At 39.0% G+C, this 59,798-nt stretch overlaps 2 protein-coding genes across 3 annotated transcripts in view; one reads left to right on the top strand and one right to left on the bottom strand.

Moving 5' to 3' along the window:
• The window catches only part of LOC5565601 (LIM domain-containing protein jub), an 11,294-nt gene extending 1,606 nt beyond the window's left edge, over positions 1-9,688 (bottom strand). For both annotated transcript variants that reach the window (XM_021838103.1, XM_001649902.2), the window contains exons 1-3: positions 7,689-9,688; positions 7,161-7,626; positions 6,961-7,101 (exon numbers count right to left, since the gene is read on the bottom strand). In XM_021838103.1, coding sequence (XP_021693795.1) covers positions 6,961-7,101; positions 7,161-7,626; positions 7,689-8,720 — 1,639 coding nt within the window. In that variant the 5' untranslated portion in view covers positions 8,721-9,688. The remainder of the gene's footprint in view (positions 1-6,960; positions 7,102-7,160; positions 7,627-7,688) is intronic.
• A 19,387-nt stretch (positions 9,689-29,075) lies between these two features.
• LOC5565600 (major royal jelly protein 1) lies at positions 29,076-59,515 on the top strand. Its single transcript, XM_021838102.1, has 5 exons — positions 29,076-29,249; positions 57,809-58,049; positions 58,113-58,300; positions 58,363-58,530; positions 58,593-59,515. The coding sequence occupies exons 2-5, from the start codon at positions 57,824-57,826 to the stop codon at positions 59,355-59,357; spliced, it is 1,347 nt and encodes a 448-aa protein (XP_021693794.1). The 5' UTR covers positions 29,076-29,249; positions 57,809-57,823; the 3' UTR covers positions 59,358-59,515.
• Positions 59,516-59,798: the final 283 nt, after the last annotated feature.

The raw sequence follows: 59,798 nt of genomic DNA, 5'->3' as shown, positions 1-59,798 counted from the left end.
TTACATCTCAAACTCCGTATCGTAACTAAACTTTGCAGAGATGTATAGCTCGAAAGATTCTGATGAAATGCTTGTCCTAATCCTGTAGAACATTTAGTCGACTCTCTCGGAAAGATATTTGGCAGCTTTCTTGTTTTTATGTTCTTGAAAACTTTTTACGGAGTTCTTTGGAAGATCTAGCTGATTCTTACGAGAACTGAATTTCATTGGGATTTAAGACAGATTTCTAGAGAGATACTTAGTGAATTCCTTGAAAGATTTTTGACAAATTGGTTAGAAAGTTAGTTGTGGACTTCAAATAAGATTTTTGATAGCTTCCTTGGCCAAATCTTATTGGTGTTTTTAGCTGATTTGTAGGGAGATCTTTGGCACATATATTTGTTGTAGTGGCTGACGAGATCTATGGATACATTTATATAAAAATCTAAGATTTTCTTCTTAAGCAGATCTTCTTGAAGGATTTTAAACCCAGATTCTTCTTCTTCTTTCTGGCGTTACGTCCCCACTGGGACAGAGCCTGCTTCTCAGCTTAGTGTTCTTATGAGCACTTCCACAGTTATTCACTGAGAGCTTACTATGCCAATGACCATTTTTGCATGTGTATATCGTGTGGCAGGTACGAAGATACTCTATGCCCTGGGAAGTCGAGAAAATTTCCAACCCGAAAAGATCCTCGACCGGTGGGATTCGAACCCACGACCCTCAGCTTGGTCTTGCTGAATAGCTGCGCGTTTACCGCTACGGCTATCTGGGCCCCAACCCAGATTCTTAGAAAACTCCAATATATCGAGTGCTTTGTACGAATTTAATATAAGCGGATTTCTGATGAGGTCTTATTTGACTTGCCCTTGATCTATGACAAATTCCTTGCGAGATCTCTGATGAAATTTTATGTGGATTGCAAAAAATATTTTCAATACGTCTTTCCCTACACCCTTAACAAATTTCTTGTGATATTCTTAGTAAACACTTAGCTGGGATTTTTGGAGCAAGTTTTGAGAGGTTGTATAAGATTTCTTTCAAACTGTTAGCGGATTTCGCAAGATTTAAATTATATAATTTTTTAATATTTTTTTTTGAAAATAAATGAAGAAAATTTGCTAACATCGTTGGAGGAATAATTTTAAAAGCATACACCAGCGATTTCTCAGAAGTTACTTGAAGGAATTCCTCCAGGAACAAAAACAGGCTGCTCCCAAGATTTCCGAAAGAAATCCTGTAGCACCGATGTCCAAAAATCCTACAGGAATGTATTCTTCCAGAAAGACATATGAAGACTTATTGAAGAAGAACATAATACTGGATGTTCCATGTTATCCTACTACAATTCCTGCACGAGTTAATAAGCCCATTTTTCCAATAATAATTTAAGCCATGTCTACAAATATTCCTTGTATTTTTTTCGCATGGATTCTCCCAGAAGTCGTATCCTAGCTGAAACAGGAAAGTTTCTCAGCAGTAGCAAAGACTGGATAGTTTATCAACAGAATCTTGAAAACAACTACCGAAAAGCTAAACATTACATATATTTTGCAATTGGATTAAATGGACAAATTGATGTGAAGTTTTGCGAAAAAGTTATACGTCTTCTCAGTGAGAATCGAACTCACGACTCCCTGATATCTAGTTAGGGCACGTTACCCCTACGCCATGAGAGGACTCATGGACGCAGAAGTTAACCTGAATTCGATTCCAGCTCAATAATCACGTGGTCCTTTTTGGCAAAGTGCACCTCTTTCGGAAGAATTAGATGCCCATCCAAACACAACGCTTTCTATATATATCCAATGCCTAGCCCGAGAGCGCAATATTTTTTAGGTAGTGAAATGCCACACATCACTCTCCAGCGACGTGGTGGCTGAGATTTCTATTGTGTAGGATCCAAGAGGTGCACTTTGCGAAAAAGGACCACGTGAGCTGAAATCGAATTCAGGTTAACTTCTGCGTCCATGAGTCCTCTCATGGCGTAGGGGTAACGCGCCCTAACTAGAGATCAGGGAGTCGTGAGTTCGATTCTCACTGAGAAGACGTGTAACTTTTTCGCAAAACTTCACATAAATTTGTCCATTTAATCCAATTGCAAAAAATATATGTAATGTTTAGCTTTTAGGTAGTTGTCAAACTTCCACTCGGTTGGTTAGCAGTAAACCACGATTCATAATTAAAAACAAGTAGAATCTTGAAAGCTTCTCGGAAGAAACTAGAAAGTTTCTCAGCACTAGCAAGAAAACTCTTACACAGAAGCTAGAAAGTTTCTAGCATATAAGCTGGAAATCTAGTTACACTGAAGCTTGAAAGCGTCTCAAACTGATGCTGGACGGCTACTCACACATAATCTGGAAAGCTATTCTGCATCAAACAAGTAAGTTTGTCATCTAGAAGCTGGAAAGCTTCTCAGTCAAAAGTTGGATAGCTTCTTAGACAGAAGCTGGAAACAGTGTTTTGCACAAGTTTCATGCAAAGGCTGCTAAATCGGTTGGTTGCGGTCTAAGCAGGAGCTAGAAAACACCTCACTAGAAGCTGAAAAACTTCTATTGTAAAAATGAAAAGCTTCTAAAACAGCTTCTCTTCCAGATGCTGGAAAGTTTCTCTTCTAGTAGCTGGAAAGTTTCTCTTCCAGAAGATGGGAAGCTTCTCTTCCAGAAGCTGGGAAGCTTCTTTTTCAGAATCTGGAAAGCTTCATTTCCAGAAGCTGATGGCTTCTTTTCCGAAAGCTTGGAAGCTTGTCTTGCAGAAGCTGGAAAGCTTCTCTTCCAGAAGCTGGAGAGCTTCTCTTCCAAAGCGGGAAAGCTTCTCCCCCGGAAGCTGGAAAACTTCTCTCCCGGAAGCCGAAAAGCTTCTCTCCCGGAAGCTGGAAAGCTTCTCTTCCGGAAGCTGGAAAGCTTCTCTTTCGAAAGCAGGAAAGCTCCTTTCCCAGAAGCTGGAAAGCTTCTTTTCCAGAAGATGGAAAACTTCTTTTCCAGTAACCTAAGCTATTAAAAGCTGGAAAGCATCTCTTTTAGAAGCTGGAAAGCTTCTCTTCCAGAATTTGGAAAGCTTCTCTTACAGAGGTTGGAAAGTTTTTCTCCTGCAAACTGGAAAGCTTCTCTTCCAAAATATGGAAAGCTTCTCTTCCAGAAGCTGGAAAGCTTTTCTTCCAGAAGCTGGAAAGCTTCTCTTCCAGAAACTGGAAAGTTTCTCTTCCAGAAGCTGGAAAGCTTCTCTTCCAGAAGCTGGAAAGCTTCTCTTCCAGAAGCTGGAAAGCTTCTCTTCCAGAAGCTGGAAAGCTTCTCTTCCAGAAGCTGGAAAGCTTCTCTTCCAGACGCTGGAAAGCTTCTTTTCCAGACGCTGGAAAGCTTCTTTTCCAAAGTTTCTCTTCCAGAAACTGGAAAGCTTCTCTTCCAGAACTTGGAAAGCTTCTCTTCCAGAAACTGGAAAGTTTCTCTTCCAGAAGCTGGAAAGCTTCTCTTCCAGAAGCTGGAAAGCTTATCTTCCAGAAGCTGGAAAGCTTCTCTTCCAGAAGCTGGAAAGCTTGTCTTTCAGAAGATGGAAATCTTTTCTTTCAGAATCTGGAAAGCTTCTCTTCCAGAAGCTGGAAAGCTTCTCTTCCAGAAACTGGAAAGTTTCTCTTCCAGAAGCTGGAAAGCTTCTCTTCCAGAAGCTGGAAAGCTTATCTTCCAGAAGCTGGAAAGCTTCTCTTCCAGAAGATGGAAAGCTTCTCTTCCAGGAGATAGAAAACTTCTTTTCCAGAAGCTGGAAAGTTTCTCTTCCAGAAGCTGGAAAGCTTCTCTTCCAGAAGCTGGAAAACTTCTCTTTCAGAAGATGGAAATCTTTTCTTCCAGAAGCTGGAAAGTTTCTCTTTCAGAAGCTGGAAAGCTTCTCTTCCAGAAGCTGGAAGGTTTCTCTTCCAGACGCTGGAAAGCTTCTATTCCAGAAGCTGGAAAGCTTCTCTTCCAGACGCTGGAAAGCTTCTTTTCCAAACGCTGGGAAGCTTGTCTTCCAGAAGCTGGAAAGCTTGTCTTCCAGAAGCTGGAAAGCTTCTCTTCCAGAAGCTGTTGCTTTTCTAGAAGCTGGAAAGCTTCTCTTCTAGAACCTGGAGAGCTTCTCTTCCAGAAGCTACAAAGTTTTCCTCCAGAAGCTGGAAAGCTTCTAAAACAGCTTCTCTTCCAGATGCTGGAAAGTTTCTCTTTCAGTAGCTGGAAAGTTTCGCTTCCAGAAGATGGGAAGCTTCTCTTCCAGAAGCTGGGAAGCTTCTTTTTCAGAATCTGGAAAGCTTCATTTCCAGAAGCTGGTGGCTTCTTTTCCAAAAGCATGAAAGCTTGTCTTGCAGAAGCTGGAAAGCTTCTCTTCCAGAAGCTGGAGAGCTTCTCTTCCAAAGCGGGAAAGCTTCTCCCCCGGAAGCTGGAAAACTTCTCTCCCGGAAGCCGAAAAGCTTCTCTCCCGGAAGCTGGAAAGCTTCTCTTCCGGAAGCTGGAAAGCTTCTCTTTCGAAAGCAGGAAAGCTCCTTTCCCAGAAGCTGGAAAGCTTCTTTTCCAGTAACCTAAGCTATTAAAAGCTGGAAAGCATCTCTTTTAGAAGCTGGAAAGCTTCTCTTCCAGAATTTGGAAAGCTTCTCTTACAGAAGTTGGAAAGTTTTTCTCCTGCAAGCTGGAAAGCTTCTCTTCCAAAATATGGAAAGCTTCTCTTCCAGAAGCTGGAAAGCTTCTCTTCCAGAAGCTGAAAAGCTTCTCTTCCAGAAACTGGAAAGCTTCTCTTCCAGAAGCTGGAAAGCTTCTCTTTCAGAAGATGGAAATCTTCTCTTCCAGAAGCTGGAAAGCTTCTCTTCCAGACGCTGGAAAGCTTCTTTTCCAGACGCTGGGAAGCTTGACTTCCAGAAGCTGGAAAGCTTCTCTTCCAGAAACTGGAAAGCTTCTCTTTCAGAAGATGGAAATCTTTTCTTCCAGAAGCTGGAAAGCTTCTCTTCCAGAAGCTGGGAAGGTCTTACTCCAGAAGCTGTTGCTTTTCTAGAAGCTGGAAAGCTTCTCTTCTAGATCCTGGAGAGCCTCTCTTTCAGAAGCTGGAAGCTTCCCATCCAGAAGCGGGAAAGCTTCTCTTCAAGAAAATGGAAAGCTTCTCTTCCAGAAGCTGGAAAACTTCTCTTCCAGAAGATAGAAAACTTCTTTTCCAGAAGCTGTAAAGCTTCTCTTCCAGAAGCTGGAAAGCTTCTCTTCCAGAAGATGGAAAGCTTCTCTTCCAGAAGATGGAAAGCTTCTCTTCCAGAAGATAGAAAACTTCTTTTCCAGAAGCTGGAAAGTTTCTTTTCCAGAAGCTGGAAAGCTTCTTTTCCAGAAGCTGGAAAGCTTCTCTTCCAGAAGCTGGAAAGCTTCTCTTTCAGAAGATGGAAATCTTTTCTTCCAGAAGCTGGAAAGCTTCTCTTCCAGAAGCTGGAAAGCTTCTCTTCCAGAAGCTGGAAAGCTTCTCTTCCAGAAGCTGGAAGGCTTCTCTTCCAGACGCTGGAAAGCTTCTCTTCCAGAAGTTGGAAAGCTTCTCTTCCAGACGCTGGAAAGCTTCTTTTCCAGACGCTGGGAAGCTTGTCTTCCAGAAGCTGGAAAGCTTCTCTTCCAGAAACTGGAAAGCTTCTCTTCCAGAAGCTGGTAAGCTTCTCTTCCAGAAGCCGGGAAGGTCTTACTCCAGAAGCTGTTGCTTTTCTAGAAGCTGGAAAGCTTCTCTTCTAGAACTTGGAGAGCTTCTCTTCCAGAAGCTACAAAGTTTTCTTCCAGAAGCTGGAAAGCTTCTCTTCCAGAACTTGGAAAGCTTCTCTCCCAGAAGCTGGAAGCTTCCCTTCCAGAAGCTGGAAAGCTTCTCTTCAAGAAAATGGAAAGTTTCTCTTCCAGAAGCTGGAAAACTTCTCTTCCAGAAGATAGAAAACTTCTTTTCCAGAAGCTGGAAAGCTTCTCTTCCAGAAGCTGGAAAGTTTCTCTTCCAGAAAATGGAAAGCTTCTCTTCCAGCAGCTGGATGCTTCTCTTCCTGAAGCTGCAAAGATTCTCTTCCAGAAGCTGGAAATCTCCTTCTCCTGAAGCTGAAAAGTTTCTCTTACAGAAGCTGAAAAGCTTCTCTTCCAGATGCTGGAAGCTTCTCTTCCTGTAGCTGCAAAGCTTCTTTTTTAGAAGCTGGAAAGGTCCTTCTCCAGAAGCTGAAAAGTTTCTCTTACAGAAGCTGTAAAACTTCTCTTCCAGCAGCTGCAAGCTCCTCTTCCTGAAGCTGCAAAGCTTCTTATCCAGAAGCTGAGAAGGTCTTACTCTAGAAGCTGAAAAATTTCTCTTCCAGAAGCTAAAAAGTTCCTTTTCCAGAAGCTGGAAAGCTTCTCTTCTAGAATCTGGAAAGCTTCTCTTTCAGAAGCTAGAAAGGTTTTCTTCCAGAAGCTGGAAAGCTTCTCTTCCAGAAGCTGGAAAGCTTCTCTTCCAGAAGCTAGAAAGCTTCTTTTCCAGAAGTTAGAAAGCTTCTCTCTCTAAAACTAGAAAGATTCTCTTCCAGCAGCTGGAAAGCTTCTCTTCCAGAAGCTGGAAAGCTTTTCTTCCAGAAACTGGAAAGCTTCTCTTCAAGAAAATGGAAAGCTTCTCTTCCAGAAGCTGGTAAGCTTCTTTTTCCTAAGCTAAAAAACTTTTACAGAAGCTGGAAACTTCTCTTCTGGAAAGCTGCTCTACCAGAAGCTGGAAAGCTTCTGTTCCAGAAGCTAGAAAACTTCTCATCCAGAAGCTGGAAATTTTTCCTTCCAGAAGCTGGAAATGTTAACTTTCAGAAGCTGGAAAGCTTCTCTTCCAGAAGCTGGAAAGCTTCTCTTCCAAAAGCTTCTTTTTCGAAAGCTGTAAAGCTTCTGTTCCAGACGCTGGAAAACTTCTCTTCTGGAAGCTGGTAGGCTTGTCTCGCAGAAACTGGAACACTTGTCTTCCAGAAGCTGGACAAAATTTCTTGCTTATCTCTAACGTCCGCTCAACACTCACCGAAGTACTCTCCCTGCTCTTCGTTCTTCTCCATCTCCTCCTCCAGCTGCCGGGTGAGCTCCTCGATCTTCCGCTCCGCCTCGGTCGGTCCGGTAGGGCGCGGCGGTGTCACGTTGTACGGCAGGAGGTTCTTCGTTAACCCTACAATGACATTCAGGCTCCGTCATAAGTTGTTATCTCCAACGAACTGTTCTACTCACGTTTGCCGGAACCGCTTCCGGTGCTAAGTTGCGATGGCGTTGGCGAAACTGCGGAAGGCGCACGGCTCTGTGGCGCCGGGCCGCCGGAGAAGGAGCTCTGCGCGCTGTTCGGTTTGCTGCCGGGTGGTGGTCCGGCGGAAGGCTGCGATGTCGGGGGAGGATTTGGGGAAGGTCTGCTGGTGACGGGGCCACCTGACGGCGTCGTGGCACTTCCGGCGGATGAGGATGCGATCGTTGTCGGAGGTTTTGCGGTGTATTGGTGGTGTGACGATTGGCTGGATGTGGAGTACTGCTGCTGGTGTTGGTACTTGTTTCCGCCGGTCATGCACACGTAGTCCGACCCGTTGATGTCCTCGATGAAGGACTTGTTCAACGAGCTGGAACCGGATATGGAGCTGCTGCGCGATGGGGAATTAGTTTTCGCACCTTGCTGTTGGTACTTGATGGCGTCGGCTGATTTTGGTGGCTGGGTACGAGAAGGACGATTGGTGGAGTTTGCTTGTGAGAGATTGTACGTGTGGAACTTACCAGTGATGGGGCTGACGTGTGCTTGGGAGACTTTTGGTAGTCATTGGGGATAGCTGCGGAGAGTGGGACTCCGGTGGCTTGGTATTTGACGTTGGGCAAGTGCACGGGCTGTGGTTGCTGGGCGATTTTGAGGGAGACGTTGCTGTTGCTCGGCGAATGATGGTATGGTCCTGGCGGTGGTCCTTGACCTGCGGTGACGTACCTGGAGTTTGCACTGGGGTTGACAACGGTTGTTTCGTATATGGGAAGTTCGGGGAGTTGATAATGTGGATTGTGAGGGACCTGAGGACTACTGGTGTCATTTCGGTGGTAGTAGATTTGCGCGGAAGCCTTGGTAGCTTGAGGTTGAGCCTGCTGTCCGGATGCTGTTTGGAGGTTCTCGTAGATGGGAGGCTGTTCATGAAGTTCTGGTGGCTGAGGAGTGTGAGCGTAGCGACCGGCATTACCGTTAGGTGGTAGATGGGACATTCCTGATCCAACAGGAACTTGAGGCTGAGCTTTGACGTTGTTGGATTCAAATTTTCTTTCGTACATGAGCGCGTCTATCTGTTGAGGTTGAGCAGGAGGATAGTAGTCTATGTTCTCGTAAACGGCTTGATACCGCGGGTCGTAGTATTGCTGAGGATGTTGTAGCTGTCCGCTAGCGCGTGGACTGCCACCGCCCGAGTGATGAGATGAGCCTCCAAGCGAATGGGTGGGGCTGTTGCTAACTCTGTAGTAGCCAACATGCGCAATGTCTCCTGGTTTTCGACCAGCTGTTGAAGCCAGCATCTGACCTTGATACATACGGGGATCGTTCATTAGCACAACATTCCCGGACCCGATGGCCGTCGAAACTGGGACGTAGTGGCTTTCCATCTGCATCTGTGCAAGATGTTGGCTACCCCTGGACATCCCATCCGACATCATCGACTGCTGGGGATGGGCCATTCTGGGTTGTCCTGCACCCGAGCCGTCCCCATCCAGCCTCATCTGATGCATTCTGGCGATCAACGCTGCATCGGTGGACTGTGTGTGGATGTGATTGGACATGATTGCGATTGCGGTGTTGTTTCCTATGAAAATCGATACTAATATAGCCTCTCTCTGTTTGCTTCTTCTCGCTAATGATGTCTTTTGTTGTTCTTTCAGAATACTGATAAATCGGACTATCACAAAGGCCTTCAACTGCAACAGCAGATAGCAGGGCTCACTATCTACCGGGGGCTGATTCAAACTCGTGAATCACTCAGAGCCTCATCGTAAAATTTCGAATATTCTCATAATCTGGTATCGACTTCACGTCAGCCGCTGAAATCTTCAAAATAATTCCTTCGCTTAAAGCTGATGCTTTCACTGTTTTTGCACCAACACACACGCTTCCTACAACCTCCGCGGAGCACCTTTTCAGTGTGTTAATAGGGTGACGGCACCGTTCACAGCGACGAAACACCCATCAATGGGGATCGGACTCAAAGGTGTATTATACGGCACATGAAGCCCCGTACGGAAGAAGAGGGCAATTTTGTTTTCCCTTGACCTCTCTCACTCGTCCGTTTCTTTCCTGCCTGATGGTACCTTTTTTCTGCTGCTAGAAGCATACCATCATACACCATACACGAGCATGTATGCAAGGCGAGCCTACGACTGGCGAAGATGTTACTCAAAGCACCGGAGAAGACACCTCTTTCGAATCTATCGCACCTTGTGCTGCCCTCTCGCTCTCTCACCTGGCCACTGAGTGGCCTCTTCTCCGTAATGATGTGAATGAATCAGTCTTTGTTGAGCTCACTGGCGAGTTTTAAAATGCGTCCACTATCACCTTAATCGAACCTTTTTCCGGATCACCAACTATCGCCCGGTGGACTAACGGCTAACACCAATCCACGGCATCACGTTTCGGTGGAATTTTGTGTGAAAAGTTGACTTATTTTCGCCAAAAGGGTGGAGAACTATCTGCTCCGATGGGAATCCGTTTTCGATTTTCGGATCAACACTACGGGAAGCATACAGAGATGTATCCTTGGTGGTGTGTGGCCAAAAGCACACATACAGGCACACATGGTCAGAGTAAACGAGAAGTGCTGGAAGTGCTTCTGGGATTCGGATTTGACGGGACAAATGTCAGAATTGTGACCCAAAGGGTGGGGTTCTTTGATGATGTGAATGTCTTGGGTTGACTGTTCTGAAGACATTTTTTATGATAACTAATTATAGTGGTAGTCGACTTTATTAACGAACATTTCAAAGACAACTTTCAAATAACTTTATATCGGTCATATAGTACTATCAATTTAGCTACTCTCTTTTTATTTATCAACATTTAACATATACATCACAGTCCTATGAATATGTACTTTTCTAACTTTACAAATACCATATGACATAACTAACTGCCACTAACTGATTCTTACTGCGGTCAGCTACATTTTTAGAATTGAATCTATTTCAATGTTCTTCAAGCTAACAATTTCATTGGGGCCTTTATACAAATTCCCCCAATCTTTTTATAAATTCTATGCGATTATTTCTATAGACATTCTTTCAGTCAATGCTTCAGCATGCTTCCGAATCGTGCTATGGTATGAAAGCATTCCACTACAGATGAAATGTGTTCTACCTCTTGCGGTTTGCAATATGCTTTGTTTCTTCGCTGGGACTGTACTGCATGCTCGAGGTACGATCATTTTTGTACTAAGTTTGCTGAATTTAATTCGATTAATTTTTATAGCTAACGAAATGTTTCAATGTGCATCTAATAAATACTACAGATACCGAAGATTTATTAAAATTTATATTTGCAGGGCATTATCCTATTGAATAAACTGAAGGGGACGGACCTGGTGTAGTGGTTAGAACACTCGCCTCTCACGCCGAGGACCTGGGATCGAATCCCATCCCCGACATAGTCACTTATGAAGGGAAGTAAAGCCGTTGGTCCCGAGATGAACTAGCCCAGGGCTAAAAATCTCGTTAATAAAGTCAAACCAACCAACCTATTGAATAAACTATTAGGAAACACTTGTTTCTCAAAAATTTAAACTGTTGGTATAAGTTACAATTTATTAAGCACCTAATTTAAAAAAAATAAATTTTTGAAGGAATATTTGAAAAAAAAAAAATCAGTTGATATAAAGATAAATGCTTGAAGAAGTAAATGAAAAATCGAATTTTGTACTAGACTCGACATGGGCTTGAAGAAGTACTCGATGGATTCCTGTACATCTTGGGGTGTGAACTGTTACACCGATTCGTTTAACTATTAGTTAAAATTTGACAGCTCGATAGTTATTTCCCCTCCGGTTTAAAATAACCCTGCTTTAGAGCATGGTTAAACTTGACAGTTCGAAAGTTATTTTCTGCTCCCGTGAATTTGAGAATAACTAACCAACTGTCAACTTTGTTCTGAAATAACTACTCGACTGTCAAAACTCAAATGTGTCGACCACGAAGTTCAATTTAACCATTTGATGGGAAAATAACTATCAAAATGTGAAATTTTAACTAATAGTTAAACGATTTGGTGAAACGATTCACAGCCTTGGAAGAAAACCTATTCAAATTCCGAGATGAGCCAGCCTCGGGCTGCATATGTCGTTAATAAAGTTAAGAATAAAAATAACTATTCAAATATCTTGAATGATAATTAATATTTCTTCTTTGGAACTTCAAAGAATTATTTAGCAACCTGAGTTCCCGAGAAAAGTTTGGACAGAATTACTAGAGTATATTTCAATATAACGCATATGTGGGCCAAATATGAGTTTAAAAGCTTCGAAAATCCCCTGACGAATTGAACCAAAAGTGCCAAGAATATGATCCGACTCCCTATGGTTCCATATTTAGGTGGCATTTGTGCGAGGCTAACTGTGACAGAACCTGCTGTTGCTTACTGCTGTATGAATAAATCCACAATTATTAGCTATTAGCATTTGTACCTATACTATGTGGCAAGCGTTTGCATACTCTATACCCTGGTAATTCAAAGAAAATTTCAACTCGAAATTTTCCAAGACCGGCCGGGGTTCGATTGCACCCCCCTCACTATGGACTCACTGAATAAAATTCCTGAAAGTATTTCGGAAACACTTCTAGACTAGATATGAAGCTTATCTCAGTGCAGCTTGGAGTTCCTCTTGCAAAAGCTTTGAAGTTTTTTTCTCAGAAGCTTTGGGGTTTCTCTCATAAAGGAAATAAGGAATCAACGTAGGTGACGAGTTCAGGAATCGAAATCCAAATCGTGGCGATCACTGGTGCAAGTTGTCCAGCATTCACCACCTCAGTTTTCAATATAAAAACAGTTCTTGATCAGATTTTATATTTTTCATGCTGAACTTGGATTGAAAGCTCTGGTTTAACGTACTGACCGTGCTCAGAGGTCTTTTGATTTATTTATACAAAAATGAATGAATGGATGGTTATTCTGGTCCTTTTGGAGCACTGGAATGGCCACCGGGAAACCCGTAATATGGGACCACAAAGTTTTTTTGGTTCTTCTGGCCCATCGAAATAACCAAGGAATGACCACCGGAGATACCCGTATTGTGGGACATTTCTGTTTTTGTACCAAAACTAGGCATACAACGATCCATTCTTCATGGTTTTGAATACCTGTGACTCTTCTAGTTCAATTTTAGATGAATGACCACTCTAGTTCATTTTTACCATGAAACTGGCTCTTCGGGACCACCGAAATAATTCAGGAATGGTCACTGGAGATATCCGTATTGTGAGACATTTCAGTTTTGGTAATAAAACTAGGCATGCGACGGCTCAAACTTCATGATTTTTAATACCTGTGATTTTTCTCGTTCAATTATCGATGAATGACCACTTTGATTCTTCTGGCCCACCGAAATAACGTAGGAATGACCACCGGAGATACCCATATTGTGGGACATTTCAGTTTTTGTACCAAAACTAGGCATGTGACGGCTCAAAGTTCTTGATTTTGAAAACCTGTGACTCTTCTAGTTCAATTATTGATGAATGACCACGTTGGTTCTTCTGGCCCACCGAAATAATCCAGGAATGACCACCGGTCATACCCAGTTTTGGTACAAAACTGAAATGTCCCACAATACGGGTACTTTAATTGTCCTCAAAATTTGAAAATTGATTAGCTCTTACTATTTCAATTTTGCAGGAAATCTGATGGTAATATACCACAGTTTAACAAACAAAATGGGTCGATTTGGCACAGTTGGATTGTAGCAACACTAAATCGTTCGAATTTTTGATTTTTAAGTTTTGATAATATTCCAAAATCTTACCGTTTTTTCCAAATTTCGTTGTATTTAAGTATTACTTATCCAACATTTATACAATTTCATTCGAATAAAATATGATAAATTGAGTTTGAAGAATTTACACCAAAGAGAACGTTGGATTTTGGCACACTTCTCGCATAACTTATAATCGCACCCTCGTAACCAAGTGTGAAGCTTGCCGTTACTGCGCAAACGAATGAATTTACACGTTATTTTACAATGCTGTGATGAAGGGAAGATCATGCTCTGTCTTTCAGTGGTGATAGTTTTTATCTTGGTCTATATGCTGAAAAACAACGAACTACACACTTGGTTACCAATGGCTTCTATGGTGAAATCATAAGTTATGCGAGAGTTTGCGCATGCCAAAATGACGTGTAGCCAACATTAAACAGGCAGTTTACTCATTGGAAATTTTGGAAATTGTGTATGTATTGTATACACAGGGTCGGATTTAAAAATTTAGACAAATCGACCAGAAAAAAAATCCTCATCCCAAAGTAATCTTTAGAAGTGCTCAAGTAGTTCTTTATCCTACTTCATCGATTTCGAATAGTTTCTAAATCTTCAATAAAACATATTATTAGTCGTAATTTGTGGGGGCCCTTAAAATATGGAAGCCCCCCCCCATGAATGCGGCTCTGTGTATACTCTACAAGAATAATCTCGGCTTCGTTTTGTTCTACGGCGCTCGAGCATACAAACTTGTAGCTTACCGTTTTGTCTCAAATTCCGAACATGACTCATATTCAGAACACTCGACTTTCTAAAGCGTTCTGTCAAGAAAAAATTCTAAAATTCACTAAAAATTCTTCGATATATGAGTCATGTTCGAATTTAAGACAAAACGGTACATCTAGGTACCAACCCTGCCGTCAGTTTATAAAATTATTCCATTCAGCAGTGCTTCTTACTTTCACGCATCATAATTTCCGGTTCGTCTAGATCTAGAATCATGAAGTAAGTCAGCGTGGTAATTCCCTACATGTTTTAAACATACCGGTCTGGATACGATCAGTATTAGTCACACGGTGAACATTCGAATCTGAAGTTAATGAGCCATCCGTCTATTCGAAGTTAAAAGTTGTTTGAAATTCAATGATGTCATTGATGCGTTTCACTTGCTCCCCAGTTTAGGCCAAATCCGTCACTTAAATATTCCAGTACCAGAGAGGTGATTGATTTTATATGCACAATATCAGCATTACACATTGCAGCGGTGCTTCCCCATGCGAATGTCTTTTGCGCATTTCCCGTTTCCAGCAAGAGGTGTTGTTCCCGCGCCAATTGCTTATCTATGACGCGCTGCCAGAGCATATATTTAGTTGATGGAAGGCGCACAGTTGCGCGCCTGCATACAATGGTCGGATAAAAGCTTAAATATGTCGTGAATCGATTGAAAGTGGTAATCTATTAACTTTCTATGATACGCGATATCATCCCTTGGAAAATAAACGTCAAATTCTATTTTTCAAATATTTTGCCGGTCATGCAAGAATTTGTACACATCTGAAGGCTATTCTGCTGGTCTGGCTATTCTAAACATAGAAAATGCATTCGACAGTGACAGGAAGAAAACTGTGCAGAGAATTCAACATAAAATTTTGAACATGATTTTGAAGCTTCGCCCCTGATATAGTACTAATGAGTTACATAGAATATCCAATGTTGAAACATTGGAACACATGTCAAATATAATTATTAATAATTTTAGACAAAAAACGAATCTTTTATTGTCTCGATTAAGGCGTTATATTTATATCAAGGTTAAGTTAGGTTAAGTTAATTGGAATATGGCGTTAGGGGCTGTCCATTAATTATGTAAGGGTTTATGGGGGGAGGGGGGTTTGAGATTTCTTACGTGCCATACAATTTATTTTTAATTTTCATACAAAAAATCTTACCATGGGGGGAGGGGGGGTTGAAAAACCCCGAAAATTGTCTTACGTAATTAATGGATCGCCCCTTAACAAAATGTTAATAGAAGCTTAATTTAGTTTTTCCAAATTAGGATAATAGTGTTGCCTAACACAGAACATCTAGACATAAGAAATGACTATAACGTTTGGTGTGGTTTCAATAACATAAGTTTGTGAGGTTATGTCCGGCCATGCACCACTGTGCGGCGACCGGTCAACAACCGAGTGGATTCAGTTCTCGAAGTCATGTCAAGATGACGACACGCCCGGCAAATCAACACAACTTGCGAAACGCAAATAGAACCTGGAGCCATTAATATTCAAGCAGGTGACAAAGTGCTGACAGGTATCTAATGTGTGGTTTGGTTGAACCCCCTCATTCATTAATATTAAGTGATAAATAGAGATGTGTAATGGAGGTCACTTTGCCTGTGAGACTCTTACTCTACAAAGGAATGCACGTTGGATATCAATGAAAGATATAAAAAAGGGCTCGAGTGCGCAATCAAGCCATCTGCGCAAATCAATAAGGAACTGCAACTGAATTTTCATGTACCACTAAAGGGTAACCAACGGACGCAATCATCCAAAGCCAATCGGACGTAACTAAGCGCCGCTTTGGTGAGAGATCCAACTGAACGAGAACGTGAGCGCGAGCACGTGGATAGCTTGCGGCGTCGTTCGACAGGTATAGGCTTTCTGCGGTATACTTTTGTAGTTGCTGGGAGCAATGCCGGTCTACAAGCGCGGTGCCTGATAGGTATAACATGTATTGTTTTTTCTTTCGTCGATTCTCTTTATCAAATAAGCCTTTTTCAAATCTAAGTCCTGGCTTAGTAGACTAGTAGTATTCTTTTCCGGTTTAAATTGAACTTTCGATTGCTATCACGATGACCTTACAAACTAAGACACCATCTGAGTCATACAATGTTCCTATTCGGTTATCCTTTGCATACTCAATAGCCATTTTCATTTACTTTGGCTGATAATTGATAAAAGTATGCAGTCAGAGTCGCTCAAGTGCTTTACCACAACCAGAACAACGAACACGATCACTGAATGGAAGAAACTTCCATCAACAGAAATAGGTAAATTTTACATGATCCGATGCATTTGTTTTTTGATTTTTGGCCATTTATCATATTCGAATAGTTGTTGCAATAATTTCTGTGCGGTCGCGTGGGTAAAAATTTATGGAATTTTGGATAATACTAGTTTAGAGTGTTAAAAATTTTATCGCGATCTGTCAAGTAGTTTTCAAGATGCATTCGAAACAAGAAGCAAATCTTGGGCGCGGTGATCGATAATCTTGGTCAGTCGCACAGATGGATCGGCAAAAGGCTTGGAATCCACCATACCACCGTGTCCCGCGGTGCGAAGATGTTCCAGGAGACGAAGACCATCGAGCGGCGCGCTGAAAGCAGCCGAAAACCGAAAACGGAAGATAAGGCAGTACTTTAACAATAACCCGAACCATTCCACCCGAGACGTAGTCAAAAAGGTCAATTCGTCGAAGTGGTTGGCCATGAAGCGGGTTGGGCTATGTGTTTTCAAGGTCAGGAAGGTGTCAAACCGGACTGACAAGCAAAACACGGTGGCCAAATTGCGTGCGCGGAACTCTACCGTGAGTGGCTGGTCAAGCCAGGCTGTCTCGTCATGGACGACGAGACATACATCAAGGCGGACACCAAACAAATCCCCGGCCTCGAGTTTTTTGTCGGTACGTCCCGCATGAAGTTTCCGGAAAAGTTCCGGGAGAGAAAGATGAACAAATTCGCGAAAAAGTACTTGTTGTGGCTGGCGATCTGCGAGTGCGGACGGTACAGCAGGCCGTTTGTTACAACCAGCACCATAAACGGGCAGATTTATCGAGTGGAATGCTTGCAGAAGCACTTGCTGCTCTTCTTCCGCTCTTACTGTGGTCCCACGCTGTTCTGGCTGGATCTCGCTTCATGCCATTAGGCCACGCCTGTAATGGATTGGTTCGAAGCGAAGGGCGCTAATGTGGTCCCGAAGAAGGTGATCCCGTCAAATACACCCGAACTTCGTAAAATGTAGCCTTGAAGAAAAACTGGGAGAAATTGTGTAAGAAAGATGGGCGAAGCTACGCCCAGGGTCTCATTAGCAGTGTTAAGAGAAATGTACGAGCATTCAGCTTGGAGAGGAAATTCAATAAATAAATTTTGCCAAAACGTAGCTAATATATAACTATTTAATCCCTGAAAATTTGAGACGTATCTGATTTAAAATAAATTTTTGGTCATAATTTTTGAGTGTCTCATTTTTTCCGTGTCGCACACATGTTCATACCGGTTGTTGTATTTTTTTCCGATCCATTTCGAACGTGATCAACAAAAATAAACATGTTGCTGATGTTTGGAAAAAGCGAAATTCAATCTGAATCCCTTGAGGAATTTCTGTAGAAATTCACATAAGAAGGAGGAAAGCGCATTAAAACATATCGCGAAGTTTACAAAGGCGTTCCTGGCGAAACAGTTCATTCATCCTGGATGAATTTCTGGCGGACTTAAGAATCTTTGCGTAGTGGAACTTATCGTGTAATTTCCGGAGGAATTACGACATAGGAGAGGACTTAGGAATTCTTAGAAATAAAAGTCTTGAGAAATTCTTGAAGGAACTCCCGATGAAAATTATGGAAGAACTCATTAATGAATTTTTGGAGGAACTGTGGAGGAATTCCCGAAGGAACTCTGGATGATGAAGTCTACTCATTGAAAATTCTGAAGAATTTCTAGGAGGAACCCTGCAAGAATTCCTGAAGGAACTCCGAAGGAATTACTGGAGGAACTCCGAAGGAATTACTGGAGAAACTCCGGCGGATTTGCTGGAGGATCCATGAAAAAATCTGAGGGAATTATCGGTGGAGCTCCGAAGGACTTACCTTGAGGGTATCTGAAAGAAAAAATCATAGAGGAACTCCGGTGGGTTCAGTGGCGGATATCCGGAGTGATTCCTAGAGAAACTTCTGAAGCGTTCCTGTAAGACCTCCAAGGTTATTGCTTGAGGAACTCCGAAGAAATTCCTAGAAAAACTATGGAGGAAAAACGAAGGAATTACTGGTGGAGCTCCTAAGGAACTACTGAGGAAAAAGCTAAATCATATTCAAAAGAGTTTCTAGGCGGACTCCGGAAGAATTTATGGAAGAACTTCGGAGCTATTCATGGTGGAACTCCGGAGGAACTTCCGAATAATTGCTGGTAGAACTCTGGTGGGAATTCTGGGTGAAAGGGATTCCAGAAAGAACTTAGAAGGAACTACGGAGGAATTCTAGGAGAAACTCGTGAGAAATTTCCGGAGGAATTCTGGAGGATTACTCGCATGAACTCTGGGGGAATTCTTGGAGTAACTTTAGAAGAATTTCTAGTGAACTCCGGAGAATGCTCAAGGAATTTCCTGTTGAGCTCCAAAGAAAATTTAGGTAGAAATCTGAAAGAATTTCCGGAGGAACTCCGAAAAAAAATCATGAGGAATTCTGAAGAAATTCATGAAGGACCTTCAAAGAACATCCTGGAGGAACTCCCTGAAGGTAATCCCCGAACGAGTTCCTGGAGGAAATCCCCGGAGGAACTCTTGGAAAAAATCTCCGGAGGAATCCCTGGAGGAAATCCCGGAGAAATTCCTGGTGCAAATTCCCAGAGAAATTCCTGTAGGAAGTCTCCGGATAAATCCTTTGAAAAATTTCCCGAAGGAATTTCGGGAGGAATTCCTAAAGGAAAACCCCTGATTAATTCCTGGAGGAAAACCCTGAAGGAATTTCTGGAGAAAACCCCCGAAGGAATTTCTGGAGGAAATCCTGTTGGACACATCGGAGAAACTTCGGTAGAATTCCTGGAATAACTCCTGGATATTTCGGTAGGAGGACTTCGTTGAGGAATCTTCAGATGTATTCGTAGTGGAATCCATGAACGAACTACTGCAGGATTTCCTATTTTTTCCCCCGGAGAAATAACCTGATGATTCCTGGAGGGGTCTCTGTATGAATTTCCCGAAGGAATTGCTGAAAGAAAAATAAATATTGTTCAAAAAATGGAATATTGTTCAGTGTTTTTACTTACCTACAAGAGAACTAGAGACGGTGGCTTATTATCGTATTGTGAGGCAGCCATGATGCTTTACTACTTAACAGGATCCATTATGGTCAAAATATTGGAAAAATTGAGAAATTTCTGAATTATTTGTTTAGCATTGATTGATTCTTTAGCATGATCTTGTAAAGTGAGTTTGAAAAAAAGGACTCAAAATTAAAAAAAAGGAGAGAGGGAGTTTCAATGCTAGGGAAATACACTTTTTGTACAAACTAGGGTAGGTATACCAGTTTTGGCCACCTTAAGGAAAAATATTGTTTATACATAAATCAAAAGACCTTTGGTTACTGTAAATACATCAAACGAAAGCTTTCAATCCATGCTCAGAAGGGAAAATATAAAAACTAATCAGAAACTTTGTTTTTGTATTTAAAATGGTGGTGGCGAATACTGGACCACTTGCACCAGTATTCGCCACGATTTTAATTTCGGTTCCTAAATTCGCCACTTACGTTGATTTCTTATGGAGGGTGGCGAATCAGGAACAGGTGGCGAAAAATAGGTGCAAAGGAGCAAACATTTTAAGGAAAATGATTTTTTTCTATTATTTTCTGAGAAAATTATGCGGTTTCTAAGAATTTTTCCGTATCATCTTAAAGCAATTTAGCGAACACTAAACAATTGGCACCCATATATGTCGTAAAACGGTATATAATCTGGGGTGGCGAATAACTGGTACATGGCGAATACCGGTACACCTTCCCTACTCGGAATGTTACTCTTCAGCTGGTCCAGAATATCGAAAATAAAGTTTCACCTTTTAAAGAATGAAAAAGATTTTTTTTTCCACAATTCACCCGTCTCTAGTATTTATCTTATGCGATTTTCTGAAACTGAAGAAGTTGAAGACATTTCAATGTTTTTTGCTTTGAAAATCTAGTGGAACTTTTGTTCGGTATGCTAGGTACCAGATAGTATGCACTCTACAAATAATCATAGAGAACTGAAAGTTAGTAGAGTATGTTAAGTTTTTTTCTAACTGCCTTTGTGAAAAACTATTATTGTTTTTTTTTTTTTAAATAATAGATCAAAACGGCTCAAACACAAGTTCATTCATATATTCATAATAATTTGATAAATTGTGTATGTTGATATCTGTAATCGACCTAATAAGGTATCAAACTCATGCAGCGCTGCTAGGATTTCTGGGCCGTGTGTTGGAAAAAGACCCACTGCGAACTTTTGTCCCGAATTTATCTAAGATTGTATTCATCGATAGTGATTAATGTACACAAATCTCGAACATCGCTCATTAAAAAAGCGAAATGATAAAGCGAATCACATTTCGACAGGTTTCGATCTCAAAAAAATCTAGAATAACACCAGAACCATTAGATTAGATCAGGCCTGCCCAACCTTTTTGGCTTTTTTTCGACAACAATCCCGCGGGCCGGATCATTTTTTGGACTTAATTGCAAAGGTAGCAAAGAGTTTGATATAAATTTAAATTTTACAGCATGACTTACACAAGCTTTCATTTGCGACTAATTTTGTTCATATCGGTCTATTCTTGCGAACGCCAACCATTTATGTCGAAAAAGTGCCAAAAAGGTTGGGCAGGCCTGGATTAGATGAACCGATTCCATAATACTACCCTTGCAAATTGAGATAACCCAGGATCGGATGCCATTTACTTTGAGGAAACCGATTGGAAATGACATTTGGACAGTTCTTTGAATACATGAAAATCCAAAAGTCTTTTGGGTTCTTCTTGGCTTTACTTCCTTACTGGCTTAGTGTTCAATGAGTACTTCCAAAGTTATTAACTGAGAGCTTTTTTTGTCAAAGTTGCCATTTTCGCATTCGTGGCAGGTACGATGATACTCTATGCCCATGGAAGTAAAGGATTTTCTATTACGAAAAGATCCTGGAACGAACGGGAATCGAACCCATACACCTTCAGTATGGCTTTGATTTGTAGCCGCGGACTCTAACCATTCGGCTAAGGAATAGGGGGCCCTAGTTGGTATACAAAGGTTAATTTATTGTTATCAGGGATGAACTTACAAATTAAAACATACTTTGAGTTTCTGATTCATACCATATTCCTGTTGCATTAATTTATTGCTATATGAACAATGTGATCAGTACAGGATCAGCCGATTGCGTCACACTTCAAGATGTAGTGAATCCCAGAGTAAATGTTGTTTGGACCTTGCGGCAAAACAAATTCAACCATTAATTAAATTAACGTAAAAATCTGTATTGTGGGTGGAACATTGGTGTTAAGCTACCATACCATCTTTTGCATCATATTTGATCAACAATTGCTTCCCATATGGGCTGTACTTGGCAGAGAGCCTGCATACCTGCATATGTGCATTAATGAGCCTAAAAGATCCATCATGTCGACCACCCATCATGCTATAAATGCTTCGCAAGGCTTATTAACCACTTAGCTTTTACTGTTTTTAACTGCGTGCTCGATTAGCTACCGTTGTTAGTTGTAATTAATTTAGTTTGACACCTCCTTCGGATAGGCTCCAGTAGAGTAAGGTGGGGCATTAGTGTGCTCATAGTTGTTAAACGTTTGTAGAGCATGCTAAGAACAAATATTAGCATTCGTAGAGTGCGTTTTAGGTAGGATATATTGTTTTTCAATGAACTGTATGATAGAAGAAACTCGTTGCTTTGTAATTTCGGAAACGTCCTCTTGCCCCACCTTACTCTAACCATCCAATGCGAAACGCTATTGTTCCTATAGTGTTTCGTGACATTTCGCAATTTGCTTCATCTTACTAGGTGATCGATGATGTTCGATTAGGTACTTGATGTTTGATTATGCAACTTGATTTATGTGAAGCACTATGTCACGCACGGCACATTCAATTTTTGATATCCAGTACAATACTGCTAATGAGTTAGTTGCATTATGAATATTACGCAACGCATTTTCATTACTCAACTGTTTTGAGTTGCGTAATAAATCATTACCTAACAATTTTCAAAACATGCAAAATAATGGTGAATGCATTCTGATATGGTTTGTGATACCCTCAAGTGGTCTTCTACGAAATTGCAAAAAATGTTGTACGTAACTCGTTGCAGAACTCGATTTTTACAGCACTTGTTGTAATTATCCAACTCGGCGAGCCTCGTTGGATAAATGTTCAACTCGTGCTGTAAAAATCATCATTATGCAACTTGTTGCTTAAATTACTATTATATGTTTTTAAAAGGGTGACCCCAAACTTTTGCATGGGAATGTATGCACGGTGAAAAAACCTAAATCTTGTGTTCATTATTCAAATTCAAATTGTGTTCAGGGCACCAACATGATTTCTGGTTCTACTTTTATCCTAGATTCAGAATAGGGAAGGTGTACCGGTTTTCGCCATGTACCAGTTATTCGCCACCCCGGATTATATACCGTTGTACGACATATATGCTTGCCAATTGTTTAGTGTTCGCTAAATTGCTTTAAGATGGTACTTCTTAGAAACCGCAAAATTTTCTCAGAAAATAATAGAAAAAAACATTTTCCTTAAAATTTTTGCTCCCATTTTTTCGCCATGGTGTTCCTGATTCGCCACCCTCCATAAGAAATCAACGTAGGTGGCGAATTCAGGAACCAAAATTAAAATCGTGGCGAATACTGGTGCAAGTGGTCCAGTATTCGCCACCCCTATTCTTAATACAAAAAAAAAACAAAGTTTCTGATTAGTTCTTATGTTTTCCCTGTTGTGCATGGATTGAAAGCTTTCGTTTAATGTATTGACAGTAACCAAAGGTCGTTTGATGTATATATAAACAATATTTTTCCTTAGAGTGGCCAAAACTGGTTCACCTCCCCTATGTAAAAACCAGAACAGAGTTGTTTAGTGGTGAAAAAGTATTGAAAATAATAATAATAGTCTATGAATAATAATAACAACTGTAATATTGGATCCGTAATGCCTCACAGAACTTGAGCCTATAAAAATGTGTAAATCTGAAAAACTTTTGCAGCGTGTTATCATTGACAACATTTAAACGTGATTGAACAATAATCTGAATAAATCCATGAGTCGATGTTCCATAACTCGATATCGACTCATGGAACCATACTAAAACCAAAATTTCATGGTTACTACGATGGTCCCCTCAAACAGCTTTCCAAAGGATTTGTTTCCACGACTCGATATTTCCATGAATCGATGGTCCCTTCAGATATCGACTCATGGATGTTTGACTGTAGTACAATTTACAATTCCTGCAAAGAGAACACCAATAAATAGGAATCAAGATTTTTCATCTTGAAATGAATTCAAAAACATTTTTAAAATATGGTTTATACAGTATTGTTCATGGGTTTTGTGCAACGTTCAGTTTTAGTTTCTGGAAAATCATAAATTTTCGCGAAACTTTTACAATGGTCGTAAGTGAGTATTACTTTTCAACTACTGTACATTCTACGAAAACACTTACACTGATAGCTCTTCAGAGAAATGAGAAACCTTTAGCTCAACCGAACAACCAATGTACAATTTTGAATTCCTTTGACTTCAGTGGTCGTTAAGACCTTTATTTAAAAAAAATATTAAACATCTTGATTATGTTTAGTTACGATGTATGTAAACGTATTCAAATACAGGTATTGACTAAGAGAAGCGTTGCAAAAACTCATCAAATTTTTGTAAACTATACAAGAGTTTTGTTGTGTCGGGAGCAAAATTTAACAACTCGTTTTGGGATTTTTTGGCATGATAAGAATAGTCATTCCACTTGAATTATTTTCAGTTCCTAGTATTTTTTTTTTTGATTCTACAGTCAACTCATCCTTACTCGATATCTTGATATCAAGTTAGATAACTGTAGGAAAAGCTTGTTTTCATGGCTAACTCGATGATTTCTTGGATCGCAGTTGCACTAGGTTTGTGTTCTATAACTCATTTCCTCTCTCCCTGTAGAGTGTCTCTTCCTGGGACAAAACATCCAGGGATTTGAGGAATTTTAGGGTTTTACGTTTCACGGGATACAAGTTTTAACGACCCGAGAATCCCAAAATAAACGTATCATTTGGTAAAAACCACTAAATTTTAATGTAAAACGACGACAATTTTTTTTCAGACCCAATCTGAATTGGCTAAACTAGAAAAGTGGCATAAACGAGAGAGAATTAATAGGGAATAGTTTTCATGAAATACCAAACTATCAAATAAGTAAACAATATTTTAATTTGTCTAGATGTTAAGTTTTTTTTTGTGTTTCTCTTCATGGCTAATGGTTTTTATAAGCCAATGCTGAGGAAGCCAATCTGAGACAACATCTAAAATTAAATTGAAAAATTCTATTACTAAGACTTTAGCATGATCCGCCTCAATACCTTCAATAATTTTGAACGTTTCGATTGTTCTCCAAACTTTTGCCACTTTTCAATTTTCTGAAGCAAATTGTTTTGATATTATGACTTAAATGTTTACCACACCTATAATAAAGAATTTGGAAAAATCAAACAGAAAATCAGTAATAAGTCAAGCTAAGCTTTGATTTTTGATTAGTTACTCCATTTGAATAAAAGTCATATACAAAATAAAATTTTGAAATTAACTCTTTGTCATGGAAAGTTACTTTTATCGTCATATTTTATTGCTAACAAATTGGTCGGTCACTACCGAATCTCCTACGGCACCGGGGTGGATTTTGAAGCACCATGAAATAGAAAAAAAAATCTGAGTCTTTTTGTATAGAATTGTGTTTTCTAGACTCTTAAACTTATTAAAGTTAGATGAGACCTAAAAGAGTGCTTTACAAGGTGCTAGTTTTTGGCCGGCGGTTTGACTTCAACAGGGTGTACTTTCTAGAAGCTTCGCAGGTGCATCTGGTGAGTTTGTTCCTTTATAAAGGATATAACGTTGCATTTCAATTATGGAGAGTTTCTCGGTTTTTATTATTTTTACGGTTCCGTCCTTGAGCTACTGAACAACTTTGCCGAAGACGCCATCTTCCAGAGTTGTCAGGATCCTGAGATAGCCGTAAAACAAAAATTTCATGCTCACTAGCGCCACCTAGTGGCATAATTTCAAATATCATGGCTTTTCTAATGATAGTCTTTGAGCGACTGATTAACTTTGCCGAAGATCCTAGGATCCTGCTCAGGATCCTGAGATAACCGAAAAACAAAAATTTCATGCTCATGCTTCGAGTTTATGGCTCAAATAATGATAGTCATTGAGTTACTGGTCAACTTTACCGAAGACGCCATCCTTTTAAGTGGTCATGATCCTGAGATATCCGCAAAATAAAAATATCACGCTCACTAGCACCGCCTAGTGGCAAAATTCCGAATTTCATGGCTCAAATAATGATAGTTCTTGAGTTATTGAACAACTTTGTCGAAAACTCCATCTTTCTAAGTGGTCAGGATCCAGAAATATCCGCTAAAGGTAATTCTTCTTAAACAGTGTTGCCAGCAACATTAACATTTGTGTTTCGTCCGACTGTATAGCACACAACACTTCCTTGAACTTTGGTTAAAATTCGGTATCAATATCTTTAAAATCTGTTGGTATTTGCATATAACACTCCCATATAATAGGCTCTTTTGATAACAATCGAGCAGTGTTGCCATCTATTATCAGAATATGATATTTTGAATGACCTTTTTGGAAAGTTCTCAATCAATGTTTCAACTTTGCCGAACATCTCGGATCAGTATTTTCAAATCTAGATGTTGTATTTTTCAAAAACTTAATTATAACCTTGTTTTTTTACGACCGATTCTTTTTACGACTCCCCGATAACTGTCGTAAAAAGAGGTTGGAGTGTAGTTCGACATTTTTTCTCGTTTATTCGGAATTCTCTGACGTTTTTTTCGTGTTAATGTTTTTTCTTCTTGTTTTTCGGTCGGGGTTCTGGTTTTGATTTTTTGTATTCAATGTAGAACTTTTTTTCATTTTATTTGGACCAATCCGATGAGTCCGGAGGGATGGGTTTCTTTTTACTGTTTAATGAGCCGAAAATCACAATCGTTCTAAATGTAATCGACTAAACTGTAAATATTTTTTTTTTCGTTGTTGGTTGGTATTTAAATGATTAAATAATTAAACTTAAACAACAACTTATTTGTGTCCACCGCTAGCTTTTCGGGCGAATCCTGACCTCACACCTCTCCCAACCTCCATGAGGCCCTTGAGTTACGGTAAAGATGGGCGGTGCCAGGAATAGCAATATTCGTGCTTTTGGCAACATTGTTCACGATTGGGCCAAGCCAAGGTTGACTCTCCAGCCTTGTTCCTGAAAGCAGTCTGAACGAAATTATTAAATGACACATGAATGTTGCTAGTATCTAATCTACGAAGTATACCGTAACTACGCTAACGCTAATGCTATATTTTATTGCTAACAAATTGTATTGTTAAAGGTTCACTTAGATCTGAAAAAAAAAATACTTGTTTTATCGTAAATCTGAGTAATCCCGGGATCCCGGGATAAGCTACCATTTGCTTTCGATAGTTACAAATTCCAAATGTTTATATAGTTTTTATGGCAAATTCCAAATGATAATTACGACCAATGAAAACCTGTTTAAATAGCTCTAATTTCATTTGAATTTCTGGACTTATACCATCGAGAGGGCGTAAGTTCATAACGGCCCCTACGATTTTTTTAAACTTTGCCCAGACATGCAAATTCATTTATGAAACTCATAGTTTTCGGTTCTTATCAACATGTGCAGGCATCACGATAAATTTATTTATTTTCGGATATAACGGAATTTGGGGCAAATGTGCCACCTTAATCAAATTGTTCCCCACCTTAATAAAAGCTTAACAATCCCATCAATTTAGCCTTATGATGTTAGTTTTTACCTTCTCATAATCACTAAGCCATTTTAAAATAAAATCAATTCAAAAAGTAGTGGATTTGGACCTCCTCAAATATCATGTAAAATAACGATTTTTTCACCACAATGGGACAAATGGGCATGACTTTCTACATGGAATGAAAATTTCCCTATTTTCTATGTATATTACTTACAAAGCAGAGGTTAATAAGTAATTGAAAACTTTTTTTTTAATTACCGTCATAAGAGGATGGTTTATAAAAAGGTTTATCACATGTGGAATTCTCTACTTGTCAATTTGAACAACTGAAATTGTTATTTTTGTCTCCATTTCATTCGAAATATGTATTACCATGAATTACGGCGAATTTGTATAATATCACACTTGATCAGTATCAAATAACGTAAAAACATAATGTAGATAAGTAAGAAAGGTGTTTAACACTTCGAAAAACTTAATTAATATTAAATATTTGGAAAAAATCACTTTGGGAGCAAAAACATTTTCATAAATTTTACTCCAACAATTTTCTTTTACCAAATAGGTAGCAAGCTTGCCCCAAAAAGTATGGAGTTCAACTAAACTGGATTTCCTGCGTAAAACTAAATCCTTGTTTATCTCAAATGTCGCAACAACTTACACAATTGAACAGTTGCACGATCAGAAAAAAATATTTCTTATAAATTTGTTATTAAAAAAATGAAATCTTATAAAAATCACTGAAATCAATTTAAATTAACAGATGCAAATACGGGAAAAACGCAGCAATTTACATTATATTTTGTACATTTTATTCAGAATCATAAGGGAATGTATTGTTAAACATAAATTCAAAAACAAACAAAAATCTCGTTGTTATTGAAAAGCACTTGCCCCAGACTCCGCTACGTGAGGTGGTTGGAAGGTGAAAGGAGCATTAAGACCAACACTAGAAATATGTCATGGCCAGGCATTGCAGAATTCGTTCTCATTTGATTTCGAAGCAAGATCAAAGCAAGCGAGGAAAAGCATCACATATGTATCGGCCCATGATCAGCAATGTTTCGCAAGTTTTCACAAGCTTGATAATAACAGAAGCGAATAATCCCAACAAAGTTATCACGCACTATTGTAGATGTAATCAGAGATGCAGCAGAAGATGATAAACAGACTCTCATGATGTGCTGCGGATCATGATTGTTACAGAGAGTGATCGGTGAGAGATACTTTCAATTTTATCAAAGTTTAATCCCTGGTCGTTTGGTACCGTTAACAAGCGCTACATCGCTTCATTCAGGATCTCCTAACGTTGGATATCCGCACCCAAATTTCAGCTACTACTTGATAAATGATACGAGTCGATGTCTCTAAACATCCTCACATCTGTGAAATTTGAGAATTGCCATTTATCGAACAGCATGTGATTTATTCGGGAGAAAGCATCACCATTTCTATTTCACCAGTTGTCTAGTAGTATCGATGATCCTTAATCACAGGCCATCTTTGCTGGTAGCGGAATCATGGCCGTTAGTTTCAATAATGAAGTGGAAACGAACATCATCTTTATACGCGAGTAATCAAGAACTGTTATGTTTAATTTAAATTAATTTAATCCTTCTACGCAATTATGCGGTAGCCTTGTCATACATACATTAATTGGGTTTCTGGTACACCAGAAAGGCAAAAACAATCTAGTGTTATCAATGTTTGCAGTTAACCGGTAGATCTGTCTTATCTTAGGGGTTAACATTTTCTCATTGTGCTGTTCCAGTTTGCTGTCCTAGAAAGCCATGGATATGTCCTTTCCATTGGGTATCATTTATTTGCATTACAGTAATTGTTTGAAAATCAATTAACTTAGCCCACAAGTCGATTACTGATTGATTTTTCAAGTTATGACCGTTGTTTCTAAAACAAATCAATTATCGAATAAGGTTCTGTGTTTTTTTTTATTAAATTATCAAACTCCTCAGAGCGAATGAATCCCTTGACCGGACACCGCTGGCATCGGTTTCTCATACTCCGGTTCGACCACGTTGCTGCGCCAGGGGCTTCGTCGAAGCTCCCAAGTTCCGGTTAAGCGCGGTAAGCAACTTGTTCGCAACTTGTCCAGCTGACCGGATCAGGTCAGCCAGATTTCCTTTATCCTATTTTCCCCTTTCTGCGCTTAGTAGGTAATCGGATATCGGCACCGCCGCCGGCCGATGCCTTCCGACAAGGGTTCGGATCGGAGTTTTGTTTTTTTTTGTACTGCTTGTGGCGATCGTGATTCGTGATCTTCGCCGGGGGCTGGTCCGCGATCGTGTCTTGGTTCGGCTGCGTTCGTTTCCATGGTCATGAAGCTATCAATAAAGTTCTCCGATGGTTGGTGGCGATCATTCAGTCGATGCACCGAAGGCGTACCGATCGGACGTATTCAAACGGGATTTAAATTCGAGGCGCGAAGTGTGCAGTTACAAGTGTGGCGATCGCGGCCGGTGATCTTTGTGTCTGGAGAAAATTGAAAAATTGGCATTTGCCTTTTAAATCGCGTACGGAATAGGTGAGGAATGAATCTCAAAGTGATGGCTTTTGTCGTCGGTGGTGCACAGAATAACAAAATGATCGTTGGGTGTGATCGCGATTTGTGGCGGCGATCGATTCACGTTGTTTGTGGGTTGTGCAGATTGCGTGGTTGCATGTCATGTTAAAAAAAAACGAAACACAAAAAATGTTTGGTGAAAAACTATGTCCAGTGGTGTTGGAAAATGTTTTCAACGGTTTGCCGTGGCCGGTTCGCTGTTTGAGTAGACGAGGCGGGGACGTTTGACGGATTTCAAGAACGATGGCTTTCAAAGTGTTTGTTGCGTGAAGAAACGGCCGACGAGAATCGTTTCATAAATAGACGATGTGACTTTGATCGACGGATTTATGGCGAGGACTTATTTATAAAGGAAACGGAAGCTGAATTAATCTACTACACGAATGTCTTCGGATAGGATTGCACAGTGGCATATCTAGCACAATAAATACATTGAAGTGGGGACATGTTTCCGTTTCGCGCCATTTTCGATTCATTTCGTCATTTGAGTTTTATGAAATCAATTAGACCTTTATTAGCTTAGTGGTAAAATCCGCTGCTTCCTTGACATCCCTGGGCATAGAGTATGATCGTGCCTGTCTCATGATAAACGATTGCGTAAAATGGTGAATTCGTCAAAGAAAGTTCTTAGTTAATAACTCTGTAAGTGCTCCTAGAACACTAAGCTGAGAAGCAGGCTCTGCCCCAGAGGGGATATAATGTCAAGAAAATGAAAACCAACTAAGATCAAAGGTGGTTACAAATTTCTTCCTATAAGAGTGCATCCTAGAGTCAAGTTTCCGAGAATTTGACCAACAAAAACTCCCCTATGACTAAATGAATCATGGAGGTGTAGAACTAGTGTTCAGCCCTATCTGCTATCAATGCTAGTTACATGTTTTCGAAAGCCGGCCGCGGATTCTGGTGTGATTTTACTCTACCATCACAAATATCATCAATCGTAGGTAAATGCATCAGATAAGATTAGCAGCTGACTGATCAAGCGTCCGACTAGCTATATGAGTACTATTGGAGTAGTGCTGAGTACAAAGAATGCAAATTGAGTTGATTGTAAATCAGTAATCGCTGCAAGATTGATGGTTTCAAATTAGAAGAATTTTAATGCATCAAAAAGCTAAACGAAAGAGAAAGTTGAAGGCGGCTAGATAGTCAGCCAGATTGTCGAGAAGAATAATGAAGCGAGTGAATTTAAATGAAGGAGTGTCTGCATGTCGTAAATTTTATAAATTAGGAAATGTGTGCATGTCATAAATATGTATGTATATTTGGTATAAAATTCATTATGAAAGTTGGCTTTTCAGAACGGCATAAGGGGTAGTGTGGAGGGCATGACTGAAGTGTATGTAGTTATGACACAACTTTTACCTGATCGATGAACTGGTTTTTTGAAGGATTACCTGAAAGGTTATAGCTTTGCATACATATGTTTCTTCAGGTACTGCTACACGAATAAGGATAGTGACCGTCCATATATGACGTCGACATAAAAACCCCGATGTTGGACCCTTTCCACCCCTTCCGTGGATAAGTATGAGTTCCAAACTGCCCATAACTGCATATTTGTAACATTCGACAAAAGTAGGCACTGAGTAAATGGAGTACCAAGTATGAATTTCTCATCAGTATGGGAAGGCCCCAAAATTTCAAAAAATTACCAAGAATTCAACAATGCTTATATGAAGCTAAAATTTTGTACAGCTCATCTCACATATTGGGTGAATAGTCAGAAAATAATTTTGATAGAAATTTCTTTGTCACAACATTACGAGGCCCATGTATAATCTCAATGTGACTGTTATGCGGTTATATTAACCCTCTAATACCCAAATTTTTATTTTCGATTTAAGTATTATTTTTCGTTATCTAAAATCGTTCTAAACACGTTTTGGGCATTTATTTATTTTTATTCGCAAATTTTTAAATTTTGGTTTTTGATTTTTATAATTTTTATTTTTGAACATCCCTAGCTTTTTTCATTTTTTCTTGAAGCCTTTTCTAGTTGTTGATTTTTGGCAATAATAAAAATTTTAATTGTTACGGTATTTTGAAAAATATTAAATTTTTATTTTTTTTTCGGAGCGTATTTTATTTTCCGTGTAACTAACGGAAAAACAGGTTTGAAATGATTTTAATACCACCAGGCTCTTCGTTTGTGATAGGTTAATCGTAGAAAAATATAAAAGGTACGATTTTTTATATTACACGTTTAATGAAGCCCAGGCATTTGTAGGTTATATAAGAATGCAATTTTTCAAACAATTTCTAAAAATACAAAAAAGTTTCAAAAGTCATAAAAAACTTTTCTTATATGCGTGTTATGAGTCAAGGTATAAGCCAAAAATAAAATCATTTTGATTTCCGAGCTACCAAAAAATACACAAAATTCCAAAGTGTACCCCGTCTAAAGGCGGGGTTGGGTATTAGAGGGTTAAGCAATGTGACAAAACAACTTGGTATTTTTTCCGAATTTTCTAGAACAATCTCACAGATTTTATTAAGTTAGTCGGAAGTATTGATGATTTGATGATGTTCCACGGTATTAACTCGAAATCGTCAAAAATGTCGAATGTGACTGTTTTGCAGTTATGGGCAGCAAATGTCCACATCAAATTTTCGACACATGTTCTAAATCATGTGGTAAGTTTCGAAATGTCCTACAAAAAGTGCACGCTGGGTAGTTCACATATGTTTGGGCATCATTATCATTTTAATTTGGTAAAACTCAATTAGGCTATTTTTATCACTTCTTAAAGACCATATTATATTCATTTACCGCAGCAGTTTAAAACGTTTACAAACAAATTGAATCTAACTAAACCTAAATATACAAAGCACTTATCGTAGTAATATAAGATTGCTACGAGTTATGTTTGAATTTGTTGATTATTATATCAATTTCATCCCAATTTTGTAACATTGGTTATCTCATGTTATTCTGTTCCAAAGAATCATCTTCAAAATTTTACTTTCAATCCTCTGCAGAGCCTTCTTTTTGGCATTAAACAGCTAGTCCATATTAGAACAACATGAATAGTTTTTTAATGTTAAACGCTTGTTCTTAAGATTCTTTGAAAGTTAAATTTTTATCTAGTCTTAGGAGACCTCCTCTTATTGTGACAACAACGAATCTACTTGAAGATTTCAGAGAAAGGGCCTTTGGTTTATGTGAGAATGAGTTGATTTACTTATTCTTATTTTTGGGCAATCTACATACATTCCGCCCTTTTTTATGACCGTTATAAAGAGGTCGTAAAAAGAATATCGGTCGTAAAAATATCAGGATTATAATTGAGCTTTTGAAAATGAATTTTGACCAGAGATATTCGGCAAAGCTGAAGCATGGATTGAGAGCATTCCAAAATGTTCATTGATGTTTTCATATTCTGATAATAGATAATAGACACTGTTCGATTGTTATCAAAAGAGCCAATTATATGGGGGTGTTATATGCAGACACCAACAAACTTTGAAGATAACGATACCGAATGTTTACCAAAGGAAATAAAGTGATGCATGTCATACAGTCGGCCGTAGCACAAATGTTCATATGGCTGGCAACACTGTTTAAGAAGAAATAAGAAAACTTAAAAAACATGAAATTTGAGCGGAATGGAAAAAAATAATGCTCAGCAACTCCTCAACCGTAGTCCAGTTTTTCAAGACGGGTTCAGAATTATGTCGTTGTTTAAATCGAATCTTGAGCAAACTGACAAAATGGTACGAAAAAGCCAAATATCAGGTCTCTAATGAGACACATGGTTGGGAAGCCCAGGGGTTATGTCATTCATTAATTTGGGGGTGTTGTTGAATATCTCGTATGCGTTAACGGAAAGCACAGTACTGTCTTCTGCAAAGTTTCAGCACTCAGTTCAATTTACGTTTAGGAGTTAAAAATCATTATTTTAGTTGAGAACTTGGCCGGTAGGGACGCTTTTTTCAATTTGCGCTATATGAACTTTGAGGTAGGAGAATGTAACCTTTGGAACATATGATATCTCTAGATCCTGATGATCTGGAAGGCATGTTTCTTGAGAAGAGTTGTTCAATAGTTCAAGGGCTGACATTCAGATACGGAATTCTGCCACAAGGCAGTGCTAGTATGCATGAAACTTTTGTTTTGTGGATATCTCAGAATCTCAGTCTTGGATCTCTAGGCTCAAATGATGATAGCCTTTGAGCTACTGAACAATTTTCACGAAAACGCCATCTTTCTAAGTGGTCAAAGTCATGAGATATCTTCAAAACAAATGTTTCATGTTCACTAGCGCCGCTTGGTTGCAAAATCTCAAATCTCTTGGTTAGGATAAGCTGAGTTACTGAACAATTTTGACGAGTCACCGAACATTTTTTTCAACGAAGATGCTACCTTTCGAAGTGGTCAAGAGCTTGAGATGAGATATTTGCACAACAAAAAAATTATGCTCGCTAACGCAGCCTGGTGGCAAAATCTTTAATATCTTGACTCAAATAATGGTGTAGCCATTGAATTACTGAATAAATTTTCCGAAGACGCCATGTTTCTAAAAAGTCAGGGTCATGAGATATTTTCAAAACAAAAGTTTCATGCTCACTAACGCCACTTGGCTGCAAAATCTTGAATTTGATGGCTATAACAATGATAGCCCTTCACTTACTGAACAACTTTGCCGAAGACGCTATCTTTCCAAGTAGTCGGGATCCTGAGATATTAGAAAAAAAAACAAAATTTCGATGCCCACGCCTGGTGGCAGAATTTCGCATGTCGATGACCACCGCATGTTAGCCCTTCATCTACTTATCGAAAGGGTCGTAAAGCCCTGTCCCAATTTTGGTACCAAACGTTTGAGTTTAGGCCAAAAACACATGCTTACTCAATTTGTAAATAACCTTCGTTGGTGTAAGTCCAAAAAACATTTTTTTATAGTTTTTTAGATTGATTTTGTCACACCTTGTAGTTCAAACTCAAATTTTTGGTATATTTTATTTTCCGTGTCCCTTCCGAAATGTCAGATAGGAACAACCCCAGTGTTAAAACTAAAACCCCTGAAGCATTTTTGTCGACACAGTGAACGTCAAACATGATCAAAAGGGTCAAGGTCATATAGTGAACCATTTTTAAAATTAAAGTTTAAATATTTTATAGCCGTTATTTGAGCTGGTAAAATGGTTAAAGTAATTGCAAGAACCTACTCTTTCGTGTAATTAAATAAAAACAAGAATTCATTCAAAAATTACGGACCCAATTTTGCTGAACACCATGATCCTCTATTTTGATAACGTTTTAAGATATTGATCATTTATGAAAACAGTAGTTAATCTTAATTTCAATCGTAAAAAGAACCGCCGTAGAAAGAACGGTCGTAGAAAGAACGGTCGTAATAAGAGGTTAGAGTGTACTACACTTGACACAAAAATGTTCGACATCCCTAAGGTAACTCGGTGTGGACGGTGGAGAGTTGATGACCATCTCAATAACTCCTAAGCTGAGAATGGAAAAATAAAACGACTGTTGTCAAATGCTTGTTTTGACTTCTTCTTACTTTTAAAAAGAATTATTAGCATCGAAACGTGTTCCTAGTGCTAGAGTAAACATGAGGTTTTGATAGTCATGAATTGTTTTTCTTGCAGTTGAACTCAGTCAATTCAAAATGCAAATCTATCTATTCTATAAATAATAATGAAATGGTGTTTGTATGTCACGAGTTGGCTTGGGAACGGATCAACGGATTTGAATGATTCTTTCTTAGTTTTGTTCGTCAAAAACAACAAATAATTTGATAAATTCACCAGGAAAGTATGAACATAAAGCTGTCATTTTTCATGTGAGTCTTTCTAGCATTATAAAACGGAAATTAGTGCATTACAATCGTTACACAACAGGTTTTCATGCAAAGAAGAATTTTATGCTAGTTGCTAAAAATGGCGTGTGGCGTGATCAGAGGGAGGTTGTTAACCTTCATCCAGTCAACATACCTTTCCATGCTGGAAAACACACTGAAACCTGCATAATTCTGGTTTCTTGACGGATTTAACAGAAATTTTCAGAAGTTCCTGACGTTCCAGTTTAAGGCTGAGTAGCCCATCATTCGTTTTGGCAGCCATGTTTGCATTGCAATGTAAGAGTGATAAAACGCAATCCTCATAGTTTTTATTGATCCTTAAAAAATGCGCCGACATGCAAAATGTATGCTGATACTTTTTCAGATGCGTTAGTGGAATACCAACGAATTTTCATGAATTTGGAATTGTGACATTATTTATCAACAATCATCGCACCGTTGACCGAACAAATAACAATGACGGCCTACTTCGCCTTAAGGTCTGAAAGTTTTAGAAATATGGTCCAAGTGGTTCCGGAGTTCTTCAGGATTGTCTTGGGATACTAATATAGGCCACATCATCCCTTCAACGGATTTCACCATCCTGATGAGCTAGACGGTTGGTATTTTCGGCAAAGTTGTTTAGTAGAATAAGGACTATCAGGGAATGAAAAATCTGTTTGGGAATTCGTCCGCTAGGTGGTGCTAATAACATTTTTTCTTCAATTTTCTATAACTCAAGATTCTGATGAGCTAGACGGTTGATGTTTTCGGCAAACTAGTTCAGTAGAATGAGGGCTATCAGGCAGTGAAAAATCTGTTTGGGAATTCATCCGCTAGGTGGCGCTAGTAACATTTTTTCTTAAATTTCTTATAACTCAAGATGTTGATGATGTTATACGTACAAAAGTGGAGGCGATTTATGTGCATAATTTATATGACGAAAATTGGCATGCAATGCGAGTGTACATATTTGATTACGAATTAATCTGTAACCTTATACGACTTAATTTATGATAACACAGTTGATTTGACTGCTGCTACGGATCGATTTGGCTTCCTCTGTACGTTTATACGGAACGAAACAAAATGCACTGATGAACCCAGAAAAAGGTGTTCTATGCGAGGAAATTCATCAATCAAACGATTTCATTCACCATGTTATGCAGGTGTGATTTAGTTCGCACAAGTAAACGATTTTTTACGTTAATTGTTATGCGACTTCTGGTTGTTTGAGTAGTGAACCATTTTCTTCAAACCTCTGTATCTCAAGAACCAAATACGCGAGGGTTGGAGTCTTCAGCAAAGGGGTTTAGCAGATCAAAGACTATCTGGCGGTAATATATTTGTTTGGGAATTTTCGGCAACTGTTAGTTAAAAATGTGATTGGTGACGTGAATGATCTTTTAATTGTCTAGCTTATGATCCTGATAAGCGAGACCGTAGACGTTTTCGACAAAATTGTTAAGGAGATTATGGAAGGTATTATTTGTCAGTGATGAATCATCTGATAATAGATCCATCCGCTATGAGGCACTAGTAATAATTACATTCACACGTCTGTATATCAAAGCTGACAAGCTGACTTTATTAATGTTCATACGGTTAGGTTTTAGCCACAAATCTAGGATGTAGATAGAAATCAAATGTGTTCAGATGCTATTCGGTTACGCTTATAATATTTTTTTTCAATTTCGATAAGCTAGAACGTTGCCGTCTTTGGTGAAAATGTTTAGACCGTTAAAATCAACATCCGACGGATTTTTTTTTTCAAATTATTTATTTATTTATTGATAACTTTTGCAGAATTGTTCAGGCAGCTCTATGTTCCTCTATTGTGATCAAACTGATTTATCTAGTGGGTACCCTATTTTTACTTTAACTAATTAACTTTTCTATTCCATGATCTCCATACATTGAAACGTGGATGCATTTGAAAAGGTTGTTTCAGACTTCATAAGATGAATGTTATAAGCTCCACCTAGCGGATGAATTTCCAAATAGATTTATCAGTGCCGGGTACCCCTCGTTATACTGAACAACTTTGCCGATAACATCAACCGTCTAGTTCATCAGGGTCCTGAGATATTCGTTGAAAGGTTGATGTGGCCAATTTTAGTACCACAAGAAAACCCGGAATAGCACCGGAACCACCTGGACCATTTCCAAAACTTTCAGACCTTAAATTATAACTTCTGAAAATTTCAGCAAAATCGATCAAGAAACAAGAAAGTTATGCAGGTTTGGCTGGATGAACAAAAACGATGCGATCGCTTCGGGTGGTCGATTGGCAACCTACTATATTTTTGATTCGTCCGTTAAAAAGCTGTTCGATGGACAATGATGAGAGTGTGACGTCTGTTTGTCTGCGTTATTATGTTGTCACAATTATAAATGTTTCTCTCAGCTTTATACTGCCGTGAATCGCAAGTCAGTCCCATCTGTAAAAAGTAGGCATTGAGAAAATGGGCTGTGAATTTTTCAAACTCGTTTTCCATACGAATATTCAAAAAATTCCAGAGGATTGGAACATGTTCAAATGTTCATGAAACTTTCACTATTTGCCTTTCACTACGATATCTTTCTGAGAAAAATATAAAGATGATCAAAACACTGTTTATTTTTGTGTTACACGGTGTGGAAATTCGTAGTGGGACTGATATGCGGTTACTTTTCATTATGGGACAATTTGACTTGCTGGTTTTTCTTAATTTTTCCGAACAAATCATATTATCCCATCAGTGCAGCTGAAAGGGCATTGGAAGATATGTTGAAAACTGAGCTCAACTCAATTTTGACGAAAATGCAGATGGGACTGACTTGCGATTCACAGCAGTATATGTGTGTGGGTGTGTCTTAAAATTAATACATTTCTATATAAGTGTTACTAAATAATAATTTAACCTAATATTAGGCCACCCATTAGGCCCGATCAATATTTTTTATTTATTCTAATATGAAGAATTATAAGGTGCGAGCTTACGTGTTTTGAATTTTCTGTCGCGTTTTTTTCCCTCCGCGTAAATTTTCATTTCGACTGACAGATTCACGTTAATTTAAGTATTTGCAGCATTAGATACTTTATTAAGTGTAATATTGAAGTGTAGTAATGCAAATTATTGTTACTGTGAAGATTTTTCAAACGCATTGTTGCTGCTGTTTTAAAACGGTGCATTTTGTCATTTTGTGAGCCAGACTTAAGCTGGAGGAAGTAGCTTTGGTTTGAGGATTGGCCAACAAGGAGTTCAATTAAGTTTTGGCATCTGGAGCCATTCATAGTCCGTCTGCTATGCCCAGACCCCAAGAAAAGAAAAATGCTGTCTTTACTGACTACCGAAAAGCTTCCGTCGATTGCTTCAAGCACAACATGCAATCATTGGCGGTATCAGCGGGATCCAAAATCCAGGAATACAAAAACCTCCAACGTTGGTACACTACTGAAATCCGGTGAGATCGTTTTTAGTACTCAATATTATGATTTTTAATCAATATTTGTATACTCTGATTTTTTAAATCCTGTTTATTGTTTTGCCCAAATGTGTTTAAATTGATGGAAAACAGTATGTGGTCCTTGTATACAGGAAGAGGGGCAAAATAAGTTTTCATCTCGCTTCAGAGAGTGAGCAATGGCGCTTAAACCAAAGCTCTAGAGCCAGGACATTGGAAAGAAATGTCACTGCCCCGGTCAAGCCAATCGTGACAAGCCTTACACAATTTTTGGAGGTCTTATACAAAATGCGAGGCAAGGGTCGAAAAAGATGAAATTCAACACGACATCATTAGTGCACCATCCCCAAATTAAAAAATCTGCTTCATTTTAAGATGTTTGAGAAGAAGTTCGCAATATTCAGGGGTTTCCAGCAAACGCGACTTTCTTTGCGAACCCCATGGTAGAGTTCAAGATCTCATGCCTTCTTCTTTCTGGCGTTACGTCCCAACTAGGACAAAGCCTGCTTCTCAGATTAGTGTTCTCGTGAGCACTTCCACAGTTATTAACTAAGAGCTTACTTTGCCAATTGACCAATTTTGCATGTTTATATCGTGTGGCAGGTACGAAGATACTCTATGCCCTGGGAATCGAGAAAATTTCCTTTACGCAAAGATCCTCGACCAGCGGGATTCGAACCCATGACCCTCAGCATGGTCATGCTGAATAGCTGCGCGTTTACCGCTACGGCTATCTGGGCCAGAGTTGCTTAATATCAATCATATCAGCTGATGACTGATAGTCTAAAACTATCAATATCACTTGCGAACTATCAATATCACTTTGACCAACAGCAGTGATACGACATCGCACTCTAGATCATAATCACTGCAGAATGAGTGATCACGTGGTCATTATCCATGCTATTCATGTTTTTCAGTGACCAACCAGTTTCTATCTATCTGCAACACTGTCAAAAATATCGTACTGATAAATTGCCATTTTATCTGCTTAATTTAAAGCTAAACTTAACCCATCAGTGATACCCATAGTCTTTCGCCATCAATGCACTGGTGATGGAGTAGACAGCATGATGTTGATGTGATATGGAATTATCCGATTTGCATCGTAGTCAGCCTGTACAAATCAGCAAATTTTAAGCATTGATAGTGACAGCGAGCAACTCTGATCTGGGCCCCTAGATCTCATGCCATGATCCACCAAATTCGGAAATCCTGATCTCGATTTTCGGTACCCTTTGTTTCCTCCCTTGCCTAGACTAGAGGCTGCTTTATTTTGCTGAGAAGTATATTGTTTTATTGCTACAAGTAGTCTCAAAACTTTCGCTAGTAGAAAAAATAGTATACGCCAGCATGAGAGTACAATGCGCAATGTCTATATGGTGTTATTCTTGGCTTTCTGCGGTGTTTTTGTTGGCCAAACAGTCTAACGTTTGGAAGTAGCACTTATATACTAAAATATTGATGCAAATGTTGTGTCCAGTAGTTTTAAGAAACAACAACAGCTGCTCAGGTCCCACTGTAACATTGTAACTGAGCCAAAATACCCTAGGTAAAAAACGGGACAATTATCATAATTAGTTAAGTGCGACAATTCACATATTAGTCCTACAGGATTTCCCTTCATATCTGACTGTACTGCGTCTGACGTAGTTTCAATTTGTTATGTCACCCAGAACGCATGACAAAATAATGACATGCTGCAAAACCAGTAAGCGAGGAACTGTTTTCGTGCTTTTGAACCAACTCTTACTTGCATTGACTTCGTTTCGAACCTGTCTTGTCGCGATGGAAAGGGAAATGTGACAGACGGAATACTTTAGAATAATTTACTTGCGACAAAGTGATAATGTCTCGATTGTTCTTTGAATAGTGGGCCTAAAATGCCGCAAACGATCTATTTTCTTGCACTATTTGCTCCGCGACGAGGAAATGTAAAAATGATTTCCGTCCTCTTGGGTTTCGGTTGAAAGGGTTGGCTTTGACAATCATATAAGTTCACACATCACACGGTGACCGTGTTCTTCGAGTTCCCTGTGTCGCTCTTACCTCATTGGATAGCGCCGCAAGGTCATTTCTGTTCTGAAAGGAAAGCCGCTCACTGGAGGTGAGTTATGAGCATGTAGAAAATCTGCAAACCTGTTCCAACAAAGACCCGTTGGCTGCGGAGTTGGAGAATGATAAAGCCGTTATCGAAATGGCCGAGAGATCTAACTACTAACCAGGCCGTTTACTATTGACAAACAAAGAACTGAATTTGCTCCAAATCACGATCGGTAATTACTTTTGTTCGGCAAAATTACGTCTTTCCTAGAAACATTAACATTTGAACCCACGTGTACATAGGTCTACCTAGCAAACGGTAGGTTAAGTGCGATCGGTAAAACATGTGTTGAGGCGATCAATCATTGCTCATTTCATGTCAGAGTTGTTGAACCATGCGAGCGGTCACGTCAAACACAGAAAAAAACAACTTCATTTTTCACGCCGATCAGTGCCGAATCTTCTTCGATGTTCGAGCCGCAAAAACAGCAAGCACTACAAGCGGTCACGCCTAGAGCTTCTATAATGCCCCTAATTATCACTGTGAACTTAACACTCGGTGAACATACCTTCCCCTAGGCGTCCCGGCAGCGATCGATAATCGATCAACCACGCCATATATCCATCAATCGCAGTTTCACTCAATCGTTTCAAAGCGAAACCGAAAAAAAATCACACTAAAGCGGATATAGAGCATAATTGAACGCGATTGGAATTTGATGGCTGTAGTTAGTCACAGTGTTGTATGGTGCAACCCGTCTGAATCGCGTGTGTGAGAATTTCCCCTATCATGGCGATATTTTACACTTGACACTGGACAAATGCACGCGCTTGAGCTCGATCGGCGTGGTCGGCGGCCACCACCAACGATCAACTGCGCATATTTTGAGCAGCTACTAGCTAGTGCATAGGTTTTCAAACTTTTCTAGTGCACGACCCATTTAGGGTTCGAATCCCACCGGTCGAGAATCTTTTCGGGATGGATATTTTCTCAACTTCCCAGGGCATAAAGTATATTCACACTTGCCATGTGTATATCGTACATGCGAAAATGGACAGTCGGAAAAATAAGCTCTCAGTTAATTACAGTAGAAGTGCTCAAAGATGACTAAGGGGCCTATTTTGTAAATCGAGCTGATTCATGTGACTCGTCTGTATCTAAGACAAGACGTGACAGGTCACAGTACAAAAATGAAACCAATTGCCTGTCAAAAAAGACCACTTCTCATTGGTCGTTTTGGCAAAGGCCTACTTTCACATCGTTGAGTTGGATTTCAACAGGGCACTTTGTTGCTAGCCCGGCCGTGTTGCTAGATCGTAAATTAAAGTTTCATAAAAAGTTTGAAAATTTTTCATGAAGTCTTTTTGTTTCAAATCCATTTATATTCCATGTTAACTTTTCCGCATGTGCTCCTACAATACTAAAATCAATTAAATATACTTAATTGAGAGCAATATAATGGAAATTGTGTCAATTTTCTCTACAAGTATTGCCAGTTTCTAATATATACCTGAATTTTTAAAAATAAAGCATCCTCTATTGCACTATATGAATGAAGCGTGCAAGAAACAACCAAATTATGGGCATTGATATTTGAATTTGTTTACAAGATTTGCTTAAAATGAATACTGGTAGCACTGGCTTTTGTATCGTTAACGATATCGGCCGAAAAATAACTGGGCAGTCTGAGTTGAGCTGTCACGTCCTGTCCTAGGTCTGTATTCACGGAGAAAACGGAAAACACATATTTGAGTTTTTTAAACTTACTTTTGAGTTATTTTTCTCTCCCTATTTCATTCGCTCTTTCTATTGTTGTCAGAGAGCGAAGAGCAAAACAACCCAAAAACCGAACCTTTGTGCGTTACCTCAAATTTGAGTAAGTGACATAGTACTGGAAGTTGAGTTATTTGATCTGCCGGTTGAGTGAAAAGAACTTAGCCAGTAGGTATTTTTTCGAATGGCTGCAAATGAAAACAACTTCTACCCCATCAACTCAAAATTAGGTTAACGCACGAACCCCCGGAATTGAGTGGAATGAACTCACTTTTGAGTACTTCATTTTCTCCGTGTTCATTGTCGATCAAAGCAAGCATGCATATTGGGTCTTTTACGAATGTTTAGATTTCAGTAATAATCTTGACTTCCCTCCAAGCATGATTTCGCTGCGACATTTTCTCCCGATTAGACTCAACGATTATCACAGTACGATTTATTGCGCACAAATCACATAATTTCGCACAGCAGGATCTGTTTAACTAAGTAGGCTAACTGGTCAACTGTCAAAAAACTGAAACAACCTTTCTCATGATAGACCTTGCTTGTATATATTTGCACTGCGAAATTATATGCGAGATTCGACTGTGATAATAAGAAATTTGGGGTAAGTCGAAATGGGTGCAAAAGTCGCAATATTTCAGATGTCACCCGTCGACTCCCATAGTAATCCAGTCACATACAGTGACAACTGTCGAAAAACTTGAGTGACAGAGCTGAGTCAAGCGAATTTTTCGGTCGACAGTGACTCCAGTCGAGTCATTTTGATCGACTCGACTTATAAAATAGACCCCTAAGCTTACAATTTTTCTAAAGTTTATATGTTCGTCTATCATGTCACATACCGTCAAACGGGGTAACTTGCAACAGGGGTGAAACTTGCAACACTTCGACATGTAACCGAATTGTCGTTTCGTTCGGCATTGATTTAAATTATTATAATGTATTCCGTTATTTATTGACCTAAGGTATACAACAGAAGACTTTGGCGAGAGTTTGGGTATAGTTTCTTTTTTTGGTTGGTTTGATGGAGGTAAAAAACATATAACACGTTGGATTGTATGGAATTAATGTTGAAAAACGTTCCTCGTACCAAACAAACGGTAGAAATATGCTGTACGTTACAGTACTTAGTAGTGAACAAATTGACAATATAAAAGTTTCGCTAATTTGATGATTAAACATTATAAAGCTTTCCTATGTAAATACTTTCAAACATTGTTTGCTTTCCTTGTTCCGATTAATAGTTTTATAACTAACAGGATACCGTACGTTTAATAAATTACAATTACAATTAAAAAAAATCAAATACGTTTTTGCCTACCCTTGTGGGGTAACTTGCAACAACGTGTTTGATAACTCTTGCCGTTTGTCACACGTGGAAAGGCAAAATTAAACATATATTTGTTGAGTAACATTAACATTTGTGTATCTCAATCAATTAAATACTCGTTTGGTACTAAATATTAGAATATTTACGTGAATCGCATTATTATTAGATTTAGTTTTATATTCTTCATGAAAGTAATGACTAATTTTGAAAAAAACTGTATCTCATTATTGCAGGCTTTGGAAAATTTAACGTTCATTGACACACGAGCCATAATTTCAATCCATTCATTCGCCTACATTCATACAACACGCATGACATTTATCGTTCGTGGAAGATAATGAGCCATGAACATAAACAAGACAGATACACACCACCCACTGTTTGGCGCCGATCACTGTGTGTCAACACTTGTAACATTCGCTGGCCCACTCTTATTCTGATCAAGAAACAGAGGCGAACATTTTCCATTTTCTGTGCTATGTTTGTATTGTTACGATACTTAACCACCCATACATTATATTGGAAAAATCTCATATACCATACAGTGAACTGTTCAAAACAATATATTGTACTGTAATTGTATTGTCATTTTACAATATACTGTATAGTATTTCCAATATATTGAATGGTACTGTTACAATACGTTATATTGTTTTTGTATTGTGTTTTCAATCCGGGCAGACTGATGCAAATTTTGAAGTTTTGGCTCCCCTATGCTTAAACAATCTTAATATTGGTAACTAGCAGCCTCCCAAAGTTTGAAATGATTTGGAAAAAAATGCCTGTGCAAACACCATTCAAAATTTATATGGTCGGCATTAAGTCAGAGTGGACCAAATAAAAGCTTATAAAAAATGGATTATTCTATTTTGCAAAATTACCTCACCTAAATTTCATCTTGATTAGATTTGATGAATGTTGTAAACTGTGAGAGATAAGGCCCAAACGCAATGATAGCGGAACGGCAACGGAATGCGGAACCGGTTCGCCAGCATGTATCACAACATCTCGACTGAGCTGACAACGAATGAAATTGGATCAACACTGATTCGACAAGCTGATTATAGTTCATGCTGGCGAACCGGCTCCGCATTCCGTTGCCGTTCCGCTATCATTGCGTTTGGGCCTATACACTCCCGTGCATAAGTTTGGGTTCACCCCCTAAAAAACATGCAAAAGTGTTCAGTCCATATCTCTGTGATTACACGTCCAATTGTAACTCTCTAAGCCGCATACGAAAGACAAAGAGTTATTCTGACTTCGTATGTATTTTTCCAAAAACATTCTTTGAACTTTGTATACTAAATTTTTACTTAAAGTTATGACATTTTTCCAAAAATACACTGTAAAAACAAACCTAATTTCCTCAGCATTGGATCGACCAAAATTTTAAAACAAGGTTTCATTAGAATCGTAATCTTATATTCTTTGAGGTAAACTTACGAAATTATGGCGGAAAAATCTGGAAAGTATTCAAAATCCATGAAACAGTCAGTCAAGTCATCGTGCAAAAGTTTGGGTTCACCCCTCATAATGATGCAAATCGTGCAAAAGTTTGGGTTCACCTGAACTTACTCAAATCTGTGAAATCTCAAACCAATCATGTATGCGCCATTATTTGCGCTCAAAAAAGCTTTAAACTATTAAAATCGGTTGAAAAATGGCGGAGATATTGACAAAATTGTTGTGTGAGCGGCTCAGGTGAACCCAAACTTTTGCACGATTTGCATCATTATGAGGGGTGAACCCAAACTTTTGCACGATGACTTGACTGACTGTTTCATTGATTTTGAATACTTTCCAGATTTTTCCGCCAAAATATCGTGGAGTCTCCTCAAAGAATATAAGATTCTAATGACACTTTGATTTAAAATTTTGGTCGACCTAATGCTGAGGAAATTAGATATGATTTTTCAGTGTGTTTTTTGAAAAATGTCACAAGTTTAAGTAAAAATTTAGTATACAAAATTCAAAAAATGTTTTTGGAAAAATACATACGAAGTCAGAATAACTCTTTGTCTTTCGAATGCGGCTTAGAGAGTTTCAATTGGACGTGTAATCACAGAGATATGGACAGATCACTTTTGTATGTTTTTGAGGGGGTGAACCCAAACTTTTGCACGGGAGTGTATGTAACAAATTTACTTTCGATGATCAATGAAAATCGATAAAAGTATGCAGTCAGAGTTGATCAAGTGCCCTTTAACATAACCACGAAAACGATTAGCGCGTTGAAGAATTCGTGAAATACAAGACATTTCAAGAGATTTCTCAGATTTTTTGGGTTGGGGTGATTCTTCTTTGCATCCATTAATAGGAATTCATAAATATTACATAATTCGACGCATCTGATTTTGATTTCTGACCATTTACATATTTGGATAGTTGATCCCGCATAATCAGGCACCGTATTAGAATAATTTCCCAAAACATCCACGACCGTTTGCGACAATATCAGAATCATTTCACAAACCGACCAAATAAACAATAAAACAACCGTACCGCAAACGGGTTTGACAGTTCGGGAAATGGTGATTGGGTAAATAACAGTATGGGGAATAGGCGGTTAAGTTATGTAACCATAAAAAAATGACGAATTTCTCGAACAAAATTTTTCGATTACAGTTTGGCAAGTGGTAGACATACTATCCATTTTTCCGCAAATCAACTGTTAAGCAAACAGTGTAAGAATAGTATAACTATAAAGTTTCATTGGAAACAAATAATGTAAGGGTAATTATTGGTTTACGGTATTTTATGGTATTTCACCCATTAACGGTATTGTGCCGTTTCGGTCTTACTATAAGAGAAAAATCAACAACATGAAACATTTTTAAATTTATATTTATTTTATCCTTGCAATTGTTATTTTTTTTATTGAAAACATCGAAACATGATCGAATTACGTACAATTATTTTTTCATACTTTTCTATGTTTTTTTTTGTATAGTGAAATTAAAATGATTCTCTAGTAAAATTCGTGGTAAAATGCTCAGAAGAATGTTCTTTGATACTTCTTTCACATGCTGTCTAGATTGATCCGGAACAATAACGTAGATTTTGCAGAGCGGGGAAATATTTGGTCCATTCTAGGGATGAGAAAAACAACAATTATAATAAATGAATTAAAACTCAAACCGTTTCTACTTACTTTTCCATAGGAAATCATCATTTTGTGCTCCAATCGCGGTGTTTCATTCCATCCGAACCGCACAAACCCAGTACTTCAGCGACGAATTTCAAAGTCGAAAATTGGACCACGAAAAGTCTGGTTTCTTTCCGGATTCTTCCAGCTTCCAGCACGTTCGCTTTTTAGCTTCACTTCCGTGTTACCTTGCAGTCAAGGGATGTTTTATAACGAGGAAAGCCTGTCCGCTTAGTATGCGCCAAAAATGAACCATATATTTTCAGCTGAACGGACGTATTCGGACCACTAAATTTCACGAACGATGTAAATTGTGACTGGGAATATTTTTTTTCTTAAACAAAACAAACATGGCAGCTACGACAAAGCTATGAACATTTGGAAGCTTTCGTGCATCACAAATACCAGTGCATGCAACTGTTTGCCAAACTGTTAACTAATAGTAATATATAGTAAAATACACACATGTGATAGTGTGTTGCACAAGGCATTTGGGAAAAGGTTACGGTACATTTCAACCATTTCACCTTGCATTAGACACATGGTATATCCCCATATCATTTCACTATTTTTGCACAGTACAATATATTGTTACAGTTTGGTATGAATTACTCAATCCGTTTTGTATTGTTTAGCGCGAAAAGATTCATATTGTTGAACATTAAATCAATTGTTTTAAATACATTAACCTTTACAGATAGGATATATTTACTGTTCTTAATATAAAGGAAACTGTATTTTTCTATGCGGGATTAAAAATTGCAACAAATTCTGTGCAGACTGAGTTCACAAAGTGACAAAAAGCAATGGACTGATTGATAATTGCTTGTTTTAAAATCGATTGCAGAGTCCCATAACAGTTTTTGGTAGTTACGGACGATTTTTCACCTTTATTATCAAATTGGACAAACACGATTTGAGAGAAATGCTTAGCGATCGACACCAGTCACATCGTTTTATGATACAAGTTTCTTCCCGTCCCCCTGTTTGACTTATTTCGCTGGGCACTTATTTTCACTATGGAAAACCTTCGTACTTCTTCACTGAAGGATTTCATTCCAATCACACGCCGTAAAAGTTCTTTAAATGAAATTTTATGAAATTTCCTAAACGACCACCGAAAATTGAAAATGTAAACAAAGTTCAATCCGTCGTACTGACAAAAAAAAAAAAAAAACTTGTGCGCGACGCTCGGCGTAAAAAAACGATTACTTTGTGTTGTTTTCGCTGCACTGTGAGCAAATGTTATAATTGTTCGGTCAAAAGGAATTGTGTTTATATGTTTGAGCTGAATTTTGATGGCGAACAATGAATTATAAAGCAAATTAATATATTTCATCATGCAGAAGGATTGGAGCGATATGTCCGTAGATCTATATATTCTAGCAAAACGCTTTATAATAGCGTTGATATGTTGTATTTTGACCACTCATTATATTACAGTGATTTGTAAGTTGTGAGATGAATCTGAAAACTAATTGCTACAGGAACGAAAACGATACGACGAATCGAGAATACGGCAAGATACAATTTCTTTGCATTATTTCCAAAAAGACGATCAAGATTTATCAAAAGCCTATTGTACAATGCGAAAGCCGTTTTGGCATCGGTTTGTATCAGCATCATTCACTGCAATACTGGGAAAATTGCAGGTTCTCATTGATCAATGCTTAATACGATTGGGGACGGACCTGGTGTAGGGGTTAGAACACACGCCTTTCACCCCGAGGACCTGGGATCGAATCCCATCCCCGAGATAGTCGCTAAAAATTTCAGTAGTGACGACTTCCTTCGGAAGGGAAGTAAAGCCGTTGGTCCCGAGATGAACTAGCCCAGGGCTAAAAATCTCGTTAATAAAGATAGAAAAAAAAAGCTTAATACGATGGATACTAGCACATCATCGATGGAGACACCATCTTCTATGGTGACAGAGGGCTCGATTGGCTAGTCCAGGGACGAAAAAAATCTCGAAAACTTATTCATATAGACTCAAGTCAAAAAAGTATACAAACTTACTTTAGCGATCCTACGTGTTAAGCAGGCGGAATTCTACACGTACCGCTCTGTACCAACTCAACTTTTCACTTTTAGAACGTTTTATTTCCGGATTTACAAAACGACGAAAGTAAGATTTTCAACTTTCGCAACCTAACCACTACTTTCGCCGCCCCGCTGTATGGAGAGACAAAGTGACTTAACCACGAATCAAAACAAAACACTACTTGAGCCGATTTTACACTGATAGAAAAACGTCGAAAGTAACTTGATGAAACGGCTTATCATTTTGTATAATTATTTTTTTTGGGAAATAATAGAAACTGCGTAGTTTTTAAACGCGAGCTGATTGTATGCAAAATTTAAGTGGTGTACACTGCGAAAAAATGTTAGAAAGGTGATTCATTTCAAAACAGTTTTAGAAGACAGGTTGTGATTTTTCTGAATTAATTTTCTCAAAACCGTATGAAAGTTACTTACGTCGATTTGAAAAAGTAATCGAGAAATCATGCTCACTATACTCAATTCACCGACATTCATGCCACCATCAAAGTAACCGCACCACCACCAATATGATTGTACCAATGAAGATGGCACAAAAGTAGATTGGCAAAACAAACAACGATGCCCGTATGTCGTTGGTGTTTTTGATAATCAGAAGCAGAAGAGTGTCAGTTTTAGAAAATTGAGTATCAATGAGGTTCATATTAATTGAAAAATATGCTGCTATACGGATAATGAACGATCCGATGCACGTAATCGATTATATTGACGCGTCTTTAGTGTGCCTCGTGCAAAAATTACAATTTCCCGAAGCGGAATGTAAAAAAGTCAAGCTAGTTAGAATGAATATCATTTTTTGTTTCTGATTATCACAAAGCGGTTGAGTAGCAGCAGGTTAAAAGGAAACTGAAAATCTTGCGCAAGCGCTGTGCCAATCTTTGTTGTGTTGTTAAGGTGAGGATAAAAACAAATAAAAATCAACGAAGATTTCACCCAGCAAGTATCAATGTAGGCGAGGGTAGATTGAGTATTTTCGTCCCTGGGCTAGTCAGATGGATCGGGCCTGGGGCATCCTGTCCACTGAAAATCGCTGCAGTTGATATAGGGCATGTCCATAGGCTGTAAAAATCAGAAAGAGAGCTTCGCTCAATTTGTTCTTGGAACTTAAGGTAACATACGATGAACTCAGTGTGGCATCCATGAACTATCGTTGATTAACAATCGTCAACACATTTTCAATCGGAAGGATTTTGGCGCGCTCGAACTGACAAATCCTCCTTTGTGGTGGAATTGCTTCCGTCGAAGTGATGTTGGACTGTTTTCAAAAACAGTCGAGATAAAAACCGAGCCGGTAGAACAATGACAGTTAGTTCGATTGAACCTTCACTTTGGAAGTCCAACCGGTGAATTCCAGATTGGTGCTAAGAAGTCAATAGTATCTTCAGTGGACAGGAGAACTGACGGCAAGCCGGAAGTCGAAATACGCGTATCTGTCAAAAGATAAGCTTTAGGGCGGAATTAAAAGGTAAAAAGTATCTTCAGTATTACTTGCCGCACGGTGGCTGCATCGCATCCCCCAGATCAAAAATGGAAGCAGGCTCTGTCCCAGTGAGGACGTAATGCCAAGAAGAAGAAGAAGATGGTGGAACTTTGAAACTTTTGATTCCAAACTTAACTAACTCCTTGCCTATTTTAAAGTTATTGTCTTGGTGACTATTGTAAAAAGGATGACTAGTTTCATATGAGCATAGGCAAAAATACGAAAGTTATTATTTTTCGCAACCCCCTGATATTGGCTTACGACTCCCCAGTGGAACGCTACCAAAAGTTTGGGAACCCATGAGTTAGAGCAAGGGCTACCCGCGGCGGGAAATTAATTCACTTTTTCTGCACGGCTTGCTTCGATTTTCAATGTCACCGTTGTCGTCGATGGTTGTTGTTGATGCGACTGTTGTCCGTTGGGGTTTGTATTTTGGAAAAGTCGAGGCATACTAGATAGGGTAAAGAGCTACGTGGGCACTTTCATGATACATTTTGGCATGGGGGGTTTTTCCTGACCGAATTGCCTGAAACCTTGCAATAGGAAGCACTTGAATACGACGCATATTATACCCAAATATTAGCTCAGTAACTTTTGAAGAACCCCCTGCCAAAGTGAATCAAAAATGTCACGAATAGGATCCGGCTTCCTAGGTGTTGTAACTCAGCAGAACGTGCTATGGCGCTCGCATTCCGTGGTAGTAGTTTGTAACGATTCGTGCGGATGACGGTGATCGATGGGGAACTGCACGCGTGGATGACTTCCGAAATGATAGTGGCGAATCGTGTGATGGACGATGGTCCGTTTTATGAGGTGCATGGGAAGCGAACGATATAGAACGGAGTAGAAGGACATTGCACGGTGTCAGTAGTGATCGGTGCGTAATTGAGGTCTGTTTCGCCTGTTGCATGCAGCTATATCGGTTAAGAAGCATGCCGAAGGCTGCTCAACTGAACGGCGACAGGTTGTGTGCGTCAAGCGGAATGCTAATAGCCGAGAGCTGCTAGTGAAATCGTTTATTTTTGACAAAACGATTGTTCTCAAGGTTTTCTGAGGAAAAACGCTTATATTTACAATCGCATCACTTAACTTACGCACGTTCGTGCGAATGTGCGTGATTTTGTTTAAAAATCATTGACTTCTTCATTAGCTATTTCATGTTCAGATTCTATTGAAAACGACTAAAGGACAACATCTACAGGCTCATTCTGGCGAGTGACTTTGTCACACTTTTTCTTTTTGCCGTATATCTTCTTCTTCTTCTTGGTATTACGTCCTCACTGGGACAGATCCTGCTTCTCAGCTTAGTGTTCTTATGAGCACTTTCACAGTTATTAACTGAGAGCCTTCTTTGTCAAACTTGCCATTTTCGCATTCGTGTATCGTGTGGTAAGTACGATGATACTCTATGCCCAGGGAAGTCAAGGAAATTTCCCTTACGAAAAGATTTTGGACCGACCGGGAATCGAACCCAACCACCCTTAGCATGGCTTTGCTTTGTAGCCGCGGACTCTAATCACTCGGCTAAGGGAGGCCCCTCTTTCTGTATGTGTTCTCTGTATCGTTCAGGTGTTCACCGTTGTGCTAATCCCACCTTTCAATATGAGCATGACAATCGGCATTGATGGTTGTACATTTCGTAGTTGCTACTCCATGATTGACCAGAATAATCGAAATTGCATAAGGAACAAACAGATTTCACATTCAGTATCATATGGGCGTAACTGCAACGATCTATCTGGAAAAAAAGGAATGTTGGTGTGACATTCATTGTTACTAGAGACCGACATCACCTCTGCATCTCCATGGTTGTCACGGGAGGGATTTTTGTAAGAGGGAAGGAATCAAAACCTACATGATCTGAATTCATATTGGTGAGTGATTCATGTTAAGTGAATCAAAAAAATTATCTTCCAGTCTCTGAAGAGAACATGGGCCTATAATACGCCGAAGCTTTCAGTGTCGCACTAATCAAAGTTTTTTCTTGGTAAAAAAAATAAATAGAGAGAAAGAAAGGTATGTGTACTTACACATGCAAAAATTATCAATTGGAAAAGAATGCTCTCAGTTGATGAAAATACTAAGCTGAGAATCAGATTTTGTTTCAGTTGGAACGCAACACCAGAAAGAAAAATATGGGCTGGTTTTTGGGAGCATTATTTGAGGGTTTCTCAAAATAATTCCTTGATTAAATTTTGAAAGATTCATAGAAAATGTCTTTTCTTCAGGAAAGTAACAAAAAATGGGGGAATACGAATTTGGTTAAACATAGGATTCATGTAATTATTCGTAGAAAATTATCTTAAATACACCTGGAAGAACTCTTGGTCGAATACTTACTTAAAGTTACTGGAAGAATACCAGCGCAATTGTTGAAAAATAAAGGAAATTTGAGAAACAATTTATGAAATGAATTCTGAAAAATTCTTGAAATTCTTGAAAGAATGCTTGTGAAAATATCTGAAAGAACTACAGGGAAACCCACCGAAAAAAAAATGCGGAAATGCCTGAGTGAATCCTGGAGATTAGATTTATGATAAAAGCCAGGTGTTTTTTTTAAAGCTCCATAATGGCAGGGCTGGTAGCAGGTCTCTTTTTAAGAGATTTGGTCTCTATTTATTGCAAGTCTCTGAAGTTTCTATTTCAGCCAATACGATTTCTAAAGTCTATTTTTTTCTTAATGCTGCGTGCAGTGAATTCTGCTGCTGTCAAATTCTAGAGTTCCATGAAAAGTTTCCCTAAAACTAAAAATCGAAAAGAATTCTAACGCTTCTACCTCCTGTAATTTTCTCAAGGATCGCTGTTCAAATTTTCCTGTACCTCAGGGTTTCTTCTAGATATTGTTTTTATTAATTCTTCCTCTGATTTCCCCAGTTGTTACCATATGGCCATAGGAGAACTTCCAAGGATTCTTACAAGAGTTCTTTCAATAAACTCCACAAAGAATCATTCGACAGTTTTTTTTTATGAAATTCGTTAACATATTTTTCAGGAAGATCTGCAATAACTCCTACGAGAATTATCCCATATGAAAATGCCTAGTTATCCTTATAGGCATTTTCATATGATTTGCTTCAAGAATTCATCAACAATTTCCTCGAAGGATTATGCGAGAAAGTATATTGTATACTCCTCCAAGAATTCATCATTCGATTTCCCATTAAGATGATCCAGAAATTTCTCTATGAATTTCTTCAACATTTTATCTAAAGGTTAGTCCCATAATTTTTCTAAACAATTTCTTGAGCTTTTGTCAAGTGCAATCTGCACGGATTATGAAAGTTCATTCAAAAGGTTACATAGAAGCTAATACTACTGTAATCATTCTAGTAATTCCTCCGATCATTCCTACGTAAATTTCACCAGGGATTCTGTTCAATAATTTTGAGGGAATCCAGAGATGTGATTTATTTGTTTTCAATTATCTAAGGAATTTATCTACGAATTCCTCCAACACATCCTCAATAACTCAGAAGTTCTTTCAGATAACCTTGTGGGATTTCATCACTGTTACTTGAGAACTCAATCAAGTTTCATCAAGTATTGTTTTGAAAATCTTTCAGAAATAATTAAGAAAGAAATAAATAATAAGGACTTAAAACTTCATTGAAAAACTAATGAAGGGCTTCATGAGGAAGTTCGTAAAAACTACAAAACAAATTCCTGAAAAAATCTTTACCTTAGTTAGAGAGAGTTAGATAAACATTTTACCTGAAAATATTATTAGGAAAATGTCTGGTGAAATTATTTTTGGAATGAAACTCCTAATTCCTGTAATGCCTCTTTCAGTTTTCCTGGTGATTGCAAGTTCAGTTTCTATAGAGCGGTTCCACGCCAAATCGGTAAACGATGAAACTCGACTACCTTGGATTCAAATGGAATTTTGCACATAGTTTCGATATAATAGAATAAGTTTTTTCCACAAATGGAGAGACCATTTAAAATCAAGAGTAACTTCTGATAAGGGCGTAAGTATTTTTAACATCACCATTTAAAAAAAATGTACCTCGGAAACCGTTTGTTAAAGAGAAAAAGTGTCTGAGGAGGGATGGTAGACAATCAAATAGGCTTTGTAAAAAAATATACACTGAAAAAATAAATACTTTTATTTTCATGAAAAAATCGAAATTAAACCTTAAAACACAAATTGCAAAATATAGGTATCTTCGATGTTTTTCAAATTTTTTCTGTAAAATTTCAATGTAAAACCAGATGTTTTAAGCACAGTTTCAACATGGTTCAATCTAAAATAAAAAAGTTTTTCTAAGAGCAACTTTTGGTGCATTTCTGAAAATTCAATTTCTGGCCGTAGAAAAGACGTTTTGATGCTGTAATATGATTCTTCATCCAAAAACAATTCAAAATGCAAATAACAATGATCTTCCTAAAACTAGCCGTTTTCTAGATATTTAGGATTCAATTATATTAATATCATAAAACTTAAGAAAATACGCCCGTTTCATAAGTTACTCCAGATGCTCCACCAACAATGTTACGTTCATCTCTTTCCACATTAATATCCCATCTACTTTTTCTTTGACATTTAGACGGTTGGATGAACTGTTCGAAAGATACAGGATGATTGTTGGAATATTGTTGAGAATGAATATAAGTATTACCACAGCATCTGGAATAATGTAAGAAACGGGCGTATTTTCTTAAGTTTTATGATATTAATATAATTCAATCCCAAATATCTTGAAGCGGTAACTTATAGGAAGATCATTGATATTAGAATTTTGAATTGTTTTTGGATAAAAAATCATATTGCAGCATCAAAACGCCTTTTCTATAACCAGAAATTGAATTTTCACAAATACATCAAAAGTTGCCCTTAGAAAAAATTTTTTGTTTTAAATTGCACCATGTTGAAACTGCCCTTAAAACATGGGATATTAATGTGGAAAGAGATAAACGTAACATTGTTGGTGGAGCATCTGGAGTTACTTATGAAACGGGCGTATTTTCTAGAAAACGGTTAGTTTTAGGAAGATCATTGTTATTAGCATTTTGATTTGTTTTTGGATGAAGAATCATATTACAGCATCAAAACGTCTACGGCCAGAAATTGAATTTTCAGAAATGCACCAAAAGTTGCTCTTAGAAAAACTTTTTATTTGATTGCATTATGTTGAAACTGTGCTTAAAACATCTGGTTTTACATTGAAATTTTACAGAAAAAATTTGAAAAAAATCGAAGATACCTATTTTCTGCAATTTGTATTTTAAGGTTTAATTTCGATTTTTTCATGAAAATAAAAGTATTTTTTTTTCAGTGTATTTTTTTTTACAAAGCCCATTTGATTGTCTACCATCCCTCCTCAGACACTATTTCTATACAGTGATACCTCCATGAGTCGATGTTCCATGACTCGATATCGACTCATGGAACCACACTAAAAACAATATTTCATGGTTACTACGATGGTCCCTAGAAGCAGCTATCCAAAGGATTGCTGTTCCATGACTCGATATTTCCATGAGTCGATGGTCCCTTCAATATCGACTCATGGAGGTTTCACTGTATAACAAATGGTTTCCGAGGTACAATTTTTTTTAAATGGTGGCGCCAAAAATGCATACGCCCTTATCAGAAGTTACTCTCGATTCTAAACGATCCCCAATTATATGAGATAATTTTCGTCTCATATACTTAATACATCTGCGCAGTTTCATCCAAATCGGAATGGTACGTGTCAGATTTTAGCATTTTATGGACGATTTCGCGTGGAACCGCTCTATATTAGCAAATTGGATCCCAGTTGGTCCTTTTCTGATCTCTTCTTGGTTTCTGTTTGGTTTCTTTTTACGGACAAGAGGTCTCTATAGTTCCTCTTTTCAAGTAACTTAGTCGCTACCACCCCTGCAATGTTCGATGAAGAATTGATGGGTAGGGTTTTTTTTAAGTATATATTTTATAGAGGCCTTTCGCTCTTGACGAGTTTGCTACATTTGTAGAAAACTAATTAAAATGTCTGGATTCTAAAAGCTTTGCATATTTCGTGACAAAAAAGGAAATTTTGCAAAAATAAAACAAACAAAATTGTCAAGAAAATTGTAAAAAACATAACGGAAGGTGTAAAATGTAACGCAGGAAAGGACGGAAAGGAAGGAAAGGAAGGAAAGGAAGGAATGGAAGAGAAGTAACATCTTGATCGACAGGAATCCAATCGTGACCTGCTGAATTTTTAATCATATCTGATACTAGGGAAAGTGTACCAGTTATGGCCATAGTGGTTCCCTATTTGGCCATGTGTGCAATTTTATTAACTTTAACATTTTAAATCTTTTCGAATGTTTTAACATCAATATATACCCTATATCTTACCGCTAAAACACACAAAACTGTTCAAAATGTGGAGACATTCAATTTATTCCATATGGCGAAATAGGGAACCACTATGGCCATAACTGGTACACCTACCCTATTTGGCCATTATCTTGTTATTCTATTCAACTGAAACAGTTAGTTTAGTTTTGCTAGTCATTGATTTAATTCATCGCATTTTATTTTCTTGATCGATGGCAACTACCAATTTCATTTGCATTCAGTAGTCGAAAGTAAAAGCTTCATACCATTAGCAATTGATAAAGGTTGTTGATAAAAGCACATTCTACCTAGAACATATGAAAAACTCAGTTTGAGCAATACCAATAACCAATACCGTTATACAAAGCGAGGCGTTCGTTCATAGCAAAGATAATGAACAAGAATGCTTATGGCCTGGGTCTAGACGTCCTGCCTCTGAGTGTTATGCAATAAAAATGTGCAAGTAATTCTCGCAGTCGATTCAAGTCGACAAAGGCGATTGCCAATTTCATCAATATGTCCACGATCCGATCTACATGAACAGGCCTGAACAGTGATCAATTTGCCATGTCATTGTGGACGGTTCTCTCCCATTTGTTGCGTAATTAAAGGAAACATGGTCACCTAGAGCTCGCAGAGCTTTTAAAGAGGGTCAACGTTCTGGATTTTTATCATCGCTTCCATCTTTTATGCCACTAAATCCCAAGCGTCATTAATCTTTCAAAGAACCTGCGCTGTTCCAAAGTCGAGACCAGGATGTTCTTAATTATAATGCTAATCCAACGATTCCCGCATCCTGTTAGGAGGTTGATCTGTGCGCGGTTCCAACTGATTTTCAATACGATAACCCATTCAACGCAGTTCGGTCCCAAGTGCTTGTGCTTAAGGGGCAATTAACTCCAACTCAAACGCGCTGAAGATGTTGCTGCTTTGACTCGTGCGTGCGGTCACGGTTCGCAAAATTGCTAATGTCTCTATTTCGTGTGTCGTACGTACACGTCTTGCTATCAACCGAACAACGGTCCGAAACACGATCGCGCCTCACGCTGGATCGCGAAACGTTCTCAATTAGCTAATTGTTCGGCATATTATTACACCGCATTTTGTTTTGTTTGTCTGTCTGTCTTCGCAGTGTGAAGCACCCAAGATGATCGTACGGACAGCGGCTCTGGTTGTTCTGATGGTTATGCTGGCCTGTCTCGCGAGGATCAACGCCCAACAGACCTACGGCAAACAGCTACGATGGGTCACGCAGTGGAAATCCCTGGATTTTGTGTTCTCCTCGCCTCGCGAAAGGGAAGAGGCTCTTGCTTCCCGACGGTTCATTCCCGAGAACTGCATCCCTCTGGATATGGACGTCGATTATCATAGCAGTAAGATCTTGGATCGATTGATTCCGGGTTGATCTTTTACTAATGTTTGGTCTATTTGGGTAGACGCTCTGCGATCGCGAGTTTTCGTTACCGTCCCACGGTTCATCGAAGGCATTCCCGCTACTTTGGGAATCATCTCTCAGCAGCAAGGTGCTTCGGGACCGCTGATTGAACCCTACCCGAATGCAGCCATTCAGGCCACCCCGGAAGATGGACGGTGCCAAGGAATCGTTTCGGTGTTCAGGACAATGGTGAATACGATCGCTTTGAATCCGACTTTATCTGCATTGAATGATCGATCTTGTCATTCTAGATTGACGAGTGCAACCGCCTCTGGGTCGTAGACACCGGTAAGATTGGTGATCGCAGAATTTGTCTGCCGAAGATCGTTGCATTCGACTTGCGAACCGATCAGATCATCCACCAGTACCAAATCCCCGCCAATCGGTTGACGTGCGATGTCTCGCTGCTTGTCAGCATTGTAAGGGTTCTTTTCATCTGAATCTCCTAGGTAGATATATCTAATCCCCACGTTTTGAACAGCTCGTAGACGTTCGCGATCCACCACCGACGGGAACCTGCTCGAGCACCATGATCTACGCGGCGGACGTCACCGGATCCGGTATCATCGTGTACGACATGGCCCGTGGAAAGTCCTGGCGCGTCACCAACAAACTGATGAACCCCAACCCGGACCACGGAACGTTCAACATTGCCAACGAGAGCTTTGACCTGATGGACGGCGTGATCAGTATGGCGCTCAGCCCGAAAGCCCCCTCGGACTTCACGTTTAACTCCGCGTACGGTGTTTCGGGCAACCGACCCACCGTCCTGAACGACCGACTGCTGTTCTTCCACGCGTTGGCCTCCGTTTCGGAGAATGCCGTCCGTACCTCGGTGCTGCACAACGATACGATGTGGGCACAAGATGTCGGCGCAATGCCCCGTGCTTTCCGGGTGATCGGTCGTCGCACATCGCAAACGGCAGCCGAAGCGATGGACAGCAACGGAAACTTGTTCTTCGGGTTGCTCAACCAGATGGCGATTGCCTGTTGGGACTCGACCACCAACTACAATCCGAACAACTTCCGGATCGTGTCGCAGAACCAGGACACGCTGCAGTTCCCTAGCGGGGTGAAGATCGTACGCAACCGGAAGGGTATCGAGGAGCTGTGGGTGATGAGCTGTCGGTTCCAGAAGATCATGACCGGGTCGTTCAATAAGAACGAAACCAACTTCCGGGTGCAGGCGATTCAGATTCCGGAACTGCTGGACGGATCCCGAACCTGCAAGCCCGGTAGGCTGTAAGAGGATGGCACTGAGGTGTCATAGAGTGTAAGTTTGAGTAGGGTATCTTTATTTATATGAGATTTGTAGCCATGGGCTAGCACATCCCATCGAATGTTATTCAGAATTATGCACGTGTGTTTCGAGTCGCTATTGATTATAAGTACAACAAATATGTACAAGAGGTGAGATATTTGATCCGAAATCCTTTTTTCTGCAGACGATTTAATATACGTACGTAGAGACGTCAAAAAAGATGAAATCATTTGATAATTTAATGAATTGGAGATCGTTGATGATTGTATCTCCTGCAGAACTCCTTCCGAGATTTTGAACACTTTTTTGTGTAACAACGTTCATCTTCTTGGCATTAACGTCCCCACTGGGACAAAGCCGGCTTCTCAGCTTAGTGTTCTTATGAGCACTTCCACAGTTCTTAACTGAGAGCTTTCTTTGCCAAAG

Source organism: Aedes aegypti, chromosome 1 (genome assembly GCF_002204515.2).
Source record: "Aedes aegypti strain LVP_AGWG chromosome 1, AaegL5.0 Primary Assembly, whole genome shotgun sequence".
NCBI classification, from domain to species: Eukaryota; Metazoa; Arthropoda; class Insecta; order Diptera; family Culicidae; genus Aedes; species Aedes aegypti.
Note: the sequence above shows the minus strand (reverse complement) of the source record. Positions and strands in the feature narration are given on the sequence as shown.

Excerpts from the sequence above, each read along its gene's own strand:
- LOC5565600 (XM_021838102.1), top strand. The coding sequence starts at position 57,824 with ATGATCGTACGGACAGCGGCTCTGGTTGTTCTGATGGTTATGCTGGCC. Across the intron at positions 58,050-58,112 it reads GGACGTCGATTATCATAGCA|ACGCTCTGCGATCGCGAGTT; the intron begins GTAAGATCTTGG and ends CTATTTGGGTAG. Across the intron at positions 58,301-58,362 it reads TTTCGGTGTTCAGGACAATG|ATTGACGAGTGCAACCGCCT; the intron begins GTGAATACGATC and ends TTGTCATTCTAG.